General features: G+C 36.2%; 1 protein-coding gene and 1 long non-coding RNA gene across 3 annotated transcripts; one reads left to right on the forward strand and one right to left on the reverse strand.

Moving 5' to 3' along the window:
- Positions 1-18,825: 18,825 nt before the first annotated feature.
- Positions 18,826-31,580, reverse strand: LOC306657524. 2 transcript variants are annotated; one of them, XR_013762817.1, is made up of 3 exons: positions 31,354-31,580; positions 26,735-26,828; positions 18,826-20,169 (listed from the first exon to the last, which is right to left on the reverse strand). It is a non-coding gene; the product is annotated as an uncharacterized lncRNA (long non-coding RNA). The 2 variants fall into 2 exon arrangements; XR_013762818.1 differs by having other exon boundaries at positions 31,286-31,580.
- A 364-nt stretch (positions 31,581-31,944) lies between these two features.
- Positions 31,945-56,773, forward strand: WDR75 (WD repeat domain 75). Its single transcript, XM_079135099.1, has 21 exons — positions 31,945-32,084; positions 33,838-33,967; positions 36,157-36,222; positions 37,134-37,224; positions 38,938-39,062; positions 40,544-40,614; positions 41,585-41,704; positions 42,179-42,267; positions 44,400-44,558; positions 45,468-45,527; positions 45,616-45,731; positions 47,099-47,274; positions 48,272-48,429; positions 48,943-49,123; positions 49,993-50,087; positions 50,946-51,041; positions 51,677-51,846; positions 52,400-52,459; positions 55,480-55,626; positions 56,005-56,096; positions 56,487-56,773. Exons 1-21 carry the CDS (start codon positions 31,999-32,001, stop codon positions 56,689-56,691), a joined length of 2,493 nt encoding a protein of 830 aa, XP_078991225.1. The 5' UTR covers positions 31,945-31,998; the 3' UTR covers positions 56,692-56,773.
- The last annotated feature ends 15,316 nt before the right edge of the window (positions 56,774-72,089 follow it).

Raw genomic sequence — 72,089 nt, forward strand, 5'->3', positions numbered from 1 at the left:
AAAAAGTGGAGGCCTAATTCTCCATCATGTCATCTTAGGAACCAACTTCCTCAACAAAACTCCTAAAGCTCAAGAAGTAAAATCAAGAATCAATAAATGGGATGGCATCAAACTAAAAAAACTTCTTCACAGCAAAGGAAAGAAACAAGAACATGAAGAGAGAGCCTACAGAATGGGAGAGAATCTTTGCCACCTGCACCTCAGAGAGAGCATTAATCTCCAGGAAATATAAATAACTTTAAAACTTAACACCAAAAAACCAAATAACCCTATCAATAGAAGGGCTAAGGAACAGAACAGACACTTCACAGAAGAAATACAGTCAACAAATACATGAAAAAATATTCAACATCTCTAGCAATTAGAGAAATTCAAATTAAAACTACACTGAGATTTCACCTCATTCCAGTCAAAATGGAAATTATTAAGAAGACAAGTAACACTAAATGTTGGTGAGGATGTGGGGAAAAAGATTCATACATTGCTGGTGGGACTGCAAATTGGTGCAACCACTCTGGAGAACAGTATAGAGATTCCTCAGAAAACATGGAATGAACCTACAAGTTGACCACTCATTTATCCCACTCCTTGATATACACCCAAAGGACTTAAAATCATCATACTACCGTGATTACAGCCACATCAATGTTTATAGCAGCTGAATTACAGTACCTAAACTATGGAACTAACCTAGGTGCCCTCCAACAGATGAACGGATAAAGAAACTGTGGTATATACACAAAATGGAATATTACTCAGTCATAAAAAAGAATGGCTTTATGACTTTTGCTGGTAAATGGAAGGAACTGGAGACTATCATGCTACATGAAATAATCCAATCCCCAAAACACCAAAGGCCAAAAGTTCTCTCTAAAATGTGGATGCTAATACAGAACAACTGAGGGAGGAAGGAATATTAGAAGTTCATTGGATTAGACAAAGGGGAATGAAGTGAAGAGAGAGCAGATGGGTATAGGAAAGACAGTAGAATGAACTGGACATAACTTTGCTATGTTCCCATATAAATGCACCATCACATACAACCACAAGAATGGGATCCTAATCAGAATGTTATACTCCATGTATGTATAATATGTCAAAATATACTCTACTGTTTTATATATCTAAAGAGAAAAAATTTAAAAATCAAGAAAAAGAATAAATGAGATATGTTAATGATCTTAGCATAGAGCCTTGTATACAAAAAGCACTCAGTAAACGTTAGTTGTTTCTTTGTTTAATTCAATTATTCAACAAACCTTTATTGGCAAGTTATAATACTGGCGCTAGATTCTGGGTATACAAAGGTAGCTAAGATACTGCTCTATGCCCAAGAAGTCCACAGTTTAATAGGGGAGAAAAATGTAAAAACAAATACAAGCAATAATGTAAAAATATTTCATTAGTAGCTTATTTACTCATCCAACTGGCAATACCTGAGCACTGGTACGAACCAGTCCTTGTACTTGGTCCTGGAGATTTAAAGGTAAGGTGATCCTGGTGCAGAAGTTTTTCAATTAATTCTATTTCTTTAATAAATCTAGCAAAGTTCATATTTTCTCTTGATTCATGTCCATTGCATTGAGTTGGATTTAAAAGAAAATGTTTTTCTAAATTAATAAATCTATTTGCTCATGATGCTTCCTTATCTCCCTTTTAATAATATCTGTATAATCTGGTATTATTTCTTTTCTGTCATTCCAATATTGGGCAACTGTACCTTCCTTCTTTTCTTTGATTAAACACACTAAAAGTTTCATCAAAATTTTTGTAAGACTCAAATGTTGGCTTTTCTCTCTATTATCTATTTGTTTTCAATTTTATTAATGTCTCTCCTTATCTTTATTATTTCCTTTATTCTCCATTATTATAGTTTGATGTGCTGTCCTTTCCCTATCTTCCTGAGATGCTGTTTGGTGCTGGGAGTCAAACCTAGGGCATCACACACATGAGGCAAGTACTCTGTCACTGAGCTATAACTCAAGCTCTTGAAATGAATTGTTGATTTTTGGCCGCCTTCTATGATAAATTCATTCAAAACCATAAGTTCACCTCCAGGCAGGGCTTGTCCTGCATTCCACAAATTTTGACATGTCATACCTTCACTACCATTCATTTCAAAATGTTTTCTAATACCTATGGCAACGCTTCTTTAAACTCATGGGTTATTCACAATAGTATTGCTTAATTTCCAAAAACTTGGAAATTTCCTAGTTGATATTTTTTCATTCATCTTTAATGTAAATTCAACTATGCCCAATGAACATATTCTGATGTTCAATCTGATATTCATCTGCTAATCAATTTGATGAAATGTGTTGAGCCAGTCAATCATATGACAAATATTTTATATGTATTCTGCTATTTCTGGGTAGTTTTACTAATGTGTATACATATTTAATAGATAATGTGTAGTATTATTCAAATATTCCATATTACTCCATGTCTTCCCAATCTATAAATTATGTAGAGAGGTTAAGTCCAAGTCTCCCACTATAATTGTGGCTTTGTCTGTGTTTACATTTAGTTACAATTAATGCATGTTTACATATTTTGAAGCTATTTCACTAGTATACATAATCTTATAGTATCTTCCTGAATCATTGGTACTTTTATCATTCTGATCCATCTCCACTTATCACCTAAACTTGCTCCTTTATAGACTCATTTGTCTTATATTCATTTTTATATGCTTTCCTTTGATTACTAGTTGGATGACATATCATCCTCAGTCCCTTTTCATTCAGTGTTTCTGTTTGCTTATCTCTAACCTGTATACCAGTATCAAAGAGAATACATTAGGTATTTGCTTTGTATCCAGTCTGACAATATTTTGTCTTTTAATTGCTGTATTCATCCATTTACATTTAATGCAAAATTAATCTTTCTGGGTTGAATCTTCCATACTATTTTTTATTTTCTATTTTTTCGTGAATTATTTTGCATTGTATAGTTTTACTATCTCAATTTCTTCCTCTTTATTTAGATATTTAGTTACATAGCCTTTTTACTGTTAGGGGATATGTGTAATTACAATATGTATCCTTGATTTTGTTAAATCTAACTATTTTTACCATTTCTTAGACAATGTAAGAACCTTACAATAAATAAATTCCATTCATTCTCTCTCATTCTTTTTGATGTTTTGATCATGTTTTAACAACAGAAGCACATTTTTAGAATTGATTAAAGCAATCAATATTCACTTGTATGCACTCATATTCTTACCCTTTTCATAATTTTCCTTCTTGTACACATTCTGATCCTTCCAGATAGGAATATTTACCTCTTTCTGTTTCATTAGTATTTCATTTTTGAACAGATTTCCTGTGTATAAATTTTCAATCTTTATGTAAAAATATTTATTTTACCTTTTTGAAGTACCTATTTTGTAAGATATAATTTTTGTGGTTGGTGTATGCCACATACAATATTTTTTGGCCCTTTGAATTATGAGTCCAAAGTCTTCTGCCTCTATTGTTTTTGGTAAAAAGCCAACTGTCATATTCATCCTGTCTCATTTGTTACATCTTCTTACTTGTTCTGCTTTTAGTTTCTTTTTCATTATATTTCTTTGCTATAGGTTCAGCAGTTTTACCATGATTAGAATATATATGTTTTTCTTAATACTTATCCTGCTCAGAGTCTCTTTGCACTTCTCAAATATATTTGATTTATTTAACCAGTTTGAAAATTTCTGTCATTATCTCCTCAAATATTTCTTCTATCCATTTTCTTTCTTTTTTCTCCTGCAATTCCAATTATACATATGTCAGACCTTTGCATTTTTTCTCATATATTTCTTGTATTCTTTCCCACATGTTCCATCATTTTGTTTCTGTGATTCTATTTAAAGATTTTCTTACATTCTACATGCAAAATTATAAATTCTTTCTGTGCCAAATATGCCGTTAGCTGTCTATTCAGTTCTTTATTTTCGTTATTTCTTTTGAGCTCCAAAATTGTGTGGTTTTTTGTGGTTGCTGATTCTTTGGCAAAATTCTTCCTACATGGCTACCAATGTTATTTATTCTAAAATATATGTTATCACACCAGCACTTGGACCTCTTGATGGTACGTTTCTATCATTCTTGCTTTTGGTCAAGGAGTTCTTTATATGAATAGGTTATATTATTACTGGGTACCAGATATTGCAGGGTTTTTTTTTTTTTTTATTTTTAGTTGTTTTGGTTTTGTTTTGCTGTTTGGGAGATCGAACCCTGGGCCTCACACGTTAGTCAAGCACTTTACCACTGAGCTAAAACCCCAGCCCAGATAATGCAGGTTTAACAAGAGCATTTAAAAAGAAAAATCTGGATGATGTTATCTTCCTCCAGAGAATTTACTTTTACTTCTACTAAGTAGCAGGACTAAGAGAAGTTTATATTAATCAAATCAGGGATTAAGATAATTTGGAACTAGCAATCAGTGCCTATATGGGCTGTTCTATTGGTGGGTTACCTTTACCCTCGAATGCAGACCTAACTACATAACTCTGGTTAATCTAGTAACTAGGTTTCAATTGAAGAGACAGGCTATTGACCAAGGGCCTAGACCTCAATAAACCCTTAAATCCAAATTTAATTCCTCCATCTATATGATACTTAGAGAAGCCCTACTCGATTCTCCACCTTCCAACCACTGGTTCCACTTTTGAAATCTATAATTTTTTGAGGAAAAGTCTGTCTCCAAATGCATATCTCATTTTTGTTAGTTTCCCTCTACTTTTAGATTTTGCTCTAAAAATATTTGATGGCCATCCTATACTGCCATGTAGATAGATATCTTTTCTTAATATTTTATCCAGATCTTACTGTCACTTTTAATAGAATTAGCTTTAAATAATCTAGTCAGTGACTGACATATATGAAACTCTATGATGACTCATGTTCTTTTTTCTCTTTGTTTTGTGATGCTAGGGATGGAACTCAGAGCCCTTCACATGCTAAGCACATGCTCTACCACTGAGCCACATCCCTAGCACTCATGCCTTTTTTAATTTCACTCTTTAGTCCACGGGGCTTTAATTACTCTCTTCCTTTTATATGGTGTCTCTGAATTTTTAATATTCCAAAGAATTCGAGCCAGACGATTGGTACATTTGTACTAGGCATAGGTAGCTCAGAATGTCCACATCAAGAATGCAGTCTGGAGGTGGGGTGTGGTGGGAACATAATTTAGCAAAAACAATCCAGCATCTAGGACATTTTAAAATGTTTGACATATCCTAAGGATTTCTCCTATTGTTTGCTTTCTTAAAAAATCTATTGTTGGGAGAATTCCAAGTGACTCACTTATTACTAGGGTTGGAGCTCTGAGATTGAGATGACTGGCAGAGGCCACTGCCACCAGTTACTAGGCCCACTCATGCCTTGACATGACTTTAAAAAGCAGATATTTCCAGTTGAACTCCCCCCATCATTTACAAAAAGAAAATACACAGCAGTGGAATTAGTGGTATATTTCCCTTCATGATAAACAACCATTATTCAAGGAAAACATTAAAACAGCTCTAAGATCACATGGTATAAGCATGAAGTAAAGTTTGTTGAAAAGAAAACTTGTACATGGGGAAACAGCAGCATTATGTAATACACAAAGTGTTCTAATCCCACAGGGTAGGGCACGTGGGCTGACCACAATTGTATTCATCACTGGAAGTACCCCAGGAAAGAAACCCTGTCCTTCTATCAAAATCAAGTGGCATAAGGGCAAGATAAACTTCAAATGGACACTAAAATAATGGGAGCTTACTGGTTGAAGGAATGGCTAAAGAAAAGGGGAGCCTCTGGCATTAAGAGAAGGGATTCATTATAGCAATGTAGAACGTGTCAGTGACTTACCTGGTTCTTTTCACATTAAGCAGGTTTAATCCTCTTGCTGAACCAAGTTTGTGCAAATCCAAGAGAGGGAACCCCAGGTTAGCCACCAAAGCAAGCCAAAAGTCAAAGGATTGTCTCTTTCATACTTTGAGCCATAGCTCTAGTATTATGTATGTTGTTTGAATTTAAATAGACACTTGGCTTCCATGGATTTCAATCTCCTCCTCATCAGTATGCTTGGAGATAATGACAGGTGAGACTTGATCAATTTAACCCCAGCTCTGATATTATGATGCTGTTTTCTGTTTTCTAAGATGTCACTGAGGATTTGCATAACACAATTTGCTCTTGCTCTAATCCACATAGATCAGTGCTTCTTAGCCTTGGCTGAGCATTAAAATCATCTAAGAAAGTTTTTAAATTTTTCATAATAGAATATGTCAAACATATTACATATCAGTAATGAGACTAGTACATTGATCTTCATGTAGCTATCATCTGATATTTTTATAAATGTTTCCTCTATTTTTTATAACTTTATTTTATTTATTTATTTATGTGGTGCTGAGGATCAAACCCAGTGTCTCACACATGCTAGGCAAGCACTCTACCACTGAGTCACAACCCCAGACCGCTATTATCTGATTTTGACCATTTCAATGTCTTCTTTTGTCTGTATCTGCCATACACCTTAACCCCCATTTTCATTATTTCCAACTGATTCTAGGGTCACTATTTTTCACTAGCTGTTGGCTGATTCTTCCCAGCTCCTAGAGGTTATCTGAGGTTTATTGCTATGTTGCTCCCATGGGTAGTTCATGATATGGATGTTTGCTTTCTTTTAGGTCAGCCAGAACATGTCTTTCTGATTTCTTTTCCGATCAAAAGTTTTAAAAATTCTCTTCTTTTAAAGGACTCATTTGATTATACCAGACCCACTTATAATAATCTCTCTTTTGTCATTTAATATAATTAATTGCATGAATGATGTGCTGGTTAATTACATGTGTCAACTTGACTAAGCAAGTAGATGTCCAAGTAGCTGAAAAGCATTAGTTGGGAGTAATGTTTCTGGACAGGATAAGCATTTGAAACAGAGACTAAGTAAAGATCTGCCCTCACCGATATGGGTGTCCCTCATCTAACCCACTGAGGGCTAAAATAGAAAAAAGAGGTAGAGGAAGAGCAAATTCCTCTCCCGCCCCCCCAACTTCTCCCTGAACTGGGACATTCATAGTCTCCCGCCCTCCCACATCAGAGCTGTTTTCTAGAGCCTTCAGCCTCAAGGACTTACATAGCCAATTCCTATAATAAATCTTCCTGTCTATCTACCTCTTATATTTATCAAGGAGTAAACCTCTTGGAGGGCATCTGATATCCTGTCTACCTCAACCCATCTTGTTGTACATATGAGTAGTTCATCTTTTTTACTACTGAGTAGCATCGCTTTGTATGAATATACTACCTCGATATAAGAGGTAGATAGGAGATTTATTATAGGAATTGGCTTATGTGATTATGGAAGGCTGAGGCATCCCAAAATGTGCCATCTGAAAGCTGGAGAAGCAAGAAAGATGATGGTGTAATTCAATTTGAGTATGAAGGCCTGAGAATCAGGGGAGCTGATGGTACAACTACTAGTCCACACTACTGAGTAGTATCTCTTTGTATAATGTACTACAATGTGTTCTTTCAGTCTCGTGTTGAGGTACATTTGGAGACAGACAATCTGAATATAAATATTGGTTCTGTCATTTGCTAGCTAAATGATTTGGGATGAAATATTTAAAATCTGTGTGCCTCAGTTTCCTAATGTAGGAAACGATAATATGTGTGAGTACTTACAGGTGAGTTGTAAGAAATAAATCAGATACTCCAGCAAAAGTAATTTCCTGGAAAACAGGAAATTTTTAATAGACATTAGGCATTATTATCAAAATTTCTATTACTACCTGGAAACTATTAGAATTAATTGAATGAAAATAAATAAAAAGAAACACTTAAAAATGCCATAGGCTATCTATGTACAATTAAATTACTTTTTAACAACATTTAGTGTTACATGACTTGCTTATGATCATTGTGCTCTATAGACCATTCTATGTGTTAGCCACCAGGGAAGTATGCAGGAAATACAGAGCAAGAGAACAAGGTTAAAAATACAGAGCAGATGCATGTAACATAATACTGTGCTAAATCAAAAAGACAAACACACGCAACTTATTTCATACTCTCCATGGAAAATGCATGTAAGACCAGATGGGTATCTTTAAGCATGAACCCAATGTGAAATTACAGCATATTTTAGTCTGAAATTTATGTTGTACCAGGTCTCTTCTGACAATTTGTAAAAGTCATGTCAAAACCTTGTTAACATTCATGATCCATTAAGAACTACTTTTTAGGCTAATTAATCTGTTAATTAATTTGTTACATGTTCAAAGCATGAATATAAATAGCTTACTTCTTCCTAGAGTATTTGTAAATATTGCATAGAGTGATAAAAGGAAAATATACAGATAATTTCAGCCAAGTTCATAGTCATAACAATAATTAATTTTTACATTTCCAAATGCTAATATTAAATTTTTACTAAGTGAATAACTAATGAAATTTAACCAGAGATATAAAATAAGTTCAGTAACAGAAAGGAAATCCATTATCAAAATGTACTAGAAATTGCCAATTTTAATTTTAATCCCGTTTTACTTTTATGCCATAGATCTAAACACATAGAATTGATGCTTAAGAGATATTTATTCTCATGTGTTTTATGTTTTGGTAAAAACATGTTTTATAAACAAAAGAAGTAGTAGACTCCAACTCTGAGATACTATCATCTCAGATGCTACTAAAAGTTGAAACATTCAGAAATATCCAAGACCATTCAATGCATATATTGCTAAAAATTGTTTAATTAGGTTTAGTGTATGTTTTCTGCTACAGAGTATATTCTTATGCTTGCATCCCTACTTAGTTTAAAATCAAGTTCTGCTCAACTCCACCAGAAAATGCACTGCTTTAGCTCCTATAAGAACACTTCTATAGGGAAAAAATTTCTGTAACTCAACATGTTTGACCCAGTTCTGACCTTTAACCACACAACTGCAAAAATTACTCAAAAATGGGCTTATACTCATTTACTTGTGTATTACAAGCCACATGAGAATGATATTATTCAGATACAAAATACCAAGAGGCAGCTATTAAATCTATGAATACAATTTCTAAGGTGTGGGAAATTGACCAATGATGATGCAAAATGATTTCCTCTGAACATTACTGAGACAAAGAGCTCTCAGACAATCATCACAAAAGCATCAAGAAAGAGGGAGCTGCAATTTATAGGTGTTGAAGAAACTGGAAGAAGCATGTCCTACTAAGTAAACGAGAAAATAAATGTAATTGGCTTAACTGTTTCAACTCAGTATCTATCAGATGTATATTAATTTATACTGTCTGCACTGGCCACAACCATCCTAAGCAGAAAACTCATTTAAAGATTTGTTAATGGCTATTCTACTGTCTTTTATACTTATTCTATTTTTTTTTAATTGTTAATGTTTTCAACCATTTTTAGGCTATTTGCTTCAAGTAAGAGTTGCAGTTCCATCTTGTAAAAATTTTCTTTAAAAGTGTTATTTAGTTTAAAAGGTAATGGTTATGGGAAATGCATGATAAGAAGAAATTGCAAAGTTTTAGATCCTTTGCCTTGAGCCTGGAAAGCTTACTATGGGGGAGGTGGAGGGGAATGTTTATATCACTCAAAACACAGCTACAGCTGTTTTGCATCAAAGGAAAGGTTTTTAAAATATGCTAAATGCTGAGTTCAGAATATCTAAAAAGAGATGCCCTGTGCTCTAAAAGAACATCCACCTCCTTCAAAACTTAGTTTTCTAAAACATGTTACTTGGTGATGTTTTAAGGTAACCATGATCTAAGGTTTTAATCACAAAAGATAACACTCTTTTTGCCTTTGAAAAATCCAGAATCCTCCATCAACTGAACAGCTGCATATGATTAAGAATGTAAATAGGCTCAAGAGACTGATTCCATTTCCAATCCTCTGTTTATGAATCACCTACCCAGAGACATAATTTTAATGGAAACAGAATTTCTTTCTAAAGCAACAAATAAATTAGCCTGCAGGAATACTGTAGCAAGACATCATATCTTTACTAGTATGGTTGTACTAAAAACGCAGGCTCCATTTTCTTTGCTTTAAGCCATTTGTAACAGTTGACATGTAGTCAGGAAACAGGAGTTTCTCTGTTTTTCATCTTCTGAGGGAAAAAAATATTAAGGTTGCCTTTCCAGTAATTGCAACTTAAACTCTAGATCTTGTTATGGCAGATGAAAGGTCTTTTACTAAATATACAATATTTTTTTGATGAAAATAAAGAGCATTAGTTAAGGCTGTTCAAACCAGGCATAGATTGACTGGCTTTGTTTACTGCTGCCCTTGGCCCAGCTGCAGGTACTTGATTTATAGATCAAGATGCAGTCCACTCTAATCTGAGGTCATCATGAAACTGTGTGTACTATTTAGCCAATTATTTAGCACAAGAGACCCACTTCAAGTCAGAGTGCCATTATTCTTTTTAAGTGAATATAAAGCTGAATAAAAATAAGTTATCTGAAATTAAAGGATCCAGCAGAAGCTGAAGCTAAAATAAATTAATTCAAGCCCACAAACATTAATATACTCCTATGGTATATAAACTATCATGCCTAATCATATGTTCAATTTTGCTTTTTAGCTCTCAGATGGTATAATGTATTTTTTAAAAAATTTTAGTTGTAGATGGACACGATACTTTTATTTAATTTAATTATTTTATGTGGTGCTGAGGATCGAACCCAGTGCCTCACACACGCAAGGCAAATGCTCTACCACTGAGCTATAACTCCAGTCCCAAAAAATATAGAGACAGTATTAAACAGAGTTGACATGCTACATTCAAATCAGACTCTTTAAAACATCTGTGACTATCAATTCTTAATACTACTTTGAATACCACAAGAAATGAGTCATAGATAAGAAAAGCAACCCAGAGAATAAAACTGAGTGACCGTGATGGTCTTTAATAGTCATACTTTAAATCGGAAAATAATAAAAATTAAAATAACATGATTCATATGTACTACTTTATCTTTTTATCCTCACCCTTACTTTGTATCATCTTTCTAAATGGAACTGGAAAGAAGCCACACCGGGCACAATCACCATCTCTACTACTTCACTGACCTCCTGTATAACAGAATCACGATGGCATGTGGTAACAAAAGGCGCTTCACATCATTCTCAGCACAAACAATTAACAACATCATCCTAGTTATCAGTATATTATGAGTCTGCCAAGTGCTCTGATATAGTGAACTAGATAACTGGTCCTCTTGACTTTTGTTGCAGAAACCCAATCTAAAAATAATAGAAGCTAAGTAGAATAAGTGAGGGTTGCCATAATCTGAGTATTTTACAAGGTTAATTTTTATGACAACACTCATTTACCTGAAAATCAGCACCAATCCATTCCCTTAAAGTTTTATTTATTAAAATTTTCCCTTCATGGCATTTAATCTTATAAAGATATACTTTCCTCTTTTTTCCTGAATATCACTGGTATGCTTTTGTTTTAACAGAAAATTATACTTGCAAAATGACACAGGATAGATTCTGCTCACAGAATGATAAGAATACCCTTAGACTTTATTGATTTTTATAAATCCACTATCAATGCTAGGATACATGCCCTCATCAATCAGAAATACAGGTCTAATTGTTCAACTAGAACTGTTCCACAGTATTCTGTAAAGGATTAATGAAACAAGGAAATTATCACTAGTTTCTCATTAATACTTTCTCTGAGAAGTCTTAGAAATGAGAAATTTCTACTTCTCATTGGGAGGTGAGAAACTTTCAATAATTATAAAAATTCAGGTTAAAACCACCACTTAATTTCTTTAAAATCTTAATTCTGAAAAATAATTATTTTAAAGTAAAAATTAAAATATGTTTTATAACATCCCTTCAAAAGACTGAACTTATTTGTGACAAAATAATTTAATTAACCAATTATTTCTCCAAGTGGCTTTACCAAATGAAATTACTGAACCTTTACTGTTTGTTTATGAAACAACTCAAGCAGACTAGAAAACCTAAAGAATTTCATAAAAGTTTTCTATCCACTCCCAAACCACAGTTTGATGGAAACTTTAAAATGGAAAGTAGAGCACTTAGGATCTGTCTGCTTTATAATTATATTTTAGGCAGAAAAAATAAAGAGAGAGTTCAAAGTCAGGCAATAAATGGAAGCAAGCAATATGAAAGTTTCTTTCTTAACCTAGAAGTATGTTGTATTCTGAAAAAATAAGATTTATAAAGCCCTTGAGGACAAACTTCCAACATTTTTAAAGACATCCACATATGTTCCAACAAATAACTTACCATTTTTCTTCCATATAGCCAAAACGTTAGTGTCAAAACCAAAAAATATATGACTGGAGAATAAAGCAAATGTAAAACCAGAAACAGGGAAATTTAACTTATTTTATAAAATAGAAAAATAGTATTATATGTCTAAAAACAGAGAGCAAGTGAAACATTTCCATCAATGAGTCTAAAAGTCAGACAAAAATAACAAAGAATTTATTTTTAGGAAATTTTGAACTTGGTTTTACTTTATCAGAAAACACTGTCCAGATAATTAAATTATCTCTTATTTATATTTAATATATACTACAGCTACCATTTAGTCATCAAATTGACCATTAAGAAAGGCCAAATTATCCATTAATACCTAATACTACATTATAACCATATATCTGCAGCATTTTTCACTTGTTTTGTTTCTTAATCTAGAAACTAAATATCTATGGACTTGAATGATTAAATATAAAGGCAAATCCATGGAGACTTTTTTAAATGTTTATGTAACAAAGCAAAAAAATGTGACTATGTATGAAATTACCTAAATTTTTAATCAATTGGTATTTTGGATTGGGTGGATGAGATTAGAAAGTAACTGTTATCTATTTCAATTTTTACTATGCAAAGTAGGATCATGTTATCATCCTGGAATAATATAACTCAAAGTACTTGATAGTTATAATTATTAGCTTTTAATTAAAGAAAGTGTTACATTCATATCCCCAAACCTTTCAGGGTGACTAACTCTGGCCTCATCCTTACTTTCCATTCTGGTCGCCTACTTCCTCCAGCCATGTGTCTGTAAGAAAACCACACCACAGTTGTTCATGTTCCACAAACCCATCACACTAGTGCTCCTTCCATTCTGCTACCTGGAAAATATGCTTCCCTTTCACTACCTAGAGAAATTTCCCTCTGTCTTTCCATGCCAAACTCCAACATCATCTCCTGTGTTAAGTCTTCTTAGAACCTTAGAATTATGGATGGTCTCTTCTTTGCTGTCAGAGAATTTTTTCTTGGCCAATATGATAATGAATTATGATTTGATGTCCCCATGTTTCATACCTAAGTTATGCTCAATGTTCCTTAATACTGAGATGTTTTAATCATCTTTTGAATATTAGCAAAGTACATGAGGTACATATCTCAACAAATATCCTTGAAAAGAGAAAGGCAAAGAGAGAAAGAAGAAAAAAGAAGTGAAAGAGAGAAAAGGGCAGTCAGATGTTCTAATAACTGTTTTTCATTTGGAAAATTACTAAATGTACAAATCATCACACTTGGAAATCTATTAACTATCATCAATTCACATATTGGAAGACTTAAAATATTTCATTTATAAATACAATAAATCTGGAACTGTAGCAGTGAAAAGTTGTATTGGTGTTGCACAAACATCTGATTATTACTGTTAATATTTGGAGAAATAATGTCAGAATTCCTCCTTAAATGATATCAATAAGATCTTATTTGGTTTTGAGAAAACTTACATTATTGGGGTAAGCAGCTTTCTAATTAAAGAATAAACAAAGCTTAAAGTTTATAGAGAAGTTTATAGAAGAAAATCATATCATTATTGAAGAAAGAATTTCAAACAGAATCTAACATTTATTTGGGGCAACTGTTTCCCAGGAAAGAATTGCTACACACTAATGGGGTCAAAGACACTAGATGGTTCTCCAGAGGCCTTTATCTATTCAAAAGGACTTTCAAAATAAAGTGGGAGTCAAAGAAGAGGCTAGGGAACAGTTTCTTCGTGAACCAAATGAATTCTCTGAGAACTAACATCTGTTTCAGTTTACATACTTTAAGTATGACTTTACACATGGAAATTAAACTTAGGCATCATGCCTAAGAAGAAGCTTGTCTGCAAAAGAACTACGTGTACCATCAACAGCTGGAATTTGTATAGGTTCACATTCTATACAGCATAATATCCTGTGAGTCACCAATGACCCCACTCTCAAAGCCCAAATGTCACAGAACATCATCCTAATGTTCATGAAACTTATAGTACAGAGGGAGAAGACAATGAAGAAGAGGAATCTGGTTGTAAAAACAGAAGGAGTTCTAAAATTTAAGATGCAAGAAATGTTTTTGTAAAGATAATTAAAACTTCAAGGACCTTTTTGAACTTCTTTGTACTAAGAAATGTTCAATGTATAACATTCCACTAAACTTCCCTGTTAATTAATTAGTCATTTATAATACTTTTAAATTTGCTAAAAGGATAGTTACAATTTCTGGTAGACTGAAGGATAATGGGAACCAGGAAAAATAACGATGTACCTTTGCTGCCACCATGTGGTGCATCTGTATTTTTGCAGTTGAAGTTCAGGTTTTTAAATAAGTTTCTAATTTAGTTTTTGAAGTCATAATCCCGAGCTCAGACCTTTGATTTAAAGTACTATTAAATACCCAATGAACATAGGATATATTGACAATTTACATACCAATGAATCAGTAGCAAATTTATACTAAATAAGAGCCAATAACACAAGGATTGTATTATGATATTTAGAAGAGTGTAAGTCTTGCTCCAAAGACCACACATCTTTTAAGATTAAAACAGACAAATTGAGTACTCATGTGAAATAGTTCAAGAATTATTGTATAATTGAATGTCAATGAATGTCAAAGAAAATTTTAAGTGCCCTGTGGGGAAAAGAGGGTGCACAAGAATGTGCATGGGAGAAAACATAAGTTTAAGAGTTGTTGGAAAGGGGTTAGACATACAGAATGAAAGCAAGAGAGCATTTCAGGCTGACATAACATTAAAGGGATAAATCTAGAATTATGGAATTTTCAGGGAAAATCTACAGTGAATTTTATGGAGGCAAGAAAAAGAAAAGAAAATATTAAGTCAAGACAATTTTTGATGGGCCTTATTGCCAGGCCATCACAGGAAGGACCCTAGTCATAGGACTCAGTGATTCCCATGAGTTACAGTTACAGTTACAGTTCCCTGAAACCAAAGTCAATCAGTGAATTATTGCCACATCTCCAAGAGAAAAAAAAATTAAATATTTTTTAAATATGGGGCTGGGGTTGTAGCTAAGTGGTAGAGGGCTTGTCTGTCATGTGTGAGGCCCTGGGTTCAATCCTCAGCACAGTAAGTAAGTAAGTAAGTAAATAGTCCATTGACAACTAAAAGAAAAATTTAAAAAATTTTTAAAGAAATAATGACTGGGCCCAGGAAGATGTGAGAGCTTCTTCCTGGTATTTCACAAGAGATCTGTTCTGAGAAAATGCTATGTGCACTGCATAAAAGAACTTCAACAAAGCAAGAAAAGAAATTTAAACTCATGGGGTCTTACACAGCAGGGTATAATGTAATTTGCATCAGGGAGGTGCAGGATTAGGCAAAGGACTCAAGATTCAAGACAGATGCAAGGTGAGTGAGACTCAGATGTCCCAGCAAAAGCAAAAATTCCAGGATTTGTTCCAATTACTCAAAATAATTGATGAAAATTATTTTAAAAAGAAAGCTTTATTGTGGGTCATATTTGACTGGATGCTATATTGGTTTTTTTTTTTTTTTTAATGGAGTCACAGAGCACCATGAAGCATAAAGTATCTACAGAACAAGGTTCAAATAGCTTCTCATTTTTCACATGAGAAATCATGAGAGAAATTTACACACAGCTCTCATGAGACAGTAATTCCAAAATGGATGAAATAAAAATTCACGCTGTAATTTTCCTAATTGTAATATAATATGTGCAGATGTTGCTAATCTCTATGGAAACAGTTCTTTACATTAATATTCAGAATAGCAATAATTTTCCTTTATTCTCCTCCAACTTCCTTACTGCTTCCTGGGACCTTAAAGATGTCTAAAAATTTTTCTGTTCTAGGGTCGTTTGCTGCTGTGTGGCAACCACTTAGCCCAAAGACACAGCAATATTAAATATGAAAATCTTTCTTAATTCTTCATTTTCTGAATAAAAAAAATTCATAGGCATAGCTCAAGCAATGCCGCCTCAGCTTCTCCAATGCCATGTTATAGAAGGGGCATCCAGGATGTTCCTTGAGCATCCAAGGTTTTTGTTTGTTTTTGTTTTTTTGACACAATACCTTTATTTTATTTGCTTTTATGTAGTGCTGAGGATCAAACCCTGTGCTTCACACATGCTAGGCAAGCACTCTACCACTGAACCACAACCCTAGCCCCCCAAGGATTTTTTATCTGTAGGGCAACCTGAAATCATCTCCCATGGATACCAGGGGACAATCACAATACAATCCACTTAAAGGTAAAAGCATGCCCTACCACAGAACTGCTAAATTGGAATATTCCTCTGTTGCCTCTCTTTGGTCACATATGATCTCACTTAAGGAACGTAACCTGCAACTTCAGTATCTAAATTCTTGTGGCCTTCAGTTTCAGCTTCTATATCCCAAATTCTTAGGTAGGAGGATATGATATGACTGGCTCCTTGGTTCAAAGACCCTCCACCTTGGGAGGATTTCTCTCAGACTAGCTTCCAAAGACAGCTGCTTCTCAGATGATGCCTGGGGATTTGAGATTTAAAAACTGTAACTTCAATTTACCTTCAAGTTTATCTCATCCACATCTCTTCAAAAAGGTTCGTGGGCTGCTCTGCTTAAGAGCCTCATGTCTCACAAGAGATGTTATCTCTTGCAACAACTCCACAGGCATTGCTTCCAAGGTTCACATGAAGCATATACTAAATTATGCAAGAATTAACATCCTTGGGAAAGCCAAAATTATAAACTCTGCGTCAGGTATTTATGGGAACTTTATAGTGCCTCCCTGTCCAGATGTAATTTATCATTCAGGGGTCATCTTATCATAGGTGACATAGCTGACATTCTATCTTTATCAGTTTCCAGTGGAACAGAGATAGAGAGTTAACTAAAGGTCACATACTTATGAGAAAGGAAAATTCTTTACCCACATTCTTTACCCACATTCACAGGATGAGTTCTTTAAGGTGCTTTCTGGCATTGACAGATTTGATTTGAAGTTGCTCTCAAAAAGGAAAACATGAGCCACAGCATGAGTGGAGTTGGGCAGATTTTCTTCCCTATGCTGCACCCATCTCCCAATTCTCCTGTCCGAGAATGTTTAAGGAATATCTGGATTGCCCAGGAAGGACTGTTGCCCAAGGAAGGAGTACAAAACAAAGGAAGCCAAACTGAAAACAGATTCAGCTGCAACCCTGAGAGAAAAGTTCCCAGGACTGACTAGGATTTTAGGATCTGAGAATCAGAACAGTGGTTTCCAACAGAAATTCCATTTCAGGTCATTCATTCCTTTTTGTCCTCCAAAAAGTGCTTGTGAAGTAAAATTAAAAAAAAAAAAAAAATGCATTGCTACCATAGTCTCCTATAATGCTACTACTGTAGCGACTTCTGAAGGCACCAGAGAAAACCGTTCCCTATATATGGCTGGGCAAAAAGAGACCTCAACAAGAACACACAAACTGGGGCGAGAGGGGCACACATAATAGGAGGGAAACCTCTAGAAGATTGTGAACTCTGGGAGATTGTATCCTAATGCACATGCTTTTCTATGAGGTGATGCTGCCACTCCTCCCACTGAGAGGCGAGTCCATTTCCCATTTGAAACAGACAGGCTGTGACTGTCCTGAAGTCTCCAGCTACAATAGTGGATGCAACTATTTCCCCTTGCATTTCTATCAGGCTTTGCCTTTTGTGTTTTTATGATAAATGGTTAGGCACATACACATCAAGGATTATTATGTCTTCTTGGAGAACTGGTCCCCCTATTATTCCTTATAATTTGTCTTGAAGTTTGCTTTGTCTGAAATTAATAGAGCTACTCAACCTTTCGTTTGGTTAGGAATAGCATAATACATATTTCTCCCTTTATCTCTTAATCTATTTATCTTTGTATTTAAAGTGAGTTTCTTATAGACAGCATATACTTAGGTCTTGTTTCTTCATCCACTGTTAACACTCTGCTTTTCAATTGATGCAGAGACCACTGAAGTTTAGTTATTAATATAATTGGATTAATATCTAACATATTTGTTATCATTTTTATTCCTCACCCTTGTTCTTTCTTTTTTCATTTATTATACTCTTGCTTATTTTTTCTCTTATTTTAAATTGAGCATTTGATGATTCTGTTTTCTCTTTTTTAGCATATTCATTTCTCTTTGTTTTCTTTCTCTATGGTTGCCCCTGAGTTTGTGATATATATATATATATATATATATAAATACATATATATAAATGTAATTAATCCACATCCACTTTAAAATAATAATTCATAGGTAGTCCAAGTATTTCATAACAAAGTATTCTCAATTCCTCCTTCCCATGCTTTATAACATTTATTATCTATTTCATTTATTCATAAGCTGGAATTATTCAAAACTCAATGGTTATTGCTATTATTACTTAGAAAAAAACTGTTATTAGCTCAATTTAAAATAACAAAAATAAAAGATATTATCATTTTCACTTATTCGTTCTCTAACACTTTGGCTTTTTATGTAGCTCTGAGTTTCTAACTTATCTTCTTTCTGAAGAACATTTTTCTCATTTAAACTTACTTTTTCAACTTATACTGCAAGGTGGGTTTAAGAAAGTCTTACTACTTCCTCATTTTAGAAAGATAATTTCACTAGATACAAAAATCTTAGTTGTTGTTTCTTTCAACATTGTAAATATTTCACTCCACTCTCTTGCTGCTTACATGGTTTCTAAAAAGAAGTCCAAAGTAATTATCATTGTTTTTCTACAGGTAAAGTGGTTTCTTTCTCCTCGCTTCTTTAGAGATTTTCTCTTTGCCTTTGATTTTTCTATAGTTTGCTTATGATATTACTTCACATAGATTTTTGGTATTTATTCCTCCTGGTTTTCTCTGAACTTCCAGGATCAGTGATTGGATGTTCACCATTAACTTTGGAAAATTCTCAGTTGTTACTACAACTACTTCTTCTGTTCCTTTCTTTCCTTCTCCTTCTGGTATTCCCATTAGACATATCTTAAACCTTTTATAATTTTCTCATAATTAATAATGTTGACTTTTTCATACTTTTTTCTCTTTGCATTTCAACGTTTGAAGTTTCTACTGACTTTTCTTCAAGATAACAGATATTCTCCTTAGAAGTGTCCAGTTACCCATGAGCCCATCAAAGGTATTATTCATTTGTTACAGATGTTGTAGTTGTTTTCTAGCCTCTCCTTTTGATTCTTTCCTCAAGTGTCCAACTCTCTGCTTACATTATCCACATGCTCTTGCATGCTATTTACTTTTTCCATTAGAGACCTTAGCATAAAATTTCCTTTTATTCATAAGTCAATATGTTCTAACTACTTCCTGATCCTTAGTTAAATGACCTCTATCGGAGGTAACTAAAATAACATATTTCACTGGGTGCAGTGGTGTATGCCTATAATCCCAGCAATTCAATAGGCCCGCCAGCAGGACTGCAAGTTCAAGGCTAGCCTGGGCAACTCGGTGAGGTCCTGTCCCAAAATTTTTTGAAAAAAATAAAAATAAAAATAAATTAATATGAAATTACATTTCATAGATTTTAACCTGCCATCTGTAAATCTATAGCTATATCATTACTTTACATAGCACTGAAAAAGACGTATATTCTCCAATTCTGATATTTTCTTTTAGAATTTTTATTTAATTCTTGATTCAGTTATCTTATACTACATAATAAATTGCCACAAAATTAAGTGGCATAAAGTAATATCCAGTATTTTATTTGTAATTCTAGGGCTCTGTAATATGTGCAGAATTCAATGGAGATGCTCAATGTGCTATTAGCTAGGCTTCATTGAGTTTGAAAGATCCAAGATGACCTCCTTTACATGTCTGGGACCTTGGTGTTAGCTGTCACCTAGATTCTTCAGTTCTCCTCCATGTGGAAGCTCTCTTTACATGGCCCCTCATCATTCCCTATTCTAGCCCAAAGAAGACATATAACTAAAATCAGAAATGAGAATGGGCCATTATTGCTGGCCTTACAGAAATTAAAATAATTACTATAGAATACATTGAATAATTGTAAACACACAAATTAGATACCTAAATTAAATGTACAGGTCCTTAGATACATACAAATTACCAAAACTGACTAAAGAAGAAATAAAATAGCCTAACAAACCTATAACAAGTAAAGTGATTGAATCAAGAATCACAAACCTAATAATAATTTTAAAAAATCCAAAAACAGAAGTCCCGCCAGCAGTGAGCTCTAGGCCACGGGCAGCTTCAGGGACCAGGACAGGGCAGCCAGGGACTTCCCCAAGCAGCTCGGCTCCCTCCGGCGGGAGGCACCTTTCAAGGCTAGCTTCTCGGAGCAGACCGCCCAGTGAGAGCCTTTCTACACTGAGCCAGACACAAGTCCCAGAGTCAGCTGAGAGCTCCGACCCACAGGCAGCCTCTGGGACCAGGACAGGGCAGCCAGAGACTTCTCAAGGTGGCCCTGCCCCCTCTGACCGCGGGCTCTTTCCATGGGGCGATCCAAGATGGCAAACTAGAGGGTGACTGCATCTCCAGTCGCTCCAGAACCCAGGATTCAAGACGGGGAGGCATTGAGAGACTTGGACTAAAATAGAGCCACGGGGTGAGTCTCCCCCACCAGTGAAGCTCAGCCTGGGCGGCAGGCCCGGATTCAGGTGGCTCATCAGAGCAGGGCAGGGCAGCTAGAGTCTTCCCCAGGTAGCCCTGCTTACTCCGGCGGTGGGCTTCTCCCACACAGCCAGCTTCTCAGAACAGGCCACCCAGTGAGAGCCTTTCTGCACAGAACCAGCTCCAAGTCCCGCCAGCGGCGAGCTCTGGCCTGCAGGCAGCTTCAGGGACCAGGACAGGGCAGCCAGGGACTTCCCCAAGCAGCCTGTTCCCTCCGGAGGCAGGCTCCTTTCACAGCCAGCTTCTTGGAGCAGACCACCCAGTGAGACCTTTCCGAATAGAGCCAGCTCCAAGCCCTGGAACCAGTAGCCGGCTAGGGGCAGCTTTCTTGGGAAGCACTGCATTATCAAGTTCCTCCAAGACTTCAGGCTACTGAAGGCTGGGAGGTGATACACTGGAAATCTACAGGGACACTATAAGCCAACAGAGGAAATCTGCAATATCACAGAGTCCCACTGACATCTGACCAATATGAGAAAACAAGGGAAGAAAATGTCCCAAACAAACCTAAATACTATATCAATAAAACCCAATGACAGCACAGCAGAAGAAATGTCAGAAAGGGAGTTCAGAAAGTACAAAATTAAAACAATCAGGGGAGCAAACGAGGAGATGAAGGAGCAAATGCAGGCACTGAAGGAGGAGATGAAAGAGCAAATGCAGGAATTAAACGATCACACCAATCAACAGTTAAAAGAGCAAATACAGGAAGCAAGAGATCATTTCAAAAAGGAGTTAGAGATACTGAAAAAATAAAAAAAACAAACAGAAATTCTTGAAATGAAGGAAACAATAAACCAAGTTAAAAACTCCATAGAAAGCATAACCAATAGGACAGAACACCTGGAAGTCAGAACCTCAGGCATTGAAGACAAAATATTTAATCTTGAAATCAAAGTTGACCAAACAGAGAAGATGGTAAGAAATCATGAACAGAATCTACAAGAATTATGGGATATCATGAACAGGCCAAATATTAGAATTATTGGGATTCAGGAAGGCTTAGAGAAACAAACCAAAGGAATGAACAATCTATTCAATGAAATAATATCAGAAAATTCCCCAAATCTGCAGAATGAAATGGAAAATCAAGTACAACAGTCTTATAGGACTCCAAATATACAAAATTACAACAGACCCACACCAAGGCACATTATTATGAAAATACCTAACATACAGAATAAAGACAGAATTTTAAAGGCCGCGAGAGAAAAGAATCAAATTACATTCAGGGAGAAACCAATAAGAATATCAGCAGATTTTTCAATCCAGACCCTAAAAGCTAGAAGGGCCTGGAACAACATTTACCAAGCCCTGAAAGAAAATGGATGCCAACCAAGAATCTTATACCCAGCAAAACTTACTTTCAGAATTGACGACAAAATAAGATCCTTCCATGATAAACAAAAGCTAAAAGAATTTACAAAAAGAAAGCCGGCATTACAGAACATTCTCAGCAAAATATTCCCTGAGGAAGAGAGGAAAAACAACGATGCAAATCAGCAATGGGAGGAACTAGCCTAAAGGAATACCCAAATAAAGGAGAAATCAAATAATGTCAAAAAACAAAAATGAGTCAAATGACTGGGAATACAAATCATATCACAATAATAACCCTGAATGTTAATGGCCTGAACTCATCAATCAAAAGACATAGACTGGCAGATGGGATTAAAAAAGAAAAATCCAACAATATGCTGCCAGCAAGAGATTCATCTCATAGAAAAAGATACCCATAGACTAAAGGTGAAAGGATGGAGAAAAACATACCGTGCACACGGACACAGCAAAAAAGCTGGAGTATCCATACACATTTCAGATAATGTGGACTTCAAGCCAAAACTAGTCAGAAGAGAGAAAGAAGGACATTACATACTGCTCAAGGGAAGCATAAATCAGCAAGACATAACAATCATAAATATCTATTCCCCGAACATTGGCTCATCCATGTACATCAAACAAATCCTTCTCAATTCCAGAAATCAAATAGACCACAACACAATAATACTAGGCAATTTTAACACACCTCTTTCACCTCTGGATAGATCATCCAAACAAAAATTGAATAAAGAAACCATAGATCTCAATAACACAATCAACAATTTAGACTTAACGTACATATATAGAATATACCATCCAATGAAGAATGAATACACTTTCTTCTCAGCAGCACATGGATCCTTCTCTAAAACAGACCACATTTTATGCCACAAAGCTACTGTTAGCAAATATAAGAAGATAGAGATACTACCTTGTACTCTATCAGATCATAATGGATTGAAATTAGAAATAAATGACAGAATAAAAAACAGAAACTTCTCCAATACTTGGAGATTAAATAATATGCTATTATATTATGAATGGATAACAGAAGACATCAGGAGGGAATTAAAAAAATTCTTAGAAGTAAACAAGAACAAAGACACATCATATCAAAATCTCTGGGACACTATGAAAACAGTACTTAGAGGAAGATTTATTTCATGGGGCACATTCAACAAAAAAAGTAGAAATCAACAAATAAACGACTTAACACTACAGCTCAAAGCCCTACAAAAAGAAGAGCACACCAACACCAAAAGTAGTAGAAGACAGGAAATAGTTAAAATCAGAGCCAAAACCAACAAAATTGAAACAAAAGAAACAATCAGAAAAAATTAACAAAATAAAGAGTTGGTTCTTTGAAAAAATAAACAAAATTGATAAACCCTTAGCCACACTAACAAAGAGAAAGAGGGAGAAAACTCAAATTACTAAAATTTGGAATAAACAAAGAAATATCACAACAGACACGAGTGAAATACAAAACATAATTAGAAGCTATTTTGAAAATCTATACTCCAACAAAACAGAAAACCTCGAATACATCAACAGGTTTCTAGAGACATATGAATTACCTAAACTGAATGAGGAGGACATACACAACTTATATAAATCAATTTCAAGCAATGAAATAGAAGAGGTCATCAAAAGCCTACCAACAAAGAAAAGTCCAGGACCAGATGGGTTCTCAGCCAAGTTCTACAAAACCTTTAAGGAAGAGCTCATTCCAATACTCCTCAAAGTATTCCATGAAATAGAAGAGGAGGGAACCCTCCCAAACTCATTCTATGAAGCCAATATCACCCTGATACCTAAACCAGAGAGAGACACATCGAGGAAAGAAAATTTCAGACCAATATCCTTAATGAACATCGACACAAAAATTTTCAACAAAATTTTAGCAAATTGCATACAAAAATATATTAAAAAGATAGTGCACCATGATCAAGTGGGTTTCATCCCAGGGATGCAAGGTTGGTTCAACATCAGGAAATCAATAAATGTCATTCACCATATCAACAGACTTAAAGTTAAGAATCACATGATTATTTCGATAGATGCAGAAAAAGCATTCGATAAAATACAGCATCTTCATGCTCAAAACACTAGAAAAAATAGGGATAGTGGGAACATTCCTTAACATTGTAAAGGCCATCTATGCTAAGCCCATGGCCAATATCATTCTAAATGGTGAAAAACTGAAAGCATTCCCCCTGAAAGTGGAACAAGGCAGGGATGCCCTCTTTCACCACTTCTATTCAACATCGTTCTTGAAACTCTAGCCAGAGCAATTAGACAAACCAAAGAAATTAAAGGGATACGAATTGGAAAAGAGGAACTCAAACTATTACTGTTCGCTGATGACATGATTATATATTTAGAGGAACCTGGAAATTCCACCAGAAATCTTTTAGAACTCATAAGTGAATTCAGTAAAGTAGCAGGTTACAAGATGAATGCTCATAAATCCAATGCATTTTTATACATAAGTGATGAATCTTCAGAAAGAGAAATTAGGAAAACTACCCCATTCACAACAGCATCCAAAAAAATAAAATACTTGGAAATCAATCTCACAAAAGAGGTGAAAGACCTCTACAATGAGAACTACAGAACACTAAAGAAAGAAATTAAAGAAAACCTTAGAAGATGGAAAGATCTCCCATGTTCTTGGATAGGCAGAATTAATTTTGTCAAAATGGCCATACTACCTAAAGCACTATACAGATTCAATGCAATTCCAATTAAAATCCCAATGACGTACCTTACAGAAATAGAGCAAGCAGTTATGAAATTCATCTGGATGAATAAAAAACCTAGAAGAGCTAAAGCAATCCTCAGTAGAAAGAGCGAAGCAGGGGCTATTGCAATACCAGATCTTCAACTCTATTACAAAGCAATAGTAACAAAAACGGCATGGTATTGGTACCAAAATAGACAGGTAGATCAATGGTACAGAATAGAGGACATGGACACAAACCCAAATAAATACAATTTTCTCATACTAGACTAAAGGGCCAAAATATGCAATGGAGAAAAGATAGCCTCTTCAACAAATGGTGCTGGGAAAACTGGAAATCCATATGCAACAGAATGAAATTAAACCCCTATCTCTCATCCTGCACAAAACTCAACTCAAAATGGATCAAGGACCTCAGAATCAGACCAGAGATCCTGCAACTTATAGAAGAAAAAGTAGGTCCAAATCTTCAACATGGCGGCTTAGGATCAGACTTCCTTAACAGGACTCCCATAGCACAAGAAATAAAAGCAAGAATCAACAACTGGGATAGATTCAAACTAAAAAGCTTTCTCTCAGCAAACGAAACTATCAGTAATATGAAGAGAGCCTACAGAGTGGGAGAAAATCTTTGCCACTCATACTTCAGATAGAGCGCTAATTTCCAGAATCTATAAAGAACTCAAAAAACTCTACACCAAGAATACAAATAATCCAATCAACTAATGGGCTAAGGAAATGAACAGACACTTCACAGAAGATGTACAAGCAATCAACAGATATATGAAAAAATGTTCAACATCTCTAGTAATAAGAGAAATGCAAATCAAAACTACCCTAAGATTCCATCTCACCCCAATTAGAATGGTGATTATCAAGAACACAAGCAACAATAGGTGTTGGAGAGGATGTGGGGAAAAAGGTACACTCATACATTGCTGGTGGGGTTGCAAATTAGCGCAGCCACTCTGGAAAGCAGTATGGAGATTCCTCAGAAAGCTTGGAATGGACCCACCATTTGACCCAGCTATCCCACTCCTTGGCCTATACCCAAAGGACTTAAAATCAGCATACTACAGAGATACAGCCACATTAATGTTCATTGCTGCTCAATTTACCATAGCCAGATTGTGGAACCAACCTAGATGCCCTTCAGTTGATGAATGGATAAAGAAACTGTGGCATATATATACAATGGAATATTACTCCACCATGAAGAATGATAAAATTATGGCATTTGCAGGCAAATGGATGAAACTGGAGGATATCATGCTAAGTGAGGTAAGCCAATCTCAAAAAACTAAAGGACGAATGACCTCGCTGATAAGCGCATGAGGACATATAATGGGGGGTGGGAGGGGTTAGTGTTAGGTTTAGGGTTAGGTTTAGGGTTAGGGATAAGGAGGGTAGTAAGAATGGAGGAAGGAAGGACTGTACAGAGGGAAAAGAGGCAGGGAGGAGTGGGGGAATGTTGTTTGAATGAATCAAACAACATTACCCTATGTATATTTATGATTACACAAATGGTATGCCTTGACTCCATGTACAAATAGAGAAACAACATGTATCCCATTTGTTTACAATAAAAAAAAAAGTCCAAAAACAGATGGCTTACTGGTGAATTCTGCTTAGTATTTTAAAGAATTAAAATAATAGAACAGGAGGGGAAAATTCCTACTTCATTCTATGAAGCCAGCAATATGCTGATACCAAAGCCATACAAAAGTACTACAAGAAAACCACAGACCAATATACCTTATAAATATACGTACAAAAATCTTTTGACAGGTGGCTTGTGCCTGTGGTCCCAGCTATTCAAGAAGCTGAGGTGAAAGGATCAGGGAAGCCTAGGAGTCCAAGGCCAGACTGGGCAATACAGCAAGATCCCATGTCAAAAAGAAAAACAAAACAAAAAAAACCTTAGCACATGAAAAAAATTACATAACACAACTAAATATAATGTATTTCAGAAATGCATGGGTGTTTCAATGTATGAAAATTAATATCACTCTAACAATAACAAACAACCTCACATAATCATCTTAACTGACACAGAAAAGTCATAACAAAATTCAACATCATTTCATGAATAAAGCACTTAATAAACTAGGAATAAACAGGTACTTCTTCAACATGATATATAGGATTTATGAAATACCCACAGCTAACATCATACTCAATGATGATAGACTGAAAACTTTCACCGAAGATCAGGAACAAGAAAAAGATGCTCATTTTCTTCACTGCTATTCAGTATTGTACTTGAAGTTCTATCAAGAGATATTAGGCCAAAAAAGAAATAAAAAACATACAAAAGGAAAAATAGTGAAACCATCTCTATTCACAGATAATGTGCTCCCTATACATTAAAAATTCTATAGAATGCACATATACACAAATTAGAGTTAATAAATGAATTTATAAAAGTTGCAAGACATGAAATGACTATACAAAAATCCGTGGTATTTCTATAGACTTGTAAAAGGAGAAAATAGGAAGCAGCTGATAAATGGGAACAGAATTTTCTTTTAAGGTAATGAAAATATTCTAGAACTAGAAAGAGATTGTGGCTGCACAAAATTGTGAATGTACTAAATATCACTAATAGCAAATTTTATGTTTTTTTACTATAATTTTTTTTAAAAGCAGAAAACCTGATACCCAAGTGACATTGCAAATCCATTACATGGGACTCTCTAGTAGTAGAAATAACATTTCATTATTTTCTGAAGTCCCATAGGTAGTTCCTCTGTAGCCACAATTAACTAGTTTGTAATAAGAATTCATTGAAGGTTGGATACAACTAGTAAAAATTACCTACTTAAATGTATAGTATTTTGCATAAGTTTATTTTAACCAGCTAGGGCTTAAGAGTCTACTCAATAGTCATTAGTTTGCATAGTTGTTATGAAGATATGAATTTTTTTGGCTTTATGAAGTCTTTCTTCATTGACTAGTCTTCAGAGATGAGTGTGCTATGGTTTGAAAGTGGGTAGTTTCTCCCAATGGTACATATTCAAAGGGTTAGCCACACCAGCAGTGCTACTGGGAGTGCTGTGAACCCTTGAGAGTTGGAACCTAATAGGAGATTTGTAGGTCATTGAGGACATGCCCTTGGAAGAAATTGTGGGACCACAGTCTTCCTATCACTGTTCCAATTCAAGAGGTAAGCAGTTGGATTCACCTCACACTGCCATCATGATGTGCTGCCATCATAAGAAGTCCAAACAAATGGGGCTGCCCGGTCTTGGACTTAAACCTCCAGAACCATGAGCCAAAACAAACGTTTTCTACTTCACAAGTAGCATATATGTCAGGCTGGAATGCAGCTCAGTGGCAAAGTGTCTGCCTTACATTCGCAAAGCCCTGGGTTTGACCCCCAGTTCAAAAAAAAAAAAAAAAAAAAAAAAAAAAAAAGCATGTCATGTATTTTACTCAAGTGATGCTGCAAAGCTGACTAACACAAAGGGGCTAACAGTTTAATTTAAAAATTCTGAGATGTCAATTTGATAATCTGAAAAAAAAATTCTAGCAAAACAACGAAAATTTTCCATTGCAGTGATACATACTTCCCAAGTTAAGTAAAATCCTTGGGTTAAATCCCACTTAACAGACTACTTTTGTATGGTCTCAAGATAAGAATGATGTTTATCTACTTAAAGGGCTGTAAAACTAACAAGGAACATAGAATAGAAAATACATCTAATCAGAAAACCTAAAATATTTACTATCTGGCTTTTTATAGGAATAGGTTGTCAACCCCAGCATTGTTACTTAGGTTTTCTCAAAGAGGTTCAAATGTCCCTCCCTACATAGTGTATCATCGATTTTCATATTCTTATTTATCCTCTCTTACTCATAGACCTATAATGCAGTTTCTATAAGAACTGGGACCTTGTGTAGTTCAACACTGAATCCTTAGCACCCAAAACAGTGAAAGGCACTCAAAAGGTATTAATTGAAGGAATATATAATCCTAAGACCTAATATATAAATTCTTGTGAAATTTTGTTATTAAGATACTCTTTTCTATATTTTATTCCACAAGTTATGAATTTATCTTCTGAGTTTTGTCTCTGAATGTCACTGTAGTCTCTCACAAGTCATAAAGAGAAGAAAAGGTAATTTGATAACAACTACGTCTTATTGAGTAGACATATTGTATGAATCAGAAGATAGCACATACACTATACAGAGATGCATTAATCATATTTATCAAAAATTTAATACATAACATTGAATTTCAGCGCAGTATAGTGCTCTACTGACGCTATGTGTGAAAGGCTTTACTATTTTTTCCATAAGTAGCAGAAATATTTATTTAAAAACTCTAAATAAGACATTTAACAATAATAACATTAAAGTATTATGTGAGGCAGACATACACTTTTACAGCATCAGTTCTTGTTAATTGTATTCCATTTATGACTATAAAAACTGGTTGCTGGTGCCACACTGCTGAAAGTCTTTAAATCACATGTGAATTTTGGGGTACCCTGTTCCTTCACCTAAAACAAAAATTCAAAAAATAAAAACAAAACAAACAGTAGCCATAAGGTCTAGAAACAGAGTACATAATAAATGCTATTGATTACATGGCAATACATGGCATGTTCAATAACATCAAATTATACATTAAACACACTGTATATCAAAATGACAGTAAGAACCACCCTTGTATAAGCTTTGCAGGAAATGTATCTTAAATAGAGGAAAGACATTTGTCTTAATCTCTGGATAGTACTATGAGAGCCCCAGCTCCTTGGATGTCCCCACAGGTTGACCTTTTGGGGTTGGTTTTACCTTTGCAATAACTGTTCCCTCATCTAATCAGAAACAGGTGGCCAATCACAATAGGGTTTGTCCAACACACTAACTGTACCCTTGGACTTTTGGACCAGCTTTCTAACTGTGCCATGGGAAACAACAGCTCTCCCAAAATGGCACAAACTGAAGTGTTGTGCTCTTGTCAGTATAGAGCCTTAGCATCCACTCACCACAATCAGTTCAACCTATCTGTCCTTTGTCAAGGCATCTTCAATCAATAAAAAGTAAACTGAGAAAATGGAAAGAACAAAGTAGAGACAGTGTAAGCCCCTGGTGACACTAGAGAACCACTGCACTAGCCCTGGACTTCACATCTCAGTCTGCTTGTTACCTGATAAAAATTAAGTTGCTATAGGTTAAGCAGCTGAAGGAGGATTTGGTTTCTAAATGATCATGCAAAAAGAACTCAAAACACAAATGATTTACCTTTCTGGACACTTTAGTAGATTAGATTCCTGTATGAACATAATCCTCCCAAAGACTTATTGATCTAGCTAGTTTTTATTCATATCAGAATTTCTGATTTGGGCTATGGGAAGAATGGTGATAGAACCCAGGTATGGTCTACCACTGAGTTACATTCCTGTCCCCCTTTTTTTAAAATGTGTTACTTTATTTTTTGAGACAGGGTCTCACTAAATGTAACAGGCTGGCCTTGAACTTGTGATCCTCCTCCCTCAGCCTCAGAATTGCTGGGATTACAAACTTTGGCCGCCCATGCCTGGATTCTGATTATTTAAACAAAGTTTACCATACCCTAAAACAATTGAAGCCCAAACTGATTTGACTGAATCTCTATATTTCATTCCTTGGCTCTCGGTAATAAGCCTACATCAAATTTGAAACTCTACAAGTTTAAAGGACTGGGCAAAAACCAGATTAAGTCTATAGAATCAAAACTGACACTCTGGGGCCCTACACCATTCCGAAGCATATCACAATCATGAAGGGCAGGGGCGCTCTACAGCTTGAGATAAACCAAAATAATTGGTGTCTCCCAACTAGCTCTGGCTTCCAAAATAATGCTTTGAACATTTCCCTTATGTTGGCCTCCTTAACAAAAAGTAAAGTTATCCCTCATTTTTGCAATGGTGATGTCTAAAGATATGTCTTGATCTTTGTGAATTTTTTTTCCATGATGAATAATAAACTTACATATACTGGAGACCACAAGAAGTGAAAGGTACAAATCTTCTATTTTATTTTTTGAGACAGGGTCTAACTAAATTTAACAGGCTGGCCTTGAACTCCTGTCAAAGTCAAGCCAGCAGTGGTTTTCTTATTAGGAATGATTATAACTAGCACAGATGTAAATGTTAAGATGAACGACTGAACAAAAATAGGCATTCCCTAATACACAAGGACCACGAAAACGATACACAAAATTTCATAAAGAGGACCGATAGACAAGAGACATTGATATTTTCGGAGTCCAGGGCTTCCTAACTCACGTGCATGGTCGACTAATGGAGGAAGTTAAAATCAAGGCAACTCACAAAATAATCCCTAGCAAATCAGAGAGCAAGGGCCCAGGAATTTCCAGGGTTGAGGAGCAATGCCTTACAGGCCAGAGCAGCTACTTTGAAGGCAGGCGAGGATGCACTAGAATCCGGGGATAGAAGCCAAACTTCCGAAGAAAATAGCGAAGCCCTGGGAGATGTGAAGATTCTGCAGGAAAGTTACGCGATGCTCACAAAATCAAGCCAAAGTAACGGTTAATAACAGGCCAAAAAGCTAAGCTAGTAGAGAGAAACTTTTCCACCCAAGAACCCTACTGAGCGACCGAGGAACCAGTTGGCGCGGGATGCTTGCGTCATCTCGCAACGCCCGAACCAGTTACAAAAGAGGCATTCTGTGGGAGGAATGAGCTCACGTGACATATAGTGGGCCACCTTCCGCTTCTGACAGAACCTATAAAAGTCAGAGTGATAAAGCCGGAGGGAAATGTCTGTGTACTAAATAATTGTGTAGAGATGGCTCACATAAATTCACTGTCTTCGTGTTTTGCTTTTACCTTTTTTGCAAGTCTCGGTTTGACGTTGCCCACACAAAAGATGGCTGCGCAGACGCTGGGGTGCTACCACAGAGTCTCGGGCCTAGAGGAGCCCGTGGGTGGGCGGTGCGGGCTGGGAAACACGCCCCAGACCCAGCTCTGCGAAGGAAGTTCGGGGTGGGGCCAGCGGTCCGCAGTTCCTGCGTCTGCGCGAAGATGGTGGAGGAGGAGAGCGTTCGCGTGGTTCACTGTGGCGGTAGTGAGCTGAACTTTAGAAGAGCGGTGTTCTCTGCGGATTCTAAGTATGGGGGCACCGCGCGTGGTTGACTCGGCTGAGGGCCATGAGCCCTCTGGGGGTTGGAGAACGAACTGTCAGACGGGTCCGGACTCCGCCGCTGGCCGACCTGGGCTCTGCGGAGGGGCGCGTGTGCCAGCTCCCCTAGAGCATTCGAGAGGTTTCCAGTGCCTTTGAGGAGTGGGACCTCGAGACCCTGTGCCTGTTGCACTACAGGCGGGGTGCTCCTCCCCTCCCTGGACACTGACCTGCGGTGGATTGATGGGCCCGGAGGCGGGTCCACGTGTTTAGAATCGGCTGGGTGCTGGGGCGGCTGGAAAATGGTCCAGGCGTGGCAGTGTGTGCACACTGTCAAGGCCCGTGCAATAACCCAGAGTATCCCCATTCTCTCGTACAGAATAGTGTTTGGGAATTACTAAACCTTTAAGGATTCTGCTTTGTCCCCGCCCCCCACACAACACACCCCCCACGAAAGTTATATGCCAACCGATTTTGGAACTTTGCATTAAAACTGATACTAGACTCTGTATGAGAAACACCACGAGTCCCTCTGGGGTTCAGTGTATCTGGAAACCAAACTCTGGGTTTGATATTCGATTCTTACATTGTGGGACCTTTTCAAGTTTCTTACTCTCTGCTTCTATTTTCCCATCTGTAAACTAGGGATAATATTTAGTAATCTACCTCTGGTGGGATTCTTGAGAAGAATTCATGCTTTGAAACATATAAAACCTCTACAAAAATGCTTGGCACGTTATGGCCCAGAGTCAGCTGTCATTTTTGCTACATTGTATCATCAGTAAGTGACATTGTATTAAGAATAAGTCTAAAACTCACTTAAGAATGGAGTGATAGTAAAAATCCTTTCTGCCTTAGAAGAGAGTAGAGACTGTAACAGTCTGCATTCCCACACCCCCACAATATTCTACATAGGTACAGGGCAAGTAGTTGTTGAAAGCATGCATAAGAAAAGTAGCTCACACACACACATACAAATACACATCAAACACTTTGTCTTTACAAGTACTAGGGGCTTTGTTGACTTTTTTCTTACCAATCAGAGGAAGAAACAGGCTTCAAGAACCTGGTTGTCACCAGGTTCTGCCTCCTCGGAACCATATGCAAGTATCCAGTTTCTTCTGTGTACTGTTTCGACATCTTTTTCATTTTATTCAATGTATATTTCTGGACTTTATCCTATGGGTGACATCTATTATAAAAATAGTCAAACAAAACTTACCCCAACTTATCCACTTTCGTAGTTAAGTTGCCTCTACTACTTGAGAGAAAGCCACAAATCCAGAAAGACAAAAGTAAAACCATTTCAGCAACAAGGAAAAAAACTGACCTGGACCTCACCAACTACAGCAGAGCCTTTGATTCAGCATTTGGAGAATTTAAGAACATAGGAATATACTGATGTTAGCAGAATCATAAAGAGCAATAGCTGATATACACTTGAATAACAGTATCTATATCCACTTCATAAACAGGCAACTTAGTTAAGCTGTTTTGCAGAATGCTTCTATGTAGCCTCCATCTGTAAACAGGCAAGAAATGTGACATTGGCTTCATTAATCTGAGTTAATGAATGACTCAGTCTTAGATGTCCCCATAGACTTAAATAGCACACAAGTTTGAATATATAGTTCTTAAACAACTTTGAAAGAAACCTCTGTTGCATGTAATTTTGGCAATGGACCATAGAAAACTATACTACCTATAGAGGAGGTGGTATAACTTATTTTTCTTTTTTCCAGGTATATTTTCTGTGTCTCTGGGGACTTTGTTAAAGTCTATAGCACAGCTACAGAAGAGTGTGTGCACATACTTCAGGGGCACAGAAATCTAGTGACTGGAATCCAGCTTAACCCCAACAACCATCTGCAGGTACTGTTTTATAACTGAATATCTTAACCTTGACCTTTGACAGAAAATTTTGAGTTAAATTTGACTGGGAAACTTTCCAAGTTATGATCAAGGAAACATCTGTTGATTTTCTGTTTCAGGGTATTATTCTTAGTTATGAAAGTAGGATCTGAGCTAATACTGCATTGCCCATAGTGTATTCTGTGACCATTTAATCCACAGGATGCTTAATAGATGTAAACTTGAGATGGATGTTCTTGGCTATACAAGTTTCTAAAATTCTAGAATTTAGACACAATTAAATGAATTTCTTGATTGTGGAGCTTGGGTCCTCTTATAGCATTAGCAATGTGAATATCCAAAGGTATTTTCTATCCTCAGTTTTTAACGAAGCTACTTAAAATTTATCTCAATGATATTTTGCTCTTGCAATAGTTTTTAACAAGTACCCTTTTTCTGGATTAGTCACAGCCAAGTTGGAAGTTATTGCTTGATTTTAAAATGAATTTGCATTGCCATTCACTGCATTATCACAAAAGAAGTAGGATGTAAAATAACATGGATCTTTTCTTTCCAAAACTAAATGAGCTACTCTTAAAAATGAAAGTTAAGTAACTTTTTTGCAGGGTCCAGGTACACTTTTTATCCTGTTCTTTGAAGGTTTGACAAAAATATATTTTTATGCATATCACTTGAAGTTTGTAATGACAAAAAATATTATCTGGTTAAAATTGAAATTTGTGAAGTATGCATTACTAAGCTTTATAGCCAAACCAAAAAAAAAATACACATCACATAAAAGTTCTATTTCAGGTCACTGAGAGTTAATTAAGTATGAGGAGGTCAGTTTTATCAGTAGGGTTGGTTGAAGTTGGAGGGCAGAGATTACATAAGTTTAGGAGTCACAGTATTTGTTTTGATTATATACGTTTGACTTGTTTATTTCACTAATCTATGATTCTAATATGTAGTAATTGTGATATACATTTTCTATTTAATATAATTATTTTACTTGAATAGATGGTCTATCTTTAACGTTTTTTTTTCTATTCTCTGAATTTATGTCCCTATTTGCAGAAGTCCTAAAATTGCCACTTTCCTTCAGAAAACTTAAGATTATTTAATAAACGAGGTATTTTCACTTAGCAATAACAACAAAACAAAATCTCAGTAAAACTGAGTCCACTGAGACAAAAATAAACCCATGTATTACTCAGGCCTTCTAGTGCCACTGAAGTATGGTTATCAGTCTGCAATAAGATGGTATAGAATTGTGTGCCATAAACTTCATAGCACGTTAACAATGCCACAGCATCCAAGTGCATAATAATTTCAGTTGCATTTAATGAGAATATTGATCCTTGATGGATTAGAAATTTTTTCGCGGGGAGGGGATACCAGGGATTGAACTTAGGGGCACTCAACCACTGAGCCACATCCCCAGCCCTATTTCGTACTTTATTTAGAGACAGGGTCTCATTGAATTGCTTATTGCTTCACTTTTGCTGAGGCTGGCTTTGATCTCACAATCCTCCTGCCTCAGCCTCCCAAGCCACTGGGATTACAGGCATGTACCCCGTGCCTGGCTGGAAATTTTTTTTTTTAACAGGACATTGTCCAGTCATTTGAGAAGCACTCCTTGAATACTTGTGTAAGCTGAAAGCAGTGCATCTAATGAAAAGGGACTGAGCTCTGGGAGAAATAGAGAAAAATTGAGTACTTTTCATAATTCAGTATCTTATCATGTCCCTTTTTAAAACAGATTTTTTCCTTCAGTTTTAGTTAAAACTTGAAAATAATGTATTTGCTTTCTCCAGAGGGTTGTGACAAGATTGTCTATTTTGAAGAAGCAATATAAGTTGAGTATCCTTTTCCTGAAATGTTTGGGACCAGAAGTGTTTTAGAATTTGGAATTTTTTGAGTTTGGGAATATTTTCATAAACTTCACTGGTTGTGCATCCTAATCCAAAAACCCAAACCCAAAATGCTCCAGTCTGAAACTTTTTGAGCATCATGTTGGTGCTCAAGAAGTTTTGAATTTTGGGTTTTCAGATTAGGAATATTCAACCTGTGTAAACTTCACCTCTTTAAGGTTAATAGTGAATTAATTAATGAACAGAAAATGCTTTCTGTATCAGCTCTTAATTATTCATTTGAAATCTTAATGGAATTCTATTTTTAATCTGTTTTGTACTATTTTTACCTTTTAGCTGTATTCTTGTTCCTTTGATGGCACAATTAAACTGTGGGACTATCTCGATGGCATTTTGATAAAGGTAAATGGATTGAGCTTCAGTTTTCATTTTGTAAAAAGGTATGACAAGATAATAACAGACATATTGTTTTCTTCTACAAGGTCTAATCTTTACAGAAACTTCCTGAACAAGTCATGAAGTTACAGCATTTAAAAAATACAAATTTGACTATGTAAAAATTGTATAAGTTTCCAAGACAAAAGGCAAGTAAAAACACTGGGAGAAAGTATTTACCAAAACTACTTTCTCACATACACACACACACACACACACACACACACACACACACACACACACACACACAAAATTTTTTCCCAAGCCAATAAGGAAAAACTAATAACCCAATAGAAAACAAAAACATGGGCATAGGTGAGAAATATATAAGATCACAAAAGAAGAAATACAAATAGTTAATAAACATGAAGAGATGCTTAATCTCATTAATAATTTGAATAGTAAATTGAAACAAATGGTATTTTTCCCTATCAGTTTAGACAAATTGTACATGGAAAAAAATTCTGTTGATAGGTGAAATGTAGAGAAACTGTTACTTTTTACATAATCAATTAGTGTAAAACTGAAAATACATTTTTTCCAGCAACTCTCAAAAAGAATTTCTCATTACAATAAAGGTTTTTATACATAGTGCTTAAAAATATTGTTGTGATAGAAAAAAATTAAATATAACCTTGATGTTACTTAGAACTATAATAGAATGTTATATAACCACTAAAGACTCAAGTAGATCTATATCTATATATAGAATATTCAAAATTATTCAAAATATGTATTGATTGTTCTCTGTAGATAGATATTCTGCTTGTGTCGGAATAAAGCAGCAAGCAAACCAGGTAAAAATCCCTGCCCTGTGGAACTCGAAGTTCTACTAGAGGGAACAGACAGTAAACAATATGATGCTTTTTATCTTTCAGACTTTCATTGTTGGACATAAACTTCATGCCCTCTTTACTCTTGCTCATGCTGAGGATTCTGTCTTTGTTACAATAAATAAAGAAAAACCAGGTATAGTACAATGAGCTTTTTTTTTCATAGGACATTGAGTGACTCTTGACATTTTACAGTTCCTTAAAATTTAACATTTTGGTTTTAATCTGAAACTAACCGTCCTTTGAAGTCGAAATTTAAATTACCTATGTCATCACTGCATTCATTTGAGAAGGCTATCAGTTCTGAAGTATTCAAAGGGAATGATTATACATGGTTGTATTAATAGACTTCAGAACTCAAATTTGAAAACTGTTTTGAAAGGCAGGCTAGACTTTGTCTTCTTAAAACTTAAATCTTTGCAGATATAATTCTATTCATCACCAAGATTTGATAACCACCTTCTATACTCACCTGGATACCCTTTTGAAAGGGTAGTTGCCAATAACTATAGCAAACTTGTTATACATATCTGTAAGACCAGTGATTCTTAACTTTAACTGCACATGAAAAGCTCCCAAAGAATTAAATATTATGATTCTCTGTGAAGGGACCTAATTATTTGCTTAAAAATTCCCCAGTTGTACCTCATGTGCAAGTCAGGGTAAAAAGCTACTGATTTTGGTCATTAGCCTTTTGGAGTTTGTGGCAATTTCAAGTACCATAATCTAATCTGAATTCCATTCACAATAGGATCAAGTGCTACTCTTCAGTATTTGGCACATTATAGGTATCCAGCATATGAAAAATCTAGGTATCTGTTATATAAATCTGTTAAATAAACAGATACATAAGTGTTATCTGTGTTCCATAGCCCCAAACCATAGTCTCTGATAGAAAATTTTATAAGTCATATGGGAATATCCCTCCCTGGTTTAAAAACAAGTTAATCTTTTATTTATATTTTATCATTTTATTTCTTGACTTGAATATAATATAGTCTTTTAACAGCTGACTGAGCATCTACCATTCTGCTTGCACTGAACAAAGCAGACAGTAAATCCCAACAGTAAACTGGCTAGATCAATTATATGGTAGAATTAGATGTTCTAAAGAAAAATAAGCATGGGTGGGGAATAGTCAATGTTGAAGGAAAATGTATTAAGTAAGTGTTCAGGGAAGGTCCCCAGAGGAAGAAGAGAAAGCTATGTTTAGCTCTTTTGGAGAATCAAATTCTAGAGCATTAATGATGTGTTCACAGAATAGCAGAAAGACTAAATTGGAGCAAGCCAAAGGAGAATATATTACATATTGCCTTGTAGATAATTGGAAGGACTTTTTCTTTGAGCGTAAAAAAAGAAGAAAGTTTAAAGGCCCATAAGGAATATGTCAATATTACTTGAAAGGAGATTTTATCCTAATAGAATGTGTGGTAAGCCCATAGCATTTCTGAAAGCTCTCACAGATGGCTCAGATGGCTTTTGGCTGCTCAGTTCATTACTACAGTATCCATATTTCATCTCCATTTTAAACCTCAGCTCAGTACTTTAGAATGTAGAATGCACCAGTATAAGACATAATTATTTCCACTTATTGGGCATGTATGTGTGTAAGTTGTGGAATTAGACTTGGTTTAAAACTTGTATATTTAAACAAAGAGTCTAAGGTACATTTTGTTCAAGATAGTTAATGATTATAATCTTAATGTTCTAGAGTGCTGATTATCAGTTTCCTGTGAATGAGTGATCATGTTCACTCTTGTTAGAGATGCTTTATCAGTTTCCTATGAACGAGTGATCATGTTCACTCTTGTTAGAGATGCTTTATAATAATATAGCTTCCTTTGGCTAGATATATTTCAGCTGGTTTCAGTGAAACTGCCAAAATCATCAAGCCAGGAAGTAGAAGCCAAGGAGCTGTCTTTTGTTTTGGATTACATAAACCAGTCACCGAAGTGCATTGCCTTTGGAAATGAGGTAAATTGGTTTTGCTGGTTTTGTGCTGTATACATAAAATTTCTTTTTCCTGCAGTCTCCATATTTTATATTATGATGCTATTATATTGCCTCAATGATTGTATTTTGGTATTAACTTAGAAACCTGTTTCATTACTTTAATGTTTATTTATGGTATTGTTCTTTAGGACAGTCCTTATTTTTTATATTCTCTTCTATGGCCCTTGTAAACCCTCTCATTTTCCCAAAAATAATACTGTTTGCTGTTTGTACTGCATTTCTTTGCCTGTCCCATGTGAGCCACTTAAATTATTTCATTTTAAACTGTGTGCCTTTAGAAAATATGACCTCTCTACCCACAGTTAATATTCCCATTAAGGATAACTTGAGTACTACAGAAAAATATAGTGAGGAAAGAAAATCTATAATCTCCCTAGTGATATTTAAGGTCTTCTTTTCTAGATTTTTTCTTTCACTTATATGAAATAACTTCTCCCAAAAGAAATCAGGATTAGAAATCTTTTTATCCTTTTTTTTTCCCACTTAACATTGTAGCATAAGTTCATACTAAAATGTTTTCCAGAATACTGTGTGTAGTTCATATATTGATTTAATTAGCCAAGCCCTGTTAGTAATTACTTCATTATTTTGAAATCATATACCACCCAAAGACCCTAGACATCACTGTAATGGTATGTTTCTTTAGCCTTAAGTTTTGTAGCATTATTTTGTTACTCTTCTGAAAAGGATAAATTTTTTCAAATAGATAAAATTCTTTTTTACGTTATTAAGTCATCATTCTTCAGTACTATTAGTCATTAGTTAAGTTAAAACCATGGCAACATACCACTTTACATCCACTAGAACTGCTAATGTTGGAAAGATAGAGCAAAACTAAATACCCCTACCCAATCATTCCCCTCTTAGGTAGACAAATGAAAACACGATCACAAAAGGATATGTATAGAAATGATTATTATTCATAATCGCTCCAAAATGTAAACCAAATATTCATCAACTAGCAAACAAATTATGATATGCTTTTATTTAGTAGAATGTGATTCACCAATATAAGTGTGTGGATTAACCTCAAAAAGATGAAGTTGAGCAAAAAAGTCCAAACACCAACAGAAATAAGCAATGGTGATAGAAATGAGTTGTTGCTGGTGGGGGTGGGGACATTTGGAATGACTGAAGAAGATGGAGGGAACATTCCTGTGTTGAAGGAAATACTACAGATCTTGATTGTGGTAGTGGTTATATGGACATATCTATATGTAAAACCTTGCATTTTGCTGTATATAAATTATGCCTTAATGGAAAAAATATTTAAAGCATTATACTTTAGAGAGTCTAGTTTTAGGATTGTATACTTAAGTTCTTCTTGTTTCAAAACTAAGATTTTTCTTTCTGTAGCCAAAGCATTATGTATCATTTTATGTTCATATACTCTTAAAGGGTGTTGACTATTTTTGTGAATGTTATCTTCTCTGAAACTATAGGGAGAGTATGTTGCTGCAGTACGAGACTTTTATTTGTCTGTTTATTTTTTCAAAAAGAAAACAACATCAAGGTAAGAATTCCTTTTTGTTAGTATTGTCTTATTTACTGAAAAGTTTGTTATAATATCAGTTTTATTAACTGTGACCAAAACTGCTTCTAGTTCTACATTTGAAGACTGTGAGACCACGAGGTACAGTAGAGTTTTTAACCCACCATGGGTAGCTTTGGGGTATGTTAGTTATAAAAACCTAGGGAACTTTTACCAGCCCAAATTCCCAATGCAATACACCTAAATTCTGGTCTGTATACATGCTTTCAGAATTGGATGTAGATTGAAATGACTACCAGGTGATTCTCATTGCAATTTTATGGCTGTAGGTATGAATATAAACTTTGGGATACCTAGGTTTATAAATGGATCAAATTTAGTCCATTGAAACCCCTGTGTAGTTAAATTAATAAGTATTTAAAATGGAGATATTATATACCTAATAAAGTTGTAGGGTTAGATGAATAAGATGACTTGTTTCTCTGAGAGACTGGTGCTAGGTATTGAGTAGTGACTGACTAGTCACTCCTCAACCCTGTCCTGTCTTCCCATTTATTCTGCTCAGATTAACATTTGTTAATTTTTTGCAATATAATAAGGATCCTGACCTCTTCAGAGCCAGAAGATAGACAAATACTTGGCCCAAGGGTGGGAAAGGGCCTATATATATGGCAAGTAGCTTTTCAGTAAGCTGTTCTCTAGTCAAAAGAAGACACTGAAAATATCGGTCTTCCTCACTTGGATGTCAGTAGCTCCCATAGGCAAGTTATCTTGGTAGGATAATAGTGGTCACATGGAGTTTATATCATATATTAATAGATGTTTACAAAACAGAATGCTTGATTCTTGATCAAAAGTTCTTTGAAATATCCCACATTGACATTGATTGAATTCTTAGAACTTCCCAATGTAGGTTGGAACTGCCTTTTACTTATCTACATCATCACTTCCTGGAAACTTTAATAATGAAGGGAAGATTTTTTCCCCCTAGGTTTACTCTGTCATCATCAAGAAATAAAAAACATGCTAAGAACAGCTTTACCTGTGTAGCCTGCCACCCAAAGGAGGACTGCATCGCATCTGGTCACATGGATGGCAAAATTCGTCTTTGGTCAGTGAACGCGTGGAAAGCACTATGGTCACTTTTATACTAGTTTTATAATTGCCCTGCAGAACAGGGCTGTCGCAGAGTCAGGGGAAAAGGACCATACTGAAAAACTACTGCTGGTTATAGGGAAGCTTGCTGACATCCTCCATTTCTTTTATTACTATGGTCTTCATTTCATACTTAACTACTTTACGATGATTCATAACCTTGGGTTTGTAGGGAAAGTGAAAAATTCCATGTTGCCTACAATCATCTTATTGAAGAGAACTTTTGTGTCAGCTTTTACCTTAAAAGGAAAGAGTGACAATATATCTAGTAGGGTACCCACAGATGACATATTGTTTGTAGAAGTGACTCTGGTTAGAAATAAAAATGTACTTTTTACACTTTAAGACTAGAAAGCTTGATATTATGATCCATTATATTTGGCATGCCATTGTTTATAACGATGGTTAAGAATTTTGTTTTCTCCAATAGGAGAAATTTTGATGATGACAAGAAATACACATACACTTGTTTACATTGGCACCATGATATGGTTATGGATTTGGCTTTTTCAGTGACGGGTAAGTGCCAATTTAATAAAGTATATGTATGAATAGTGTTTTACTTTACTGCATTTATAGTCCAAGAGTTTTAAAATTGCATAGGTAGGTCAAATGAATTAAAAAGAGTTGTCTATGATCCCTGCGTTTGGGGCTTTGCTCAACATAGTACTGTGTACTTTGAGTTTCAAAGCCCTTCAGAATTCCAAAGTGTACCTTTGTGGCAAAGTCTTTGAGGAACATAAAGAACCTCTTTAAGTTATGTTACCCTTTTTTTCTTTATTGTATGTCTACATAGCTAGGTGCTTGTTTTCCATAACTTAGCTACAGTTTGTCAGGCACAAAAAAATGATGTTAGTATTTACATCCATTGTCTGATTTAATTTTGACCCTCTGAAATATGTGTCATTAGTTTTCCTTTTACAGATGAAGTAAGTGGGGTTGTGTGAGAGTATAATGAGTGAAATAATGAGTATAATGAGGGAAATAATGAGAGTATAATGAGTGAAATGCCTATTGAAATTCTGTCTTCAATAGAAATATGAAAATGTACATTTTGCATTTGGTTACTCTTAGTAAGTTATGTCAGTATACTATAACAGGATGCTGAAAAGTGTAGTGTACCAGAAAAACAAGAAGGCAAAGAAGTAATTTTTCTTTCTGAGTCTTACAAGAGACTGGCAGGACAAGTATTAGATGGCACCATGTGCTCAGGTTCCTTAGAGGTTTAATTGGTTTTTAACTCACTGAAAATCTGAGGCAACCTGAGCCTACTTAAAATTTTGGATTTGGGGAACAATAACCAGTGTGTATATAGGTGAAAACCCACCTAACACAATAGCAATAGCAGGAGTACTATTGTGACATGAAAACTGAGATTAGAAGAGAATGAGGAGGAATTAACCCTACAGATTAAAACTGTACTGTTTACTCTCCTTTCCGCACACTCCCCAGAATACTAAAAAGTGATGCACTGGTGTGCGTGCATGCACATGTCCGAGGCATTGTCTTTATTCCCTCCTAACCCAAATTCATTTCTTCTCACCTTCCTCTTTATAGCTTCTTTTGCTATAGCTTCTGCCTAAATCAGGGAAAGAACCAATTATGTGCATATATTAGCATACAGTATAGACTTCATGTGACCATTATCCTAATGATCATTTCTCTTGGAAGCCGTTGACATTTAAGTAATAAAAAGACAGTCCTTCTTGTGGCTTTTGTAGTATGGACACAGCTTAATCAAATTCCTCATTGAACCTAACTTTTTATATTTGTTATCAAACCTAGTAAATTATAACCTTTTCAGCATACTGATTTTATTTCTTTAGGGTGTGTACCCAGTAGTAGTATTGGTGAGTCATATGGTAATTTTGATTTTTTTAAGAACTTCCATACTCTTCTCCATAATGATTATATTTAAAAACTTACGATCCCATCAGCCAATAGTGTGTAAAGGTTCTCTTTTCTTCAGCTCACCAGCATTTATTTTCTTTTGTCTTTTTGATAATAACCATTCCAACTAGAGGGAGGTACTATCTCATTGTGATTTTGATTTGCATTTTTCTGATGATTAGTGATATTGAGCATCTTTTCATATATCCATTGGCCATTTGTATGGCTTTTTTTTGAGAAATGTTTATTCAGGTTTTTTGCCCATTTTCATTCATATTATTTGCTGTTGAGTTGTTTGAATTCCTTACATATTCTAGATATTAACCAACCCCTTATCCAGATGTTGAGTTTGCAAATAGTTTCTCTGTGGGTAGTTTCTTTGCCCGGTTGATTATTTCCTCTTTTGCACAATAGGGTGCCCACAGGTAGTAATAATGTATTGTGTGTTTCAAAGATTTTTAATGTTTCACTACAAAGAAAAGATAAATGTTTGAGTTGATAGATATGCTGATTACCATGGTTTGATCATTATATTATATATACCAATATGGATTGCATTGTAGCCCATAATTTGTATAATTACTTGATCAATTTAAAATGAGACTTCAAAAATGATAAAAACAAAATTAGAAAATAATGACACTTGTATTTCTAAAGAGTTTTATTTCTCTAGTTTGATAAGAAAACTAAAAGTATTAATTATTTTTTTCCGTTTTCCCCCAAATATACTGTTCTTTTAATTTCTTTGGATGAATGCAAAGGCACCAGCCTGCTAAGTGGCGGGCGTGAGTGTGTGCTTGTGGAATGGCGTGATGCGGCAGAGAAAAACAAAGAGTTTCTCCCTCGTCTAGGATCTACTATTGAACATATTTCCGTCTCACCTGCAGGAGATTTGTTCTGTACTTCTCACTCTGATAACAGTAAGCCTAAATTTATTATGAGGAAGTATAATTTGTGTAATGTCATAGATCAACCAGCTTCTGTAGGAAGGAAAAATAGAGACCTTAAACTAATTAAGGATAATATAGAGTGAAGAAGCATTTTTTTCTTTCATTCCTCTTTTCCCCACCTGTCTCTACCCCCACATGTCTCTACCCCCACATGCCAATAGAAACTAACATGTTTAGAATTATTTTTATGAAAATGGAGAGTTAAGTATATTTGGTTGTTGCTATGCCACTTATATATTTTTAAAATCTTAGAGTGGGATGATGTGGGGAAGTAAAAGGAGGGTTTCAAATGGGCATTGGTGCTTTCATAAATACTATGCCATTCAAAAGAATGCTCTGCAGTTCTCTTTTGTATAGTCATTAGTTCAGTATAGTAGTCCTGTGAATTCTAACAGAAATAGGGACTTTCTCAGTATTCTTCCAAACTTTGTTCATCTTGCTACTATTCAGCCTAGATCAGGGCCTCCTTCCTTGTAAATTTGATAGCCCATTGCTTTCTTTCCCTTTGAATTATTATGTAACTCTGAGCAACCCATTAGTGGAATGACTTATTTCAAAGATAACTATCTTTTATGTAGTATGTACTCGTGGAATGGCAAATGCATACTATTAATAAGTGTAGTGTCTGAATTAAACACTTCATATGTTCATAGGCACAGTTTGTAGAACTTAGACTCTAACAAAAGCCCCCATCCCCACTCTAGATTTTTTAACTAAATTTCAAATATAGTCCTGATTTATAATAACATTGAGTTAATTGAACTTACTGAGCTATTTTGTATTCTGGCATATTTCAAAATGATATAAATTCACATGACTTCTTCACCTCAAAGTTCCAACCTACTCATGTTTAAATGTTTCTTTTTCTTTTACCCATAGAGATAGTAGTCATTCACCGAAACCTTGATGCATCTGCAGTAATTCAAGGCCTGGTGAAAGGTACTGCAACATCCCTTAAATTTGGAATTGAGTACATTTAACAGTGCATGTTTCTCTGATTTCAATTTGTTTATCACTTCCTTTATAGATAGGAGTATCTTTACTGGTATGATGATTGACCCAAGAACTAAAGCTTTAGTTTTGAATGGAAAACCTGGTCACCTGCAGTTTTATTCTCTCCAGAGTGATAAGCAGTTATACAATGTAAGATTTTGATCCATTAACTGGTCATAAAACTAATGAAAGTTCTTTACAGTACAACCGGGATCAAGTCATTTATTTGTAGTTTCATGATTCTGCGCCTATGTGTACTTGAACATAGTATTGTCTGTGGTTACTAGTTCAGTTGTTTAAAGCATAGTTTTCATGAGGCCACCATTCCAAATTACATGGCAGTCAGTTGGCACTCTTACACATGCTCTCTTTTTGTATTTTATTTTGTTTTAGAATGCACTGCAGTTAGCTATCCCACACATCTGTGCCTTTGAGTCACAAGGATAAGGAAATGAGAACATGTGTTGGCAATACAAGTCTATATCTGCTTTATGGTGAAATGATGTCATTCATATACTGAAGATTCAATTTTCAGTATAGATTAAAGAGGAACAGTTTATAATCCTGATCAATATATCCTACCTTTTCATTGTGCTCTGCAGTGCTCATTATAGATTTCTGTCATTTAATCCCTTTCTCTCTGTGTCTTTTAAACCCCTCAAAAAAGAAAGCCTATTAATAACCCCACATCTAGTACAATGCCTGAAAATAGTAAGCAGTTAGTACACATAATCCTTTACCTGAAAAGCTGCTCCAAAATCTGAAGCTTTTTGAGTCCTGACACAGTACCACAAGTGGAAAATTCCATACCTGACCTCCTGTGACAGGTTGCATCACAATGCTGATGACTAAAAATATTGTTAAAAGTACCATCAGAATGTGTGTATAATAAGATGCATATGAAACATAAATGAATTTCATGTTTAGACTTGGGTCCCATCCCCAAGATATATCATTATGTATATTCAGAGATTCCAAAGTTCAAACTAAATCTGAGGTCCACAACACTCTCGGTCCCAAGCAATTATGATAAAGAATGTTCAACTTGTAGTAGCCACTTTATTTACTTAGTAAATAAGCAAGGAAATGGGATTTTTTTTTTAATTGTAAATAAAATGCTGGCCTACTTGAACTATTATTTTTCTTAAAGATTATAAGTTTATTTCTTCTCTTTTATTTCTAGTGATAACCTGGAGATTTTATGTAAAACTATTTATTCTTTTAAAGAAAAGCACTCTTATAGGTTAAAGGTTTTGTTGAATCATATAATGGGTCTTAGTCATCACTAATTTATCAAGGTCATTGGAGAATAGTCACTACCAAATTAATACTGTACAGTGTATTCCCCTTTTTAATGGCAATTTTAATGTAAAAGGTAGCAATTGGTTTATTTTTCCCATTATCTAAAAATCTTATTACTTTAGATTGTGGCAGTTATCTTAGATATAGTTAATCATGCCTTGCATGCTTTAACATTTATGTATTAATAAACATTTTGGATTTTTTTAACCCTTCAGTTAGATATTATACAGCAAGAATATATCAATGATTACGGTCTGATCCAAATTGAACTAACAAAAGCTGCATTTGGCTGCTATGGTAACTGGCTTGCAACAGTGGAACAACGACAAGAAAAGGAAACTGAACTTGAATTGCAAATGAAACTGTGGATGTATAATAAGAAAACCCAAGGGTAATATTACCTTAGAGCTACCTATTAATTTAGAATATGAATTATTTGATTCTTATTTTATGTTTGTAATTATCAGACCTCAAGATGTTTCATTTTGATGAGATTTAGATTTAGAGATATCAAAGAGTTGTTATTCTCCTAATAAGCCTTTAATTAAGCTTTCTGTTCTGAGAAAGCATTGCTGTCTGCCACGTTCCCTTGCTCTTCCTTAACATCATGCCACCTTCCTTGGATAAAAGGGTGGAGGTGGAGGTGGAGGGTAGCATGTGTATTGTGATTAGACAAGGAATCACTGGCTTTAACAGCCAATTATCAGGTCCTTGCTGTGAGCCAAAAATTAGGTTCATTGCTTTTATACCCATACCCGTTATCTTGTTAATTTTCAAAAGAACATTATAGATAGGCCTGTTTGTCCACATTTTACAGGTAAAGAAACAGGCTCCAACTAAGTGATTGTCCCTAGTCACCCCTCTTGTAACTGGGCTTTTTAAAAATCATGACACTGTGCCTCCCTGATGTTTTTTTAGAACACACAGACTAGCATATATTTCATTTAAATCATTCCCCTCTTAAACTGGGAACAACCTTTGAAAGGTAATGTGGGTGACTGAAGATAGTAAATAAAGATGAAGGCAGTTTGAATGTTTTCTTGTTACAAGTGGGATCTGTCACACACATTGAATTTTTTAACCTTTTTTTTTAAACTACATAGTCTTAGTTTCTATACAGTTTTTCTAGAGTTTGATGCAGTAGACTTTGGACTATGAGTGAGGAACTCCCTATTTATACTTATAAGACACACAAGGACACAGGTGTTGTGTTAGATCTCTGTTTCCTGAATAAGCACACTCAATTCTAACTCTATGTGGTAATCTATCAGTTACATTTTTAAAGATGCTATTGTAAAATGTACAATATGTAAGACATTCTCTGAGTTATGACAATATGTCATATTGTCCTGATGAGAAAATAAATTTGTAGGTTTTCTTCCAACTAGGTTTGTTCTTAACACAAAGATTAGCATGCCACATGATGACCATATCACAGCTCTCTGCTTCCGTAATGCAGAAAAATCTGAAAACCCCACCTTGGTTACTGCTAGCAAAGATGGTTACTTCAAAGTGTGGATATTAACAGATGATTCCGATATATACAGTAAGTAACCGAAGAGTATGTTCAAAGAGTATACAGTTTTAAGAATTGGTATTTTTGTCTCATACCCATTTCAGGAGAACATTTTTCTATTTTTGCAAATAGAAATTGTTTAGGATATTGCTTAATTTTAGTAGATTTAAGAGATTTTTACACAAAAATCCATACTTTTAAAATGACATTCTTAATAGTGTGCTATTTAGTTGAGAGGGTTATAGTACAGAGAGCTTTTGCCATTAGTCCTTTCTCCACTCCACTAGAGGGAGATCAAAGTCTCTAGGAAGAGCACAAGGGCAGAATGGCATATAGTTAATAAAATTGTTTCTAATTCCGAACATATCTGATTCTGAATTTCCTATGTAAAACTTTTCTTCAATGCTTTACAGCACTTATAAGTGAAAGAAATTGTGGGGAATAGACTTGTTTGTTTTGTCTTTGTTTCTTAACCCTTAATGTTCCTATAAGGTTATATAGCATTAATGCCATTATTGAACATTATGGCTTCTATTTCCACAGAGAAAGCTGTTGGCTGGACCTGTGACTTTGTGGGTAGTTATCATAAATATCAAGCAACCAATTGTTGTTTCTCCGAAGATGGTTCTTTACTAGCAGTTAGTTTTGAGGAAATAGTCACCATATGGGACTCGGAAACATGGGAACTTAAATGTACATTTTGCCAACGGGCTGGGAAAATAAGGTAGGTAAATTGTTTGGGAAGCATGTAGTACTTTTTTTAAAAATTTATTTAAGTATTTCTTTGAACCTTAGTAAATTTAAACTTTAGGCTTTCTCTAAAGATGGCTTATAAGTCAGGAGGCAAATAGCTAACTAAACGGTTGGAAAGCTAAAAATTTCTGACTGTGTGAACTATATGCCAATATTTCTGAAATCAGGATTAATATTTAATCCTGCAAATTGTTTTCTTTGTATTAAATATTTCCATGGATGTGCTATATGATAATACAAGTTATATTTAAGCCTCAGTGGATTTAAAACATGCTCATCTTCTCTGTATTCCCATAAAAATATTGTATACTCAGACTCACTCTTTTCTGAGAAGGACAGGAGAAAATCAAAGTGTCTTCTGATTTACTTCTGTCCTCTTTCAGCACAAGGGCAGAATGGCATATAGTTAATAAAATTGTTTCTAATTCCGAACATATCTGATTCTGAATTTCCTGTGTAAAACTTTTCTTCATAATTCAAATTACAAGTTTCCCTCTTTTTGGTAGAGAACATAAAATAGAGTGTTTAGTTACGTGAATTTGTATATTTTTACATACATTTCCTTTTTGTGTTGGTTGCTGTACTACACATATTTTAGAGAATTGATCATCAAACCTTTTTTCCTAAAGCAAACTTTTCCATTTATAATCCCTAAAAGATTAGCATGCCACATGATGACCATATCACAGCTCTCTGCTTCCATAATTCCCCTTTTTCTTCAGGATTATTATAAGCATATGCATCTCCTTAAAAATCTACATTGCATTAAACTAATAACAGTGTTTGAAAGTCTGCAGCTCTTTGTAACTAAATGTTAACTTCCTTTTGGTTTTAACTTAGACACCTTTGCTTTGGGAGATTGACATGTTCAAAGTATCTTCTTGGTGGAACTGAAGATGGCATTCTTTGCTGTTGGAATCTGCTCAGTTGTGCATGTAAGATTATTTTTTTTACTCTAAAGTGACTTGAAAAAACACATAGAGGAGGCTGGGGATATAGCTCAGTTGGTAGAATGCTTGCCTTGCAAGCACAAAGCCCTGGGTTCAATCCCCAGTACCACGAAAAAAAAAAAAAATAGAGGAAGTTGTTAAACTTTGTCATTCTACCTAGATGTTATAGAATGTTTTGCATGACACATTTTGCCACCAAATTTGGAGTGGTAGGCCTACAGATTACTTACAAACCACCTAATTATCAATAAATTAGGTACTATTATCTTCACTTTTTTCTACTGTCTTCAAGGTATAAGACTTTTGTTGTCCTCTATATTCTTCATCCCTTTAACATTTTGAGGAATATTTCTGCTAATTTGAATGCATATTAATTTGCAGTATCCCTGACAGTATGAAATTTGAATGTAGTCTGGTATAATCCTAATAAATGTGAACTCAGTGCTGTTTTACTCATTAGAGAGTATGGAAGATATGGTAGTTGCTTAGTAATCAATGTGATATTCTTTGTGGTGACTTTGGGTAACCCAAATTTAGCAGCAGCAAAAGCATAAAGACATAAGAATCAATGAAAGAATAACTATTTCATAAGAATCATTGAAATAAAAATGCATAGTATATGGAAGAAATACTGAAGTTCCATTTTATTTCTCTCCTTCCTGTTCCTCACTTCAGTAGACCCCTTCACACATAATTTCATTGTGTCTACACTGGCAATTAGAAGCATAAAATGCTTCTACCTAGTAGAATATTGTCCTGATAAGACCATCAATTAAGAATATGTACTTCAAATAGATTTGGTAAATCTGTTCTCAGTAGTAAATCATCTTTTTTCCCCTTCAGTGGAATGGAGTGCAAAATTAAATATTAGAGTTATGGAATCTGATCCTTATTCAGAGAATATTGCTGCAATTTCTCAGTCTTCAGAGGGTTCAGACTGTAAGTACAAACTATGCTTTGATAATTAAAGGGAATCTACTACCTAAATTTTCTTTTAGTGTCTTTAATATAATTTGAAACGAACTTGCCTTCAGATCAGATGTTCATTTGAAGCCATTTTGCCTGAGGCCCAACCTCTCCTTTCTTCCAACATCACATATAAATTCAGACTTAATTGTAGGAGAGCTCCAGTACATCCCTTGTTTTTCCACAGGCCAGTCGCACTCAGTCTGCAAAATCCAAGAGGCCTCACTCCTTTGGTGCATTTTCCATTCCCCTAACTAGTTTTAAATGTCCTGTATGCTTTTTGAAACAACTTCTACATACATCTTTTTGGTACTTCAGACAAAGTAGTTCAATAAAATTTTTGTATCTGTCCTCTATAGTAGCCCCAGCTTTCTGGAACAGGGATCCTTTTTTCTCTTTTTCAGGTTCATAGTCCTCATTCCCAACCTACTTGGTACATAGTAAGCATTCAGTAGATATTTGTTGAATCAAAACCTAAGACAGTCCTGAGCTGGGCCATATACTCAATGGGGTGAGTCCCAGAATTAGTGTGGTCTACCAGTCTGAGGTTAGAGCTAACTTTTGTAGGCAAAATGTCATTGTCTTTTTTTTTTTTTTTTCCCCTCTAGTGTTTGTATTTAAGCCTAGTGAGCCAAGGCCATTGTATATTCAAAAAAATATCTCCAGAGAGGAAGTCCAGTGGGGAGTGTTTGTTCCACGAGATGTCCCTGAGTTGTTCAACTCAGAAGCTCACCAGTGGCTGAACAGATCCCAGTTTTACTTCCTAACAAAGTCACAGGTAACTGACCCCCCCTCACCCCCCACCAAAGGTGGACACTTTGTACCTGCAGTTTTAAAGAGAAATTGTCAGCCCATGACTATTGGTGTGTTTGTTTCTAGATGGAATAGTTTCATTAAAAGTTTATTTCCCAAAAGAAATAACCTGTGAATGTTTAATACCAATTTACCCTCACACCTTTGAACTTTGAGGCTCTTTAAACGTGTACTGCATTAACTCTGTGGCACCAAAAACAGAAGACAACAAAAATACTTGAAGTTGTTTTTATTAGCATGGTTCATTTTTCTTTTGAGTATTTGATTTGCCATTAAAAAAATGGTGACTTAAGTTTCAGCTATCAGTTGAATTTTACTTCATTACCAATTCTTAAATCTCTCCCAGAACACAATCTTATAACTCTCACAAGGTTATTAAACAAATTTAAATCTTCTCTGTGGGCAGATATATATATATTTGAAAGACTAGCCTTGTTTTTTAACACTTTGTATAACCTTATTTAGATTTGCACTCTACAATTTGATTTTTCACATCATTCATTGATCTCTCTTTGTAGAGTTTATTGACATTCAGTACAAAGTCTCCAGAAGAAAAACTCACACCAACAAGCAAACAGGTATGTTTTAACCATTCAAAGTGCAGGCTGCATTGCTTCCCTACAAAGCTAGTTATCTTTTAGAGTCCAGTCTGAAAAAAATGTTTCATCTGACCGTAAGGTGGAACTTTAAAACATACATTTATAAATTGGTGTTGGTTTAATTTAAAATGTCAATAAGATAGGCTTGTGATTTAAAAAGTCAAATATAGTTGGCCCTTATGTCCATGGGCTATATGTATATCTGTGGAGTCAACCAATTCTGTATCAAAAATATTCAGGAAAAAAAATGCCAAAGCATATGAGAAGATGTGCATAGGTTATATTTAAATACTATGACATTTTATATGAGAGACTTGAGCATCCTCAGATTCAGAGGGTTCTGGAACAATTCCCCCATGGATATTGAAGGATAACTATAGTACTACAAACTTCTTACAAAAAAAATCTTCTCTATGCCACTGCCTTTTTCTTTAAAGATAACCACCCCCGACTCTTTTAGTCGAAGTTTTCATTTAACCGTATATCTCTCAAAAACATTTTTATGCCACTAATTCTGGATTTTTCAGATTTAGTATTATCAATTAACTGATCCATTGAATCTGTTGAAGTTGAAATCTTGGCTTTTCACATCATTCCTTGCATATACACAAAAACACATTTCCCCTACCTGCCCCCAAATTTTCCCAGTATTGATGAGTCTTCAGTTGGTCAGGTCCATACTTGTTATCATAACCTTGTAAATAAAATTCATAGCTAAGCTACTTAATCATACACATAGTGTCTTTCCTTTTGTGATCAACTCTTTGTTTTCTCTGGCTGTAATAACTGCCTCTTTTTTTCAGTTCTTTTCACCTAACTCAACCCCCGACTTTATCCAAGTTATATATATCTTCTTTCAGTGTTTTCAGACCCATTAGATATTCTTTGAAATCATGAAGAAATATCTGCAAAAGCCTCTGACTTTTTTCAGTCTGGAATGATTGCTCCGTAGATCAGTCGCACGGTAGTCATCTTAGTGTACAGACTCGGCATCATTTGGGGGATTCATTGTACCTCTACCTTATTAGCTCCCACAGTGTTCCTCTTTCTTTGGTTACACTCTTGTTTTGGTAAAGCACATTCTTTTGGTAAAGGGAAGGTAAGTTTAAGACCTTGCATGTTTGGAAGTGTTTTATTATCTCCCATTTGGTTGGTTGAGTAGAGATGTAAGTTAAAAATCATTTTCTTTCAGCACTTTGGAGGTATTTTATAGATTATTTTATAGATTCTGGTGTTACTCCAAGTCCAAAGAATTATTATTCTTTGATCTTTTATCCTTGACTTGTTTATTTTCCTCCACCATTCATTGAATTTATTCAAAAACTTTTTTGTTGATCATCATGGCAGGATCTATTCTAGACCCCTGCAGTACACTAGTGAACAAAATAGGCAAGTCTCTAAACTTGGGGTGTTTATAGTCTACAGGGAGATATAGAACTAAACAACAAGCATTAAGTAAGTAAAATATGTAATACTTCAGAAGGTAATAAGAATTATGATGGGGTGAAGAATATAGTAAAAGAGGGTAAGTGAAGGGTAGTTTGCAATAAATAGAGAAGTCGAGGTAGATCTTATTGAAAAGACTGTTTTTCCTTTGAATGAAACTTAGAACCCCTTAGGGTTTTGAGTAGAGAACTAAGTAGGAATTAATTACTCCCCACCCACCAGCACTCATTTCTTTGTTCTTTTTTTGGGTCTTCTATTATTTAGTACTGAGCCTTCTAGAGTAGTGCTATAACTTTATTTTTGCCTGCTTTCTTTCCATTTTCTGAGGAATTACTTCATCTTTTATCATCAAATTTTTTTTCTCCCTCTTGCATGGTCTGTTTCATCAGATTTTTGTTTCAGTTATTTCATTAGTTATCTTTCATATTAAGGTTTTCTTCAGTCTTTTCATTTTTCACTGTCTGCTCTTACTTTTAGATTTGAGCATAAGCATCTGTTTGAAAACTCTCTGACATTGTGGACCCTGTCATCTGGCTAAACTATTTTGTTGAGAAAATCTCTAATGTCATTATTTTTGATTTTTCTTCTCTTAGGCTGGTCAAATTACACAGACAAAAATTTTCTTCTTAGGATCTTGCCTGGCCAGTCACAGAGTCCCACACCTGCAATCCCAGCCACTAAGAATTCTGAGGTGGGAGGCTCAAGAGTTCAAAGCCAACCTCAGCAAAAGTGAGGCACTAAGCAACTCACTGAGACCCTGTCTCTAAATAAAATACAAAAAGGTCTGGCAATGTGGCTCAGTGGTGGTCGAGTCCCCCTGAGTTCAATCCCTGGTCCAAAAAAAAAAAAAAAAAAGATCTTGCCTAAAGGATTTAAACCTGTTTACCAGTGTTCTGAGAACTCCCCTGTGTGAAGGAAAACTGTCTCCAGCTATGAAAAGGATACCACCTGCCCACCCCCAGTCTGACATACTTTTGTTGTTCTCCAGGGAATATACTTTGAGCCCTCTGTTGGGACTTAAGAGGAAATATGGGAATCTGAGGACTTCTGCAATAAACTTTCCACCAACCCATCTGTTTCATTTAGCCCTGCTTTCACTATTATTTATAGATACAGTTGGTACCAATTCTTATGCGTTTATGGTACTCTGCTGTGAATTGGGATGTTTCTTGACTTTTTCATTGCCAGCTTAAATTCTGCTTTCTCGGCTCTATTAAAAGTTATTGTCCTTCAACCTGCTTCATCCTTTCAACATGTTATTATCCAGGCCTCTTCCCCCTCTGTCTCTTCGCATCTACCCTTAGAAACCCTTTTTTGTACTTTTTGTAGGATTAGGCAAAGAAGCAATAATACATGCCTGTTTGGATATGTCATCTAAGTGTCCATTGTTAGCTTTTCCTGTAGTAAGTGGGATACGAGGCCTGTTGCTTTACCTATGAGACATGCTTAATAACTTCTAAAATTGCTTCCATGCCAGACATCTTATGATTCTATAGTCAAAGGAGTTCCCCCTTTTTATTCAGATAATTTCCCTTTTTCTTAAATCCTTACAGCTATTAACAGAAGAAAGTCTTCCTACAACCCCATTTTATTTCATATTGGGAAAGCACAGGCAACAACAGGATGAAAAATTAAATGAAACATTAGAGAATGAACTGGTACAGCTGCCCTTAACAGAGAACATACCTGCAGTTAATGAGGTAAGAAATTAGTTGAGCAAACCATGTAAAATCAATAAAATCCATTACAGCACCTTAAATTGACATTTTTGTACAATCTGTTACAAATCACTTTTGAATAATCACTTGTATACTATACAGTGTTAATACCCAAACTAAGTTACATAACCTTAGGATTTGGGATTATTTTGGCCTCAACCTGGGGTGAATGAGATGGGGTTTGCTTTAAATATTGGAAGGTAGAAATGTTTTTTTCTTTGGTTTGGCTTTTCTGTGGGAAGAGTCTTTTTGTTTTTGACTCTTGGTATTTACAGCAAAGGATACTAAGGACTCTGAAGGAACAGATTGTGCCAACGGATATTCTTAAATGAAACCCTGTTTTTCTGTTTTTCATTCCAGCTTCTTCACACTCCAGCCCATGTACTGCCATCTGCTTCTTTCCTATGTTCCATGTTTATAAATTCCTTATTACTATCTAAAGAGACCAAAAGGTAAAGTAGTTCTTAAAATGTTTGTTATTCTCTATTACAAGATGGTCTGTATTATTCCTTATTATAATATTCTTCCACTGTACTTTTCTTTTTACTTCAACTTTAAAATATAGGTAAGAATATAGGATTATTAAGTCCAATACATTGAAAATAACTCAGAAAAGATGTTCTGTTTATGTGTGTAAGGATTCAATATCTAATTTTAAATCACACATTTTATAAGTTCACCTGTTCTCTTTCTAATAACCCCTAATTTTTAAAGTGCACTCAATAGCAAGATTTTTCATTCACTGTATATGATTATATTTCTACATAGGTGCTTTAAATAAGCACATTGTTATTACTTAGTAGTACTTCTAATGGTGTTTACATCTTCTGTTATTATTCAAGTGCTGAAGAAATTCCCGATGATATAGATATGGAAGAAGAAAAAGAAAGTGATGATTCAGGTGAAGAAAATGATCTTACAGAAAAGGCCCAGGTTACAAATGACACAGGTTTGGAAGAAGACATTTTACATCAGTTGTCAAAATCTGAAGAAAAAGAACTAAGGAAATTAAGGAAAGTGGACTACAGCTGGATAGCTGCTCTTTAGGCCTTGGAGGTGGGTGGGGTGGGAGGTTGTACTTTGTATTTTTTAATCTTGTTTCTCTTGTTAAAATAAAATATTAAGTATTTACAGACTTTATATTTTTTAAAAATTGATAACGTGAACCTTTAATTTGCATCATGCTTTACAGTTGCTATATATATTCCATCACATATTTTTTATTTTGAGTCACATATTAGTATTATAAAATAGGTAGTTATTTTCTTCACAAGTGATACAAGCCTGAGTCTTGAACTTACACGTGGTGTTCCACAGACCTTACTGAGACAATTTTGTAGCAATATGGGCTGCCTAAAATCTGAACGATTGTAAATTCAACTTAATCTGGCCCAAAGTCCCATTGCTAATGGAAAAACAATTACAAATACCCAATTTTACTTTTAAAAAGTCACTGTATCTTGACTGCTCAGCACTTAGCATTTCCCTGATAATACAATCATAAAATTTATATTAAAAAAGTAAACATAAAAACAGTAAGGTATATAAATCACATCTCAATGAATATTCACAAAATTGCTGCAAATGGCTTTTTAGCATGTGATACAGACAAAATGTTTGTATCCCTACAAAATTCATGTTAGAATGGGATCTAATCTGCTAGTGTTGGCCTTTCGAACTTAATTAGGTCATGAAGATGGAGCTTCATGGATAGGATTAGGGCTCTTATAAAGCAACCTAGAGAACTCTCTTACACCTTCAACCATGTGGGGACACAAGAAGACAACCATCTAACAACCAGGAAGCAGACCCTCACCAGACAGCAAATCTGCTGGTGCCCTTTTGTCATTCTTCCTACCTAGCCTCCAGAACTATGAGATGAATTTCTGTTTATAAGCCACCAGTCTATGGTATTTTGTTATAGCAACCTAAATGGACTAAGTACATTTTAATCAGTATTCAAGTAAGATCCATACTTTTTTAAATAACAGCTATATTGAGATACAACACAAACCACAGCATTCATGTAAAGTGGACAGTTGGTCGGTTTTAAGTAAATTCACAAAGTTGAACCATCATTACAATTTTAGAACAGTTCATCATCCCAAGACTACTCATTTCCCTCAAGCTTCCTCTCTACCTTCTAGATGACAATTTATCTGTTTTTGTGAATTTGCCTATTCAGAACATTTCATATACAAGAGGAATCATGCAGTATATAGTCTTTGTGACTGACTTGTCAGTAACCATCAGTGTCACAGCATGTATCAGTACTTAATATGTATTATATTCTTTTCTCCTGGGCATATTATCATTCAAAGTTCATAACTTATGAATTCATTTTGTATTTTATATTCTGTAGTCTTGGACAAATGACATGTGTCTATCATTATAATATTATACAGGGTATTTGTATTGCCCTGAAAATGCAGGGTTAGTTTTTGAGGCTAGTCTTTGAGGTTTGTCCTAATCCCAGTAGGACTCTTTCTTTTTAGCTGTTTTTTCCCCTGGTTCTTCCTGGTAAACTGTCTGGTCTGTGGTTGAGCTTGTTCTCATGGAGCTACCAGGCTTTTAATTGCTTACCATAAAAATCTTCACTATTATCAAAAACACCCTTAAGACTTGAACTTCTCCACTATATTTTAAATAATTTCCATTTTCCATTATTGACTGCTTCTTGCTCTGGGTAAACTCTTAGCCACTGTTCCAGAGCTGTGGGCAGGCACAAAAGTCCACATCTCTGAGTGACACTCCTGCTTCCCAAACAGCTTGAGGCAGAAACCTCTGATCATGTCTCCACTGGCTTGGACCTTAAGCCCTATGAGGAGACTGGGCAAGAGCAAAAAGTCCTCAAGGATTCTCTGCTTACCTTGGGTAGAGGCTCTCAGTTAACCTTTCCAACGTGGACCTTGTGGCAAAAAGAAAGGCTGGCAGCCTACTCCTGGGAGCTGAGAGGAAAAGAGAAATTTCTGTCATGCCATGTTGAATTGGGGAGGAGGAAGCAGCTAATGGCTTGAGTGACAGGCTTGCTAATCCACATAGATTTTCTTCAGTAAGTGTTTCTTTATTTGCTGTGTGCCCTTAGGACAATTTCTGGAGACTTTAAATGGTTGGGTTTTTTGAAATAGTTTTTACCAGTTACGGTTGTTCTGATAAAGAGGTCCATGGATCTCATCCTGCCATTCCAACAGCAGAGATCTTCAAGTCTCAGTCTATTATCTTCTGAACCATATATATCAAAAAATATTATCTCAACATGTAACCAATTTTTTAAAATATTTGTTGTGATAGTTTACACTTTTTTCCACGTGACATCTTCAGAAATTGTGTGTATTTTACACTTAAGCCCATCTCCACTTGCACTAGCCACACTGCAGTGCTCAATAGCCACATGTGGCTAATGGCTATCATTTTGGATAGCACAAATCTAGAGGCTTGATCATGTTAACTTGGAACTTTTAACTAAAACAAAGATTGTTTTGGTCTTGTCAGCTCTTTACCCCTCCCTGGTGTGATGGATTATTATTTTGCTATATCCGAATATATATGAATATATGTTCATATGTATATGAATATATGGACATATCTCCAAGAAATTCTTATTTTTTGCAGTTACACATAAATAACTTAAAGTTAGAAATATAAGTATATAAAATATGCCAAAATTATATATAAATTGCAGATGTGTAAAATATATGAAATTTTTGATTTTATACTTACTATCAAATTCAAGTAAACTTGGGACATGTCTTTCTTAATAGTAGTTACTATATAACCCGAAAAATCATTTTATAAGTATATATTTAATTACTTTTTCTTCCACTAAAACATGACATCCTTGTTGGGATTATTTTGTTTCCTCCTCCAATATTTAAAAGTGATATCAATTTTTTTCCCATAGAAAACTATACAGTAAGGAGGAAATGGCTGCTCAATTCCTTAAAATCTCGATATATGCCCAGCAGATTTGTCTCCCTCGGTTTCTTTACCACCAGAAACTGGTCCAACTGTAGTAGATGAATTCATAAGGACTACTTCTATCCTTCCTCATTGTTCATTGCCTTTATCCAGGAGTGAACCCCTTGCACTTGGTGTTCTCACTATTGTTTCCATGATGAAAGGCACAGCCTGTAATTTGGGAAATACGTAATCTCAACCTCACTAGTGGAAGGACCACACAGGCTAACCACTTACCATGTGTCGTTTATTTCACACACATCACATTTTGTCTATGATTCCACGTGTCAGGTATTATCCCAATTTGGCAAATGAAACGGTTTCCAAAGGGATTAAGTTAATCCTACTTAGATCTCTAGACTGTCAGAAGTGTAACTAACACACAAGAATCCTGCCTATCAAATTCCAAATTGTGTGCCCTTCTAGAATAACCCTGCCTCCCAGAGCTTAAAAGACTTAGCGTTGCAAAGGCATCTACAATTGAGGAGGAACTGTGGTAAATGATATGGCCCAGCTTTAGTACTAATCCCAGCTGCAAACAAAAATTAGCTAGTTCTGTGACCTGGCTAAAGTCCTTTAAACAGTTACCTTCAACCCAGCACTCCCCCATGCAGATGGTTTTGTTTTCCTGACCAGTACTATTATGTTTCAGGTACAGGAAAAGTATGTCAAACTTGAATATTGTGTGAGATTATGGACTGAAGTATACATAAAATTTTGATGAAAAGTCTATGCTAATTGAATAACTATTAATTAGATAGGCTTAGTTTTAATGTACTGGAACAACATTCCTCTTTGGGGTTTTATTTCTTATCAAAGACTAGCACTCAGTATAAAATTACAGAATACATTGTAATGTTATAGATGATGTGTTTAAATAATTTCAGATCTTTGTACCATAACTGTAGAGAAGCTCTCAGTAGAAATATTTTAGGTTAAATATAATAGAATGGTTAAAAATAACTAAATCTTGTAAATGGTACTCATTTTTCTGAGACTACCTGAACTACTACTTCCAAAATTTATGCTTTCTCTGTTAATTGTGTTTGACAGCCCTTAAAATGATGAAAATTCCTTATGACACCAAAGTCAAGCTGAGGGGTGAGAATGGAGACAAGATGGAGGGGGGGGGGTGAAGAGAGAATGATTAACAGGTATTTGGATGCAGTTGGAGAGGAGGAAAATTTTCTAGTGTTCTATAGTACCATGGGACAATTGTAGTTAACCAACAGTTATTTGACTATTTCAAAGTAGCAAGTAGAGATGATTTTGATTGTTCCCCACACAAAGAAATGATAAATGTCCAAGATGATAGATTCACCAATTCCTCTAATCTAATCATTACAGTTTGCATAGCATCTTGAATTGCCACTGTAGCCTATAAATATGTACAATACCTATGTGTCAATTAAGACTAAAATATCTTAAGTAAATAAAGGAGAAAGAGAAGAAAAGGAAAAGGTACCAAAAAGGCAGGTAATAAGGCGCAGTGGATGGAGCACACCCAGGTGGTGAAGGGCCATCTGAAGGAAGATGAGGTTCATGCTGATGGGCAGACAGCATTCCTGCCTCCCTGTAGGTCCTGAGTTCACTCTGCCGGGGACATAGAAGCTTTCTGTTTACCTTCCTAAGATAACATTTCAGAATAATTACTCTAATACCCCTCCAGACCTCTTTTTTCCATTCCTCAAAGTCCTCTTCATCAACTACAGTGCTTCCTTTTGGATGACATATCTCAAAGCTTTTAAATAACTGAAAAACTTTCAACCATTGAGGTATTGTGACATGACAGATGATAATGTGTGTGTAAACTGAAATTTTTTTAACTAAAAAAAATTAAGTCCAACTGACTGGGTAAGGTAAGGAAAATAATGTTGCATGAGATAATTGATGTTTCTTTTTGTTTGTTTGTTTTGTGTTTGTTTTGCTATGTGTGCTGGGAATCTAGTGAATGAACATTTTATTTCTTAGAAGTCATTTCTGCTCAAGAGGAAAACCTCAAAGATCAAGATTTGTGTTTAATAAAATACATTAAATTTTAAAAAATAAAAAACTGGTTTTCAAGATGGCGGCCTAGAGGGTGGCTGCATTTCGTGTTGCTCCAGGACTCAGGATTCAAGAGAGGAGATATTGGGACGCTTGGGACCAACTCAAAGTAGCCGGGTGACTCGCACCCCCTGGGGGGGCATCCCGGATGGGACGGGGGTCCCGGAACGCAGGAAACTTTGTGAAGTAGAACTGCCGGCGAGACGCCCCTCCCCCCGCTGGAGCAGTGAACTCGGATAGCTGGGAGCGCCGTAGAGGAGGCTGCTCGGCACAGCGCTGGAACTCGGAGCAGCCACTGGGGCTCCGGCGGCTGCCCGGGGGAGGAGTGGCGGGGAGAACTGTGTGGACTCAGGACACCGGGGCCTGCCCTGAGGAGGAGGAGAGGAGCGTGGCCACTTGGATTCGGAGAGACTGCACCAGAGCTGCAGGCGGTTGCCAGAGGAGAAGCCGCGCAGCGAGCTGTTTGGAATCAGAACGACGCTTCTGAACACCGGGGCCTGCCCTGAGGACGAGGAGGAAGAGGAGCGGCCGCTTGGATTGGGGTGACTACACGGGAGCTACAGGCGGTCGCCAGAGAAGGGGCTGCGTGGCGAGCTGTTTGGACTCTGACTACTTCTGAACCCTGGGGCCTGCCCGGAGGAGTAGGAGAAGGAGGAGAAGGAGCACGGCGGGTCCTTTGGACTCGCAGTGACTGCATTAGCGCTCCAGGCGGCTGCTCAGAGGAGAAGGCGAGTGGTGAGTTGTTTGGTCTTAAAGTGACAGCTCCTGAACACAGGGGGGCTGCCTGGAGGAGAAGCGTGGTGGGACGCTTGGTCTAGAGGGGCCGCACCAGAGCTCCGGGCGGTGCCCAGAGGACCCGTGCAGCGGGTCACGTGGATTCAGAGCCACTCAGAGGGACTGCTCCTGAACACCCGGGGGGTTATCTGGAGAAGGAGGAGGAACGGGGAGGGTCACTTCAACTCGGAGTGATTGATTGCCCCGGACTACGGGTGGTTGGTGGGAGGAGGAGGCACGAAGTGAGTTTCTTGGACTCCTAGTGACCGCACCGGCATACTGGGCGGCTGTCTGGAGGAAGAGGCCTGTGGCGGGTCTCTGGGACTCAGAGCGATTGTTCGGGGCCACAGGTGGCTGCTCAGAGGAGGGGCCACGCAGCCAGGCGATTAGGTGCAGAACAGGGTCCCAGGATCTAGGAGGCTTCTGGGTGGAAGAGCCGCATAGAGACAGGCTTAGGGCGGAGCGAAGGTTCCAGGCCTTTGGGCAAATTCTCTGAGGAGGGGCAGCCTAAGGAGATTCATCTGCGAAGGGTGAGGCTCCCAGGCCCAGGAGGAAGGGCCGGGCCCCTGGAAACTTTGCAGAGGAAGGCAGCCCAGCCCAGGCAGTAGCTGTAAATTGAGGGGAACCTCTAGGAGGAAACTGACCAGCGAGACCTCCCCACTGGGTGAGTCTTCCCTGCCTGGTGAGGTTTCCCCACAAGGACGGTAAAACCAGAGACACAGACCCAAACAGGCCTTGCCTCAGCCCACAGCATAGGTCCCCTTTGGATGACCATTGGTCAACAAGTGGAGGCACCTCTGCCCACTAGCAGGGAATATACCCCACCTGAAGGCCACCACTCCTAGAGAGGCAGCTTCCTTGTGGAGCACCGCATTATCAACTTCCTCCAAGACTTCAGCCTACTGAAGGCTAAGAGGGGATATATATAGAAATCTTCAGGGACATTGTAAATCAACAGAGGAAATCTGCAATATCTCAGCGGTCCACTGATATCTGAACAATATGAGAAAACAAGGAAAGAAAATGCTGCAAACAAATCTAGATGTTACATCAATAAAACCCAATGACAGCATGGCAGAAGAAATGACAGAAAAGGAGTTCAGAATGTACATAATTAAAATGATCAGAGAAGCAAACGATGAGATGAAAGAGCAAATGCAAATATTGAATGATCGCACCAATCGACAGTTAAAAGAGCAAATACAGGAAGCAAAAGATCATTTCAATAAAGAGTTAGAGATATTGAAAAAAAACCAAACAGAAATCCTTGACATGAAGGAAACAATAAACCAAATTAAGAACTCCATAGAAAGCATATCCAATAGGATAGAATACCTGGAAGACAGAACCTCAGACATTGAAGACAAAATATTTAACCTTGAAAACAAAGTTGAACAAACAGAGAAGATGGTAAGAAATCATGAACAGAATCTACAAGAATTATGGGATATCATGAAAAGGCCAAATTTAAGAATTATTGGGATTGAGGAAGGCCTAGAGAAACAAGCCAAAGGAATGAACAACCTATTCAATGAAATAATATCAGAAAACTTCCCAAATCTGAAGAATGAAATGGAAAATCAAGTTCAAGAGGCTTACAGGACTCCAAATACACAAAATTACAACAGACCCACACCAAGGCACATTATAATGAAAATACCGAACATACAAAATAAAGACAGAATTTTAAAGGCTGTGAGAGAAAATAACCAAATTACATTCAGGGGGAAACCAATACGCATATCAGCAGATTTTTCAATCCAGACCCTAAAAGCTAGAAGGTCCTGGAACAACATTTTTCAAACCCTGAAAGAAAATGGATGCCAACCAAGAATCTTATACCCAGCAAAACTTACCTTCAAATTTGACGATGAAATAAAATCCTTCCATGATAAACAAAAGCTAAAAGAATTTACAAAAAGAAAGCCAGCATTACAGAACATTCTCAACAAAATATTCCATGAGGAAGAGATGAAAAACAAAGAAGCAAATCAGCAAAGGGAGGAATTATCCTAAAGGAATTGTCAAATAAAGGAGGAAACAAGTTGTGTCAAACAAATAAATAAACAAAATTTTAAAAATGAACCAAATGACCGGGAAACCAAATCATTTCTCTATAATAACCCTGAATGTTAATGGCCTGAATTCATCAATCAAAAGACATAGACTGGCAGATTGGATTAAAAAGAAAGATCCAACAATATGTTGCCTGCAAGAGACTCACCTCATAGAAAAAGATACCCATAGATTAAAGGTGAAAGGATGGGGAAAAACATACCATGCACATGGACTCAGCAAAAAAGCTGGAGTATCCATCCTCATTTCCGATAATGTGGACTTCAAGCCAAAGTTAGTCAGAAGGGATAAAGAAGGTCATTTCATACTGCTTAAGGGAAGCATAAATCAGCAAGATATAACAATCATAAACATCTATGCCCCAAACAGTGGCTCATCTATGTATGTCAAACAAATCCTTCTCAATTTCAGAAACCAAATAGACCACAACACAATAATACTAGGTGATTTTAACACGCCGCTCTCAACACTGGACAGATCTTCCAGACAAAAATTGAACAAAGAAACCATAGATCTCAACAACACAATCAATAATTTAGACTTAACGGACATTTATAGAATATTCCATCCAACCAAGAGTGAATACACTTTCTTCTCAGCAGCACATGGATCCTTCTCTAAAATAGACCATATATTATGCCACAAAGCTAATGTTAGCAAATACAAGAAGATAGAGACACTAGCATGTATTCTATCAGATCATAATGGATTGAAGTTAGAAATAAATGAAAGAGTAAAACACAGAAACTATTCCAACATCTGGAGATTAAACAATATGCTATTATATGATGAATGGACAACAGAAGATATTAGGAAGGAAATTAAAAAATTCTTAGAGGTAAATGAGAACAAAGAAACATCATATCAAAATCTCTGGGACACTATGAAAGCAGTACTTAGAGGGAAATTTATTTCATGGAGCGCATTTAATAAAAGAAGTAAAACTCAACAAATAAACAACCTAACACTACAGCTCAAAGCCTTAGAAAAAGAAGAACAGAACAGCACCAAAAGTAGTAGAAGACAGGAAATAGTTAAACTCAGAGCTGAAATCAATGAAATTGAAACAAAAGAAACAATACAAAAAATTGACAAAATAAATAGTTGGTTCTTCGAAAAAATAAACAAAATTGATAAACCTTTAGCCACACTAACAAAGAGAAGACGAGAGAAAACCCAAATCACTAAAATTCGGAATGAACAAGGAAATATCACAACAGACAGGATGGAAATACAAAACATAATTAGAAGCTATTTTGAAAATCTATACTCCAACAAAATAGAAAATTTCGAAGACATCAACAGGTTTCTAGAGACATATGAATTGCCTAAACTGAATGAGGAGGACATAAACAATTTAAATAGACCAATTTCAAGTACTGAAATAGAAGAAGTCATCAAAAGCCTACCAACAAAGAAAAGTCCGGGACCAGATGGGTTCTCAGCCGAGTTCTACAAAACCTTTAAGGAAGAGCTCATTCCAATACTTCTCAAAGTATTCCATAAAATAGAAGAGGAGGGAACCCTCCCAAACTCATTCTATGAAGCCAATATCACACTGATACCTAAACCAGACAGAGACTCATCAAGGAAAGAAAATTTCAGACCAATATCCTTAATGAACATCGACGCAAAAATTCTCAACAAAATTTTAGCAAATCGCATACAAAAACATATTAAAAAGATAGTGCACCATGATCAAGTGGGTTTCATCCCAGGGATGCAAGGTTGGTTCAACATCAGGAAATCAATAAACGTAATTCACCATATTAATAGACTTAAAGTCAAGAATCACATGATTATTTCAATAGATGCAGAAAAAGCATTTGATAAAATACAGCACCCCTTCATGCTCAAAACACTAGAAAAAATAGGGATAGTGGGAACATTCCTTAACATTGTAAAGGCCATTTATGCTAAGCCCATGGCTAATATCATTCTAAATGGTGAAAAACTGAAAGCATTCCCCCTAAAAACTGGAACAAGGCAGGGATGCCCTCTTTCACCACTTCTATTCAACATCGTTCTTGAGACTCTGGCCAGAGCAATTAGACAAACCAAAGAAATTAAAGGGATACGAATTGGAAAAGAAGAACTCAAACTATCCCTGTTCGCTGATGACATGATTATATATTTAGAGGAACCTGGAAATTCCACCAGAAAACTCTTAGAACTCATAAGTGATTTCAGTAAAGTAGCAGGTTACAAGATCAATGCCCATAAATCCAACGCATTTTTATACATAAGTGATGAATCTTCAGAAAGAGAAATTAGGACAACTACCCCATTCACAATAGCCTCGAAAAAAATAAAATACTTGGGAATCAATCTCACAAAAGAGGTGAAAGACCTCTACAATGAGAACTATACAACACTAAAGAAAGAAATTAAAGAACACCTTAGAAGATGGAAAGATCTTCCATGTTCTTGGATAGGAAGAATTAATATTGTCAAAATGGCCATACTACCTAAAGTGCTATACAAATTCAATGCAATTCCAATTAAAATCCCAATTGTGTACCTTACAGAAATAGAGCAAGCAATTTTGAAATTCATCTGGAAGAATAAGAAACCCAGAATAGCTAAAGCAATCCTTAGCAGGAAGAGTGAAACAGGGGGTATTGCAATACCAGATCTTCAACTCTACTACAAAGCAATAGTAACAAAAACGGCATGGTATTGATACCAAAATAGAAAGGTAGATCAATGGTACAGAATAGAGGACACGGACACAAACCAAAATAAATCCAATCTTCTCATACTAGACAAAGGGGCCAAAAATATGCAATGGAGAAAAGATAGCCTCTTCAACAAATGGTGCTGGGAGAATTGGAAATCCAGATGCAACAGAATGAAACTAAACCCATATCTCTCACCATGCACGAAACTAAACTCAAAATGGATTAAGGACCTCGGAATCAGACCAGAGACCCTGCAGATTATAGAAGAAAAAGTAGGTCCAAATCTTCAACATGGCGGCTTAGGATCAGACTTCCTTAACAGGACTCCCATAGCACAAGAAATAAAAGCTAGAATCAACCACTGGGATAGATTCAAACTAAAAAGCTTTCTCTCAGCAAAGGAAACTATCAGCAATGCGAAGAAAGAGCCTACAGAGTGGGAGAATATCTTTGCCAATCATACTTCAGATAGAGCACTAATCTCCAGAATCTATAAAGAACTCAAAAAACTCTACTCCAAGAATTCAAATAGTCCAGTCAACAAATGGGCTAAGGAAATGAATAGACACTTCACAGAAGAAGATCTACAAGCAATCAACAAACATATGGAAAAATGTTCAACATCTCTAGTAATAAGAGAAATGCAAATCAAAACCACCCTAAGATTCCATCTCACCCCAATTAGAATGGCGATTATCAAGAATACGAGCAACAACAGGTGTTGGCGAGGATGTGGGGAGAAAGGTACACTCATACACTGCTGGTGGGGCTGCAAATTAGTGCAGCCACTATGGAAAGCAGTGTGGAGATTCCTTAGAAAACTTGGAATGGAACCACCATTTGACCCAGCTATCCCACTCCTTGGCCTATACCCAAAGGACTTAAAATCTGCATACTACAGAAATACAGCCACATCAATGTTCATAGCTGCTCAATTCACAGTAGCCAGACTGTGGAACCAACCTAGATGCCCTTCAATTGATGAGTGGATAAAGAAACTGTGGTATATATATACTATGGAATATTACTCAGCCATAAAGAATGATAAAATTATGACATTTGCAGGCAAATGGATGAAATTGGAGAATATCATGCTAAGTGAGATAAGCCAATCTCAAAGCGCCAAAGGACGAATGATATCGCTAATAAGTGGAGGATGACACATAATGGGGGGGAGGGAAGGGTTAGAGTTAGGGTTAGGGAGGGGGGCAAGTATGGAGGAAGGAACTACTGTATAGAGGGTAATGAGGGGTGGGAGGGGTGGGGGGAAGGGAAAAAATAACAGAATGAATCAAACAACATTGCTCAATGTAAATTTATGATTACACAAATGGTATGCCTTTACGCCATGTACAAACAGAGAAACAACATGTATCCCATTTGTTTACAATAAAAAAATAAAAATAAAAAAAATAAAAATAAAAATAAAAAAATAAAAAAATAAAAAACTGTATCACCACCCAATCCTCACCAAAATGGAGAAAAAGATAAGACCCCAGAAGGATTTAGGATCCCTGGCATACCCTTCATTGATGAATATCTCTGAGATTAAAACAATAGAAATAAATGTAACCAGGATTCCATAAGGGGTGGGGTGCAGGTGTAGAATAGAATCAAAGTAACCACTGAACCACAGAGGTGCAATCAAAGATTATATTGCCTAAATTACTTTTGTTTTCCAAAAATCATGAGCAAACCACTTAATCTCTGAATCACACTTCCTTCCTCTAAAATTTGCAGAATTAGACAAAATGATCGCTTGCAGCACTGCTAATCTGTGACCACAAAACTAAATTTGATGCCAGAGTATGCATTCCCATGTTATGTCCCAAAATGCAATCAACTTGTCTTGAATGTACCAAATGTGTGATACATGTACATGAATTGTGGAGGCATTGCTATCTCAGTTTCCCATCTTCAGGCATGACATACCTTCTTTGGCTTAGAACTCCTTCAGAAGACTAGGGATGTAGCTCAATGGTAGAGCACTTGCATGGGTGAGGCCCTGTGTTCAATCCCCAGTACTGAAAAAAAAATAATTTTTAAAAATTTAAAAAGCCCTGGGAGATCAGAGCACTTGGTTCAAAATGAAATAATCAGACATGAAAGTCCACTAGTTCCTCCCATTGTCTTGTTGAGTTTTCATAATCTTTGTTAATCAATGGTTGCCTGCTTTGACGGAAGGATGAATATGTGCTCTGAAAACAAGCACTTCAAATGCAAATATTGATATTATGCTCTAGCTCACATAGGAAAGTAAATTTAAACATCTCCTTTCTTCAGAAATGCCTGTCTGCAGTTGTGAAACTGGAGTGCCCAAGCTCAGCTTCATCTGGGGAGCAATGTCTCTGCCAGAAGAGAAGTTGGAATAGGAATCTGGAGACCCCTGACTCCAGCTGTCTCTTAGTAGCTTCCATGGTGCTTGTGTTCACTTATTTGAGCTTTTATTTTTAATCTCTAAAATAAAAGGGGTGCATTCCATTAGATGGTCCTCCGAGGCCCTTTCTTGTCTCAAATTTTGGTTCTCTGAAATGCCCAGAACCCTGTTGGTCAAAAACGTGCTACTTAATTCCAGCCTCATTCCATGCAGTAGGAAAGGAACCAAGCAGCTTCAAAGACTGTTTCTAAATGAGAGAGAAGATTTTGCACAGAAGCTCAAGATGTTCTTGGCCTGAGTCTCCACAGACCGTACCTCAGGGAGCACGATTGGAGTCCGAACTCCTCATTAACAGCAACCCCAGCAAAACATGGAATGAGGAACAGGTTGCCTGACATACAAGAGATACTCATATTTGTTGAATGAAGACTGTAGAAGGAGGAAGGTCAGAGAAAGGAGGGTTGTGACTTTATGTACATTCAACAGTTAAGGTGAAAATGAAGAGTGACAGCTTGCCTTGTATACACACGTCTTTTTCCTAGGCTACAGGTATTCCCGTAAACCACTGGGGAATAACACCCTCTACAACATGGGCTGTAGTCTCTGTGAATTTTAGTCAGGCAGTGAAGGAACTTTTGGGACTCTTGCTAACTAAATGCCTCATTCTGTTCTACTCCATCCGTTTATCACCAAGATGTGTAATACTCTTCCCTCATCTCTCCCTGCTCATAATCTTGGCAGGAAAATATCCCATTAGCTATCAAAGACAACCTAAAGGAAACCCTGAATGCTACAAAATATACCAAATTGCCCAGGTCTCTTATAGTAAGGGACAGAAAGAGAGGTGACTGCTGTGGAGAACCTTTACTGCCATGTTCTACAATTAGGAATATCTTGAATTGAAAATAAGAAATTGCTCTTATATATTTGCCTTTGCCTTCTTCCTGAGTCATCCAACTTCCTCTTCCTGTGGGAAATTTCACCATTCTATTTCTGCTTCTTTTTTTGGAGCATATCTAAAACAGGAACAATCTCTGTAACAGTCACCTGGGCTACATTTACTATGAAGGATGTCTTGGTATCTGCCCCCAGGGAGCTCTTGGAATGCAAAGAAAGTGTAACTCAACCCCCAGTCTGGACACAGTAGCTCTGCAAAGTTACTGGGAGTCACTTAAACTTTGATGGCATGCATTTCCCCATCAGGAAAGTTTGAGGCAAGGAGTCTGAGTCACCTCAGGGGCCTTTCAGTTCTGATGGTCCTTGATTGCAGTGTACTACATATTACCTTTTGCAATTCAGATGGCAGTTAGTGCTTCGATAATGGTAATTCATTGCCAAAAGCGCTAATAGACTAGAGAATTCTACTATGCTGTAAAATATACGTTTCACAACTAAAATGGGAGGCATGGCTCAACACACCTTCACCTGGCATACAGGACAGTGATGCCCACCTGGCTCCTGCCCTGGTGGATACTCAAGTCCAGATGTGTGTGTGTTCATGTTGTGGAGGATGCAAGGAGTTGAACATAAAACAAGTCGTCACAGAGATCCTTATAAGTTTCTTAAGACCCAAGAGTCACACTAATAAAATAACAATAATGAGAAAAAAGTCCAATGTTTGTTTAGAGCTAGCTCATTATGGGCCATTTAATTCATACCTTAAAATTTAGTTATGCTTTGGCTGGGGAGATAGAGCTCAGTCAGTAGAGTGCTTGCCTTGCAAGCACAAAGCCCTGGGTTTGATCCCCAGCACCGCAAAAAAGGAAAAGAATAAAGAAGAAGTACTCTTCAAAAAAAAAAAATTTAGTTAATTGAAATGTAATCTTGTTATCTCTATCTTGCAGGGTAGGACACTGAGGCCCAGGAAGGTTTGGTAAAGGCCCAAGGTCAAAGTGCTGGTCAATGGATGAGCTAAGACGAGTTCCATTTTGTTCTAGGACTTGATCTCTTAGTCACTAGGTACCCAAATCAGTAAGTGAGATTTTATTACCACTAATACCAATACCACACCACCATCCCCCAGCATCCTATAATCATGATGCCCCCACCAGTCTGGAACATCTCCCTTTTGACTAGGCTGGGTTCAGCCAGGCCCCCTACCCCTCTTCACCAGATAGCCATAAGATGGTGTAGCGAAACCCCTTCTTCCCCAACTTCCACCCTCGGGAAGCCCTTCTGTCTCCTTCCTATCTCTTTCAGCCTTGCCACAGTCTGCACTGCTCTGCAAATTCTGGACATCAACCTGATGCTGCTTAGCTCAGTGAATTCCTGGAACCTGGCCTGCTGGATGGTGACCTCCAGCCTCAACACCAGTACCACTGTCATCCCAGCTGGTATGAGATGGTCTGTGGATGTCTTGCATGGTACAGAGCATGGCTCATCCTATGTAGGCCTTCCTGATGGTGCTGCCTAGGAAGCTGGAGGCCTCCTACTCCCTTCACCTCACACCCTCCTTCTAACCCTGCCGGGTCTGCTGGTCTGCCTCTCCAAAGCCAGGTATGACACCTGTGTGGAGGATAGGAGTCCACCAGCCC

Source organism: Sciurus vulgaris (genome assembly GCF_902686455.1).
Source record: "Sciurus vulgaris genome assembly, chromosome: 3".
NCBI lineage: Eukaryota > Metazoa > Chordata > Mammalia > Rodentia > Sciuridae > Sciurus > Sciurus vulgaris.

Bases quoted from the DNA above. Each gene is read 5' to 3' on its own strand.
- WDR75 (XM_079135099.1), top strand. From the start codon at position 31,999: ATGGTGGAGGAGGAGAGCGTTCGCGTGGTTCACTGTGGCGGTAGTGAG. The intron at 47,275-48,271 runs GTAATATTACCT...TCTTCCAACTAG, and splicing joins TATAATAAGAAAACCCAAGG to GTTTGTTCTTAACACAAAGA. The intron at 56,097-56,486 runs GTAAAGTAGTTC...TTATTATTCAAG, and splicing joins CTATCTAAAGAGACCAAAAG to TGCTGAAGAAATTCCCGATG.